The sequence below is a fragment of the Citrus clementina genome, unplaced genomic scaffold (assembly GCF_000493195.1).
Source record: "Citrus clementina cultivar Clemenules unplaced genomic scaffold, Citrus_clementina_v1.0 scaffold_2, whole genome shotgun sequence".
NCBI lineage: Eukaryota > Viridiplantae > Streptophyta > Magnoliopsida > Sapindales > Rutaceae > Citrus > Citrus x clementina.
In genome coordinates, this window is record NW_006262688.1 from 13,668,190 (window position 1) to 13,740,278 (window position 72,089).

Sequence of the window (72,089 nt, forward strand, 5' to 3'; positions counted from 1 at the left end):
ATTTATCTGGAAACTCAATTATTTTTCTTCCTATATGGCTCTGGAGTTTGATTCCTTGTTTATCAAGTATCATTCCTAAAAATTCTATTTTCTTATGCTCTATTACTGCTTTTTTACTAGACAGTACTATCCCTTCTCTAATACATGTATTTGCAAATTCTTTCAAATGGTGTCTATGTTCTTCTATTGTCTCTGAAGCTATCAATATATCATCAACATAGACTATAATGTAATTGTAGTCTTTAAATATTTTATCCATCCTACTTTGGAAAATTTGTGGAGCATTTTTTAATCCAAAGGGCATTACTAACCATTCATAATGACCTTGTGGGGTACTAAAAGCTGTGTATGGGATACTATCATTTTCCATTTTTATTTGCCAAAATCCTGACTTACAATCAAATTTTGAATAATGTGTTTTATTTTTTACAAGATTTATCAGTACTTCCTTATTTGGGAGAAAATATCCATAAAATTTTGTATATTTATTTAGTTCTTTGTAATTTATTACCATTCTTGCTTTTCCCCTAATCTGTTCTGCTCTTTTCCTAACCATAAAAGCTGGGCTATTATGCGGGCTATTACTGTTTCTAATAAGTTTTAAATTTAATAATTCTTTTATTTGAATTTTAAATTCTTCTCTATCTTCTTCTGTATACATCATAGGTTTAAGTCTTATAATCCTATTTTCAATTAATTCTATTTTTGCTCTAGGATGATCTGGTTTCCATAATGCTAAAGGATTTTCTTTATAAACTTGCTCAAGCTGTGATTTTATTGTTTCTAATTGTATATTATAACTTTGTCCTTTTTGTATTAAATAATGTTTTTCATAAATATACTTATCACCACGCTGGGCTGGCTGAACTCTGTAGGGTTTGAATTCGCGAGGGATGCGTAGAATATGATTACAAGGGGTTTTTAAAGTGATCATATAGGGTGTTTGTTGGTAATATTGGAACTGTTGTATGAAGTCATTTCCTAAAAGGATATCACAATCCATATTATTGTACTGGAATATTTGGTTAATACGTACTACTTTACTTCCTAGTAAGATTTCAAAGTTTAAAATAGATTGATTGACATGTTGTTTATCTCCTGTAATACCAATAATTTTTAATTTTCCATTTGATTCCCATTTATTAGATAAAAAGGATTTCATAATGGTTATTTCACTACCAGTGTCTAACAAAGCACAAGTATCTATATCTTTTTCAGTTATGTTTATTTGTATATATACAGACATAGGGTATTTTACATAAGCTTGTTTTAACATGTGTAACAGATTATTGTTTGGCCTTGGATTAAGAAAGTTATCTTATTAGGTTCAATTTTGTAATACTCTAAATCATTTAAAAAACTATTTCCTAGTACTCTATGTTTTTCTGGGTCTGTAGTCATGAATGAGTCTATATAACAGGCTACTATTATTCTGAGTCCTTCTATTATTATGGGGACTTTAACCTCTTGTTTACAAATATGTTTATTCCCATTGAAGTCAGTATACTCATATGGGATTTCCTTTTCTTTTACTAAGAGTCCTTTATTTTTTGTGTGATTCATGTAATTATGGCTTGTGCCAGTGTCTAATAATATAGGTACTTTTGCTGTGTAATCTATTCCATTAAAGTATTGTCCAAGTATTTTTACCACATTATTTGTTGGTACTGATTTAATTATTTGCTTATCAGTGTTTAATCTTCTAGAAGAACTTCCTCTTATTAAGGTTCTTCCAGCAAAGCTTATAGGAATAATGGAGTTTTCATTACTATTATTTAAAAATTGTTTTTTATCATCGATATTTAATTCATAAGTTATAGGGATTTTGTAATCTTGGATTACAGGTTCTATAAATGTTGCAATATCTTCACAATCTTTATTTATCTCGATGTAAGGTTTGTTACCATATATTTCTCCGTAGTTTGAATTACAAAAACTATATAAAGCTGAGTAATGTATTGTCATTATTCTATTACCTTCTTTCATTAAATCTTTCTTTAATAGCTTAAAGTGTAAGCTTAATGTTTCGTCTATGTTTTTATCTTTAATGTGTACACAATATCTAGGATGACAAGTAAATAATAATTTAGTATAACATAAATTTCCTTCTATTGTTCCAAGATGTCCTATGTTAGGATCTATAAATCTTTGATCATGCAATGATAAAACTATTGGGCTATCTATTCCTTCTTTAAAAAGAGATTTTATTAAGATTTGTATTTCAGCAAGATATACATATTGAATTTTTTCTTTAGTTGACTCACTTTTTATTTTTCTCAGTGCTAAATCTATGGATCTTTTATTTATTAAACTAAATCTAATGTTTCCTTCGGCTTGTGTAATTGTCACAGCTTTTTCTTGTTCATAATATTCATGTAATATTATTCGTTTTCTTTTAAACATATCCCTAAATCTATGGATTATTCCATACTCTGGTTTTTCCATATTTAATTTTAAAAGTTTATTATATTTTTCTTTGTTAAAAGTAGCAACAAGGCTGTATCCACTTTTGTTTTCTTCTTTTTCTATTTCTTCTATATCTTCTATTTTTTCATTATCTAATAACTCTTCTTTATTCTGATTCATTTTCAGATTCTTCTGCCATATAAACTTCCTCTCCTATATGATCAGATAAATTATTTATTTCTTCTAAGTCACTTTCTATATTTTCAAAATCTTCTTTTAAGAGTTTAACTTTTTTCTTTCTTGTACAATCTGTACTTATATGCCCTATTTCTCCACAATTCCAACATTTACATTTGGACTTATCTAATATTTTTCTCTGGTTTTTATATTTTCTTTTATAATATTTTCTTCCTGATTTTTTATATTTTTTCTTAAAATTATTATATTTTTTATATCTCTTTTCTTTATTATAAGATTTTCTTCGTTTTTTATGAGGTACATAACATCCCCATTGGGTAGGCATTTCTGTCTTTTCACAACATATTTTTGTTATATTTTTACTCTTTTTTATTAAACTTCTTTGGATATAAATTTCACTTAATCTTGTATTTAAAAATCTGATCCTAGATCCTAATGTATCTGGGATTCTACTATCGCTTTTATTAGTATGTTTTTCATATTCATTTATAAAATATCCATTCCATGGATAAGGTAATTTAGAATAATATAAATTTTTATAAATGTTCTGGTCTTCATGACTCATGAATTGTGTATAATAATATTTACTAAATTCACATGTATATTCTTTTACAAAACACATATTACAGATTGTCAGGTTTATTAATTTCATTCTAGCATTTAATTTATCATATTTTGCTTCATTTTCTGTATTTTGTAACCAATCTTCTCCTAAGAATTCACTAGCAATATATTCGATTATTCTTTCTATTCCTAATCCCTTATCTTTTCCTAATGCTATTTTGGTTGAATCTCTTATTAATTTTTGTGTATCTTCACTTAATCCTTTCCACCAATTAAATACATTTCCTGTAAAACTTGCTATTAGAATATCTGTTAATATATTTATTTTTTCTTCTTCAGTATCTACATTCCAATCATCTTTGGATCCATTGAATATAAAAAATAACTTCATTTGCATTCCCCATTCTACTAAAGCTTTTCGGGGGTCTATTTTACAATCTAAGTCTAAAAATGTACCTGCATTGCTTATTGGCATCAAATGGTTATTATTAGGTTGGTAATCTTTTTTCCAAGGGGTATTTTTAATGGGTGGATAGTATTCATAAAAAGGTCTATTTTTCTTTTTATTTGTTTCATATCTATGGCTAGGTTCTCCAATATCAGGTTTTAATTCTGGACCTCCAGCGACATTCATCTTTATTTGATATTCTTTTTCAAATTCTTCTAAATCACTAAGGTTAATATCACTAAATTTTTCTGTTAATTCTTCTAATGTATTTTCCATTATTCTGTGTCACTAGGTGTACTTTCTTTTATCTCTAATTTTTCTTTTCCCTTTTCTTCTCTTTTTAATTCTGCTTTTAACTTTTCTGATTCCTCTAATATTTTTGGATACTGGGTTTTTATAAACCAGTCATCATAACTTCCTGGTTGAGGTTTTGTCATATGTTTTTCAATGCTTGTCCCTATTATTCCTGATTTTATTATTTCAAGTTTCTCAACTTTTTTATTTTTCTTTCGACTTATCTGAATTGTTGATAATTCTATTTTTATTTTTCCTATTTCCTGTTTTATTTCTCTCATTTCCTCTTTAAGATTTAAAAGTATTTCTTTTAATTCGATTAATGTAGTTTCCATAAAATGTAGGGGTACTAACAGCTATTTTTACTTTTGAGTGTATGTTACATCCAATCGTAACATAGGGTTAGCCTCAAAATAAATCTATATGTACAATAAAATATGGATAAAGTAATAAATTTAGAATCATAAAGATAATTTATTAATTTATTAATATTAATTAACCAATAAATTAATAATTATTAATTTATGAAGGTATTGTTTATTTTTAAAAAAATGATTACATTTATCATGTAAATTTTTACCTTAGTTTTATATTTATTATAGTCTATTTGAATAATAGTCGGCTGTCTTACATTGATCCTAATAAAAGATTTGTAGAATTTTTAATTTTTCAAGTAAAAAATGATAGTTCTACTATAGAAACCTATCTTGTGCAAAAAAGCACTTAAAGCGATATTGATATTAAATTATTTCTTATTTTGTTAAATTAATTCTTATTTCTAAACGATAATATCAACTGAAGTTTCTTTTTGCATAACACAGAGTCAATTCCAATGAGAAACAAATAACACCGAGAACATATTTTAGAAAAAACTTATAGATATTTTATATGGATTTAGTTTTAATTTAGGTAATTATTAATTTATGTAGTACTTGGGTCTTATGGGAAAATATGAATTATTTAAAAATTTTATTATCTTATAAATCTGTCGAATTATAATTTTACCACTTTAGTCCTAAGTCGAAACTGATAAAAACTATTATTTAATCAAATTTATTAATTTACCAAGTTCTATTATATAAATAAAATTGATGAAATAACAGTTAAAAGAAAAAAGTTTATTAAAAACTATATATGATTTGACATTTCAATTTTAGTACCGTTACATTTGGTTTTAGATAATTGGAGTTTTAGATATACTTCAATAAAATGATAAATAATTCGCCCAAGTAAATCTTAATTGTCAATCCCCCTCCACTTAGTGGTGGACAGTTTCTTGGTCTGATGTTGAAGTCGAGAGTTTAAGTTTCTCCGCATGTGTTGTGATAGTTGATTTTTCTCCTTTAGAAATAGATTTTTAGGTTAAATTTCAACTATGTAATATTAAAACTAACTTCATTAATTTTTCATATGTCTATTAGTAGATCTGCGCTGTATTATATAATATAATACTCAAATAAATAAACTAATTAATTAATTAACTCATGTACCTATTGAAGTTCAAATTTAAAACCGAATTTTAAGAAGACCACTCCTTACTATTATAGTTGGACCTTAGTTTCAACTTAATATTAACAAAAAAAAAAATCAAAACAACTAAAATGATATAAAATTAACTATTTCAATCATACAAAATTATCTATTTCAACTTAATATTAACCAAAAGAAAGTCAAAACAACTAGAGCCTACAAAACCACCAACACCCCCTTCCGTTTTATGAGAGAAAATTGTCAAAATCAGTTCAACGACATGAGACAGTTGAAGTGGTAATGACCAGTCATTTAGGCTTTGCAATTTGGTGGAGCCTGGGGTCTCGGTCTCTCAGGGCAAGACCACCCACTTGGGGTTCCCCCATAGGATTGGGAAAATTACAAAAATTTAGTGGCTGATCCTACACAAACTTTTTTCCTCCTACCGACTCCCCTTCCTGAAGAGAAACATGATCTTTTACAAAAGAAGATTTTGGCACCAACGGATTAAAATAGTAGGGTGAAAGAAAAATGGTTAAGTTCATCAAAGATTAGACAAGTTTTGATCATCTTTTCTTAAGGGTGTGTGCGTGCGTGTGTGTGTATATATATTTTCTAATTATTTGTTGTGAGCACAGACCAAGTATTTGAGCCTAAAAAAACATAAAAAAATTGTTTTCTAAATAATTGGAAGAAAAGATTTTGTGCAATGACAACGAAGAGACATGAAATATTCACATGCGTGAGAAAGTGACGTACCGCCAAATTAAAGTCTAATTGGACACGTAATAAAAATCAGTTCAATGATGCTTTCGTTGGATGCGAGCGGGACCATTGAGGTGAACTACTTTTCGTTTTAGATCCCAAAATTTGTGGGATTAAGTATTATAAAAATAAGATATGGGCTATATAATTAGGGATGGCAATTGTACCCGTAAATTCGTAAATTCGCCCAAACTCACCCGCCAAAATCCGTTCGTTGCGAATAATTTTATCCGTTGCGGGTGGGTTTAGTATTATAAATTAAAATCCGCACATGAATGCGGGTGGGTTTAGTATTAACCTTATATCCGGTGGATACCCGCATGGATATCCACCAAACCCGCAATATTTTTTTCAAATATTTTTAGTTTAATTTTAATCTAAAAATGTATAAAGAAAATAATGTCATTAATTAAATTACCAAATAGCCAAAGGCTCAAAGTTGTGTATGTGTGTGTGTGACCTATATCCTATTCTAAAGTCATAATCTAAAGAAAACTAAAGGCATTTTCCTTCGAATTAGTATTTGAAAATATTAATCTTAATTTTTATTATAGGCATTGTGTTGGATGGGTGCTTATGGTGGTGAATGAAATGAATATCTTCTCTTGGAGCTTGTTTTAAATGATAATATGAAATGTAATTATTATTTTTAGATACTAGTTTGCGTTTTTTAAATGGATTTGTGTAATTTATACTTAAATTTGAGAATTTGTGTTGAATTGATGTGGAAATTTTAATTTTTCATTTACATTATTTAAATATAAAATTGAGTATGTTATATGGAATTTGAGGTTATTATTATAAATTTATATATTAAACATTTGTGATTTTAAATACGGAAACCCGTAAAAAATCCACCGGATACCATTGCGGGTTTGGTAATTGTTAAAACCCACTGCGGGTGGGTTTTTGTAAAAAAATTAAAACCCGCTACGGATTACGGATGGATTTGGTAATTTAAATTTTGTGCGGGTTTGAGTTTGGTAATGGCAAACCCGCTGCGGACGGTGTCCATTGCCATCCCTATGTATAACAAATGACAAACTAAAAAAGTTGACCAAATATTAATGTGATAAATGATATTGGAATCTATTATTTTTATTTATTTATTTTATATGTAGGCTATTCATAATAATATTATAAATTGACTTTTTTGGAGAGCAAAGAGTGGGGTCTTGAAATTGTTTTGGTTGCACATTTATTCACATTTGAACTTTTCATAAATTAATGAAACACGTAACCAATCTAGATACCTCATGTTTCACGCTAAGCACCAACTTTCCCAAAGACAACAAAAATTAAATTAAAAAAAATAATGTAGATCTTCCGGATAACTCTTGTGTGAATTCAATCAATAGACAGACTGATGATTTTGATGTTGATCAAGTACTGAATATTACACCAGGCTAATAATTTAAATAGTTTTAATTAATAATTAAATTATTCTTTTTTTTAAGATGCTTATAAGTGGGTTTCAAATAATTTTATTTAATCAGCTATTTAAGCTTTAATCATATGATTAAAAATCAATTTAAAATTTCCTCATCTTTCTACTTATCAAAAGAAAAAAAAGGATTATCTAATTTAATTTTGTTAAAAAGGACTTATTGAGTTATATCTAATTTAATCCTAATTCAATAGAATTAGAAATGAGAAAATTCTTTTTTTAAAAATAAAAAAGGAGAAAATAATGCAGGCATTGTTATGGATTGGGATTGAAACATCCTAGCTGGATATCCATGGATCACGTTCACTGATGTTTGCCACGTGGACCACACCCCCCCCCCCCCTGATTGAGTACGAAGAAACACAACTTTGATGTGGGCCCATGTCGATATGGCCGCTAAAATCCGAATAAATACCCGACAATCAATCATACAACGAATTATTTGACCAATGATAAAATAGATGGAAAAGATGACCCTTCACTAACACGAAGAGCCAGTTTAGTCTCCACCGTTCGATCTCTGAATGATCCCCGCTCCGATTTGTCACAAGTGTCTTGCTGGCACAAGTGCAAACAAGGCTGTGCTTATCTGTCACTCCACGTTTTTCAATTTTTTTTCCTTGAATGAAAGTGACTCAACGTTGATGCCACGAAAGATGTGTAATGTTAATAATATGAGGCCAAGTGAAACAATTTTTCAATTTTGTGCTACATTCATAATTTGTTGTTGCTAAGAAACAACAAGAACCCAATGGGAGAATTATATTATATAATTGGGACGCATAATAACATCATACATGTTGCATGAAAATGTTCTATTAAGAATTATTTCCTCTAGCTTGGAATACTTATCTTTTTTTTTTTTGAACATCTAGTGGGAATGTAATTAACAAGAAATGGATTTGATCGTGGACCACGATACGGCTATCAATAAAACATAATAATGTTATTGTCGATAAGATCTTGGCAGTGATCTTGGTTGCTGCTATGCATTGAAACCAAAATTATTATCATTATTTTAAATAACACTTGGCCATTACTCAAAGTTCCAAAGTAACGTGAAAAGTAGCTGCTCTCATCCGCAAATCATTATTAAGAACCAGCCTCAAGCTTATCAGGGTCTGAATATTAGGTGCAGGGCGGTTCAAATCAAATCTAGTTACAGATATTTGAAAGAATAGCAACGTTGCAAATTCAAGAGGATTTTCTGGTTAAAATATTATTATCAGCTGCATAATTTTGTTGTTGATACATTACTTGCAGAATGCTTTAACCATAATTATTTGCTACATTCCAAGCATGATTATCGCATTAATTAACTAAATGGACCCGATTCAGCAGGGACACCGGACACATTTAACCTTTTCCCAGCATTGAAAATTTTTTTCTAAGAAAATTGATAAGAATTTTCGAGTACCTCAAGTTGCCTTCTGGTTACACTGCCAGGGTGGCAAATGGGTAATTTGGCAAATTGGCTACAAATTAACACTTGTTATTCACATAAAAGGCAAGTCCAGTGCATTATTTGTAACAAGGTTTGACCATACATTTTCAGTAAGACAAATATTGAATGGTGGGAAGAGAAAGGAGTTAATTCAGTCCATTCCAATCCAGCGCCAACAACAGGATCATAATTCACCAACCCCAAAAGCCTCTGAGATTTGAAACTTGTGTTGGTTTGCTTCAATGGAGGAAAATTCCAATCCAGTGGCAAGAGCAACACAAGCCCACATGGAAGCTGATGAAGAAGAAAGAGACCCTGAAAGCAATTCATTGCAACAGCCACTTCTGAAGAGAAGCAGAACATTATCTTCTAGTCCATTAGCCCTTGTTGGAGCCAAAGTTTCCCATATTGAGAGCTTAGATTATGAGTAAATAAAACTTAAATTTTTTTTTTCCTTCTTGTAATCTCTTCTTAGAATATTCACTGAGAATTGATCAGGTGATTTTCCCTTTTGCAGGATCAATGAAAATGATCTATTCAAGCATGATTGGAGAAGCAGATCCAAAGTACAAGTGTTGCAATATATTTTCTTGAAATGGTCACTGGCCTGTCTTGTTGGTCTCTTAACTGGCTTGATTGCCACCCTCATCAATCTTGCAGTTGAGAACATTGCTGGATACAAGCTTCTTGCTGTTGTAAGCTTCATAGAGAAGGACAGGTAGGCATTACAATTGACAACATTCAATTTTCTTGAACAATATTCAAAGTTAGGAATTGGAAACTGTTTGTGATGATGACAGGTACTTACAAGGATTCCTGTATTTCACTGGGGTTAATTTTCTTCTGACCCTGGTTGCTGCTGTTCTTTGTGTATGTTTTGCACCCACGGCAGCTGGTCCTGGAATACCAGAAATCAAAGCTTATCTCAATGGTGTTGATACTCCCAACATGTTTGGAGCCACAACATTGATTGTCAAGGTAGATCAACTTATAGTTAAATTTACAAGCTCATATATGAAATGAAAATTTTTAACTAAGCTTTACATCGGTTTCAATAAGGATTTTGTGGCTTTAGTTAGAGTAGAATCTTGCTTATATTGGTGGATTGAATCGGAAGAAGAATTTCCACAGTGGGTTGATTTCTGTTCTGAAAATGACATTTCAAACACAAACTTGCCTGCTCATTGCCACTAAATTTAGACAAGGAAATGGGTCCATGTTCCAGTTTACTTCGGAAATTTATCCATTTCTTGAGTTTCGTAATATCTAGCAATCATCTGTTCTTCTTTGGCTCATAACTTTATATTAACAAAAGATTGTAGAAATCCATGAACATCCATTGAAAAATCCATTACCACTTGAAGGTTGTATAGGTTCTCAAAGTCGTTTTATGTGGCAGTTTGTATATTTCCCCCCAAAAAAAAATTTAACTTAGAAAATGAAGCTAGGAAATGGGAGCAATGAGACCTGGAATATCTGAATAATTATTACTTCTTTTTTTTTTTCACCCCATCTCGCTCTGTTTTGAATTAGTTAAGTAGGCCTGATTTCTTCAGTTTATTATGATTGTAGATTATTGGAAGCATTGGAGCTGTGGCCGCAGGGCTAGATTTGGGAAAAGAAGGGCCTCTGGTGCATATCGGCAGTTGCATTGCTTCATTACTTGGGCAAGGAGGGCCTGATAATCACCGTATAAAATGGCAGTGGCTTCGGTACTTCAACAATGACCGTGATCGCCGTGATCTCATCACATGTGGCTCTTCCTCAGGCGTATGTGCAGCTTTCAGAGCGCCAGTGGGTGGTGTCCTGTTTTCTTTAGAAGAGGTAGCAACATGGTGGAGAAGTGCACTTCTCTGGAGAACTTTCTTCAGCACAGCAATTGTGGTGGTGGTGCTCAGAGCTTTTATTGAAATATGCAATTCTGGGAAATGTGGGCTTTTTGGTACAGGAGGGCTTATCATGTTTGATGTGAGCAATGTTCCAGTTAGGTATCATGTAATGGATATCATTCCTGTAACTTTAATTGGCATAATTGGTGGAATTTTGGGAGGCCTCTACAATCACATTCTGCATAAAGTTCTCAGACTCTACAATCTCATTAACCAGTAAGCAACTCAAATGACCTGCATTGTTTCTCAATTACGCTGCATTCATATTCCAAAATCTCTGTTTGATGCTAGGTTTCACATCCAAGACTCGTTTCACAGTTAAGAAAGCTGAAAATCATAGTTCAACTTGTATTTTCACTTTATTTCATTGCAGGAAGGGAAAGATGCATAAGCTACTTCTCGCTCTTAGTGTCTCAGTCTTCACCTCAGTGTGCCAATATTGTCTTCCTTTCCTTGCTGACTGCAAAGCTTGTGATCCCTCATTTCCAGAGACCTGCCCAACCAACGGACGATCAGGGAACTTCAAGCAGTTCAATTGCCCAAATGGCCACTACAATGATCTAGCAACTCTTCTTCTTACCACCAACGATGATGCTGTTCGAAACATCTTCTCCTCCAACACTCCCACTGAATTTCAACCATCTTCCATCCTGATTTTCTTCATACTGTATTGCATCTTAGGACTCATTACTTTCGGCATTGCTGTGCCTTCTGGACTCTTCCTCCCAATTATACTTATGGGCTCAGCATATGGCCGCCTTCTTGGTATGGCCATGGGATCATACACCAATATTGACCAGGGGCTTTATGCTGTTCTTGGTGCTGCATCCCTCATGGCTGGCTCAATGCGGATGACTGTTTCACTTTGTGTCATATTCCTTGAACTAACCAACAATCTCCTGTTACTTCCCATTACAATGATTGTTCTTCTAATAGCCAAAACGGTTGGAGACAGCTTCAATCCAAGCATATATGAAATCATACTGGAACTAAAAGGCCTACCTTTCTTGGATGCACATCCTGAGCCATGGATGAGAACTCTAACTGTTGGCGAGCTAGTTGATGCTAAGCCACCAGTAATTACTGTGTCTGGAATTGAAAAGGTGTCACGAATTGTTGACGTACTGAGAAACACGACACACAATGGTTTCCCTGTTTTAGATGAGGGTGTGGTGCCGCCATCAGGACTGGCTAATGGTGCCACAGAATTGCATGGATTAATCCTAAGAGCACACCTGGTTCTAGCACTGAAGAAAAAGTGGTTTCTGCAAGAAAAAAGGAGGACAGAGGAATGGGAAGTGAGAGAGAAATTTTCCTGGGTTGAGCTGGCAGAGAGGGAGGGTAAAATTGAAGAGGTGGCTGTAACAAGCGCGGAAATGGAGATGTACATTGACTTGCATCCTCTTACCAATACAACACCTTACACAGTCATTGAGAGCATGTCAGTGGCAAAAGCTATGGTGCTTTTCAGGCAAGTTGGACTCCGCCATTTGCTTGTTGTACCGAAGTATGAAGCAGCAGGGGTAAGTTTATTAACCGTCTCTTATTGATCATTTTAGTGTAATTTGTACTGGCAATTCATTATCAATAAACTTTCTCAAAGATGTAAATATCAGTAACCTATTGTGTACTCCATTTGCAGGTATCTCCAGTGGTTGGAATCCTGACCAGACAAGACTTAAGGGCTTTCAATATTTTGACGGCTTTTCCACATCTGGAAAGATCTAAGAGCGGACAAAAACACTGAAGAACATACCTAAACATAGCGGGAGCAGCAGTTTTTCCGGAGAAAAGCCTCTCTTCAAGTTTGTTCTTGAATTTTTATATCCAGTTTAGCATTCTTTCATAAAATTCTAAAGAGATGGGTAACATGTATTCTTTGCACACACATTTGCATCAGGTGCACAAAATTTAAGTTTCTTATGTTTTGAGGAGAAAGATAAAGATGATCACATTATTATTTTACAACAGAAAAATTAGTGATGGCGTACAAAATATTTTCCATTTAAACATCTTCATGGTCTCAATTCTTCTTACATGTGGATTAGCTTATCTCTCTCCTTCTTCCATTCCTACTGCAGACCAATTGGACATGTCAAAATGCGTTTTTCTTCTTCTTTTTAGCCAATTTCTTTTTCTTGAGACCTTGACCCCTCTTGAATACAGCCAACACTTCGATGCTGCAAACAATACGCAAAATCACTTGGAATGCATACAAGTATACAACACGACAACATAGCTCCAATAATCACATCGTACTTTAATTTTCTAAAGAAAATCAGACAGGTCTCTCAATGAAATAGCAATACCTTTGTGTGCCGGGGAAGAAATTAAAACCATGGGCCTTTTCCAAATGCCACGCCTTGCTAGACAATAATGATTTGCAGTCCTGTTACAACAAATTTTCCATAATTACAATGAAAAAAATATTCCACTAAATGGTTTCAGGATAACCAGCAGAATATAAACCTAGTTCTTTGACAGTTTGACTGTGGAAGTACCTCTTTGAAGCTTTCCCATCCACAGCTTATATAAATGAGGGTTTGTGGAAGTGATTGATTCTCAGAATTTGATTTGCTTCCAATTTGAACTGAAGCCTCCTTTGCTCGTAAAATCCATGGTCTCTTTTCCTCTTTTACCATGGAGGATGAACTGAAGTCAACATAAAACAGATTTAACAATTTGCAAAGAATTAATTACTTAATTTCTCAAAGTGTGACTGAACAGAGCAGTCAGGTCCAGCAACAGATCCTAGACCTTTTTTCGTCTTTTTTCCCCCCTTTTTCAAATGAACATTGCAAAGGCAAGGGAATTTATTAAAAAGAAAGTGAATTGAGCGTTAAAAGCCACTGCGGTGGACAAAATGAGCCTTATAAGCAATAGATCCTAGAGTTGATGCCTAAGAAATATAAAAATGTCCTACCTTTCTGATAATGATTTAGCTTTACGCTCTGCTGATCCTATATTCTGTAATGCATGAACAAGAGATGAGTCCAATCCCTTTCTAGGAGGATCAACGACGAGCACATCTGATCCCACAAGCCAAGACAGAGGTTCCTAAACAATAAGTTGAGGGAAAAAAAAAAAAAGTTAGCCCTGCACCCACAACATAGTTGAGGGAAAATCTTGGGAACTCAACCAGTTTGACTGTTTTTCTCGTGTTTCATATAAAATTCAAAAAATTTGCAAATTAGCCACTTTAAACGAGAATAATTACCTTATGATCTTGTGGAAATAAAACACAGAGATATTCAAAGTATGAAGTTCTAAGGTGAATCCTAAGATGTGTATGACAATAAATTTAATTTGGAGAATTAAACACTAACTATTGAATTGTCTGCGTTGTGCCAGCTGATGTTGCCATCCACAGATTTAGGTAAGCGGCTCACTGTCTTCTCAAACGATAGCTGTGATTCTTTGTTTATCTCAACACATTTAACAGACCTGAAAAATGACAATATTAAATTGCGATCAATATGATTTTTATTTGGAATAATAAGAGTGGGGGTTCAGACACAGCATTTAAAATCATTCATTTCTTGCCTGCATTTTCTAGCAGCAGCTAATGATAATCCAATCACACCAGCTCCTGCATACAAATCAGTGACAGATGCTCCATAAGGGACATACTTTTGTAATTTCCGGAGCAAGATATCAAAAGCCTGAAAAAGTTGCATTTGACACAGTATAATCAAGTACAAAATTTTGAAGGTAGAAATAGTTAGGTTTGCTTGTTTAGCTACTTTTCAAGCCCTGTAATCAACATGGTAAGAAGCTTCATGAGATACAATAATGCCAAAGGGAGTGTCAAATTAAAATTTTAAAATCCTATACAACATCTATCGCTTCAGATAATGACATATCTCATCCTGAAATTGTATGCCAACTAATTATTGCATTAACTAAGAAGCATATATTGAGATACTGTAATGCCACTTTAAGCACTATCTTCATAAATCCTTTATTGTAAGAATTTAACGTACAAGCAAATTAACCAAGGAAAAAATGACTGGAGTAGAAATACGCATACCCGTGCGTTTGCTTGGCCAAAACTGGATGGAGCCAAAGATATATCAATTCCTCCAACATTTTCCCAAAAGTCAGTTTCTCCTAAAAGATGTCTCCACCTATTGCCAAATATTACCTGCATCATCGATAAACTTTTCTAAAATTTCAAACATTCATATCATTTGTAAATCAGCAACTATGTACAATGCTCACTTCCCCTCCCTCACCAAAAAATGTCAAGAAGGAGAATAAGAATATCTCCAGAGTCCCAACTCTACATATGTGACCTTCCTCTCAGAAGGCCTATTTGAAGAGTCAAATGAAATTGCAAAGCATCTTACATTGATTAAAACCATCAAAAGTAAGAAGCATATTCTTAATAATTGAAGCAACTATTATTGTTTTTGTTCCACCATCATTGACATTAGTTTTCTGCTATCAATAAAAGCAAAACTAATTGTACACTGAACCAACAAATACAGGGGACACCCATCCAAGCTAGTTCTTCTATTAAATTAAAAATCAAATTTTAACTCACATTATTAGTTGATGTCTGAAAGTTTGCCCATACAGAGTGAATGTAATGCTCACGGCTCCTTGAACCACCATTTCTCCATAAAAACTGCAAATTGTAATGAAGACTTGATATCTCAAAAAGGAAAAATGCAAAAGAATTGCAGCCAAAAAAAAAATCAACGTGGTGGTCACCTCGGCTAAAGACTCTAATTTGTCCGAATTGGGGGACTTTTCATTTCTTGAATTCCAAACTAAAGTAATCTGTACTTTTCCTAGAAAAGGAAACATGCTATATAACTTCAATAAAAATGGTTCAACTATTATTTAAAATGTCCAAAATTGAACATTCTATTAGAACAATGCACTTAGCTAACTTGTAACAACCATTTCTGTATCTTTCCGAGGCGGGAAGGGATGTGTTGTAAGTGGTCACAGCCATCTGCACACACATAATTTTATCAACTTTTAGATGGTTGCAATTAATAATACATTTTCAATAGGTATTCAGTAGATGTTAATTGGACTAGTCACCTGAACATATCGCAAATCACCTGTCCTATCATCCTCATCATATGGCTCAACATTTAACTCTTTAATTCCTACAAATAACACACAGAACGATATAAACAATGACTACCAAGAAATTTGCATGAAAGATCTCATAAAAACAAATAAATGTAGCATAGGCCATGGTCTAACTGTGAGCAAAGAACCTAAAGCAAGGAAGTAAAAAAAAAAAAAAAGCCTGTTTTCCAAAAATATCTAATTGAAGTTTTCTAGAAGGGGAAAAAGGAAAAAAAGCTAAATTTTTACTTAAAAATGCAAATAGAAAACTAAAGCAAACCAAACGGTAGGTTTCTTGATATTCAAAAGCTAGAAAACATAATAAAATTTAAAAAAATAAAACAGAAAAGAAAAAAAACCTTGTCTCAACAGCTCAACAGCAGCATTAATACGAGGATGATGGGCTGCAAAATCAGTAAACATCGACAATTAGTCAAAATATTCACCATTAAATACAATATACAAAAATTTAAAAGTTACAGTCCCAAAGTTAATCAACAAATATATAATTATAACAAACCTTTACAGTGAGGAATATCCACTACATTATGAGTCCCCTCCTGATACAGTCCAATCAGAGGGCTTGTCGACGTGCCGCGGACAGCCAATTTGGCTCGACACCTCCATCCGTACTGTTAATTAGCAAAGCTCGTTACCAAAATTCAAAAACCCTAAATTTTCAAAATAAAAAAATAATAATCGAAAATGAAATGAATTGAGAAATGAAAGATACATTCGTGCATACCAGTCTACAGCTATCGAAAGTGAAATCTAAAAGACCAATACTCTTGAAAAAATCAGTAGCCTCGTCGACGATGATCGGACGGTGGAGATTGAACTCGTGCGTACAACCAGAGCAGCTGAAATATTCAAAACAATTGGAATAGATAAATTGAGCTTTTTATTAATGAAATAAGGTATTATGATTTTTAATATGAAGGGGGTGCGTACGATTGGAAGTGAGGGCACTGTAGGGCGCAAGTTAGAGATGGGAGGTTGGCCGCAGGAGGGTCTAGAGGGAGAGAAGAAGGAGGAGCTGGGGGTGGAGGGTTGCGCACTGCTCCGAGTGACACACGGCAGGTTATGACCGGAGAGGGAGGACGAGCGGAGAGGAGGCACGCAGGCATTTGTGATTAGTAAGTACAGTCAAGCTCAGCAGTCGCTTCCCTGTGGCGGGAATGGATAAAGTGCGATAACTAAAATATCAGGAGGTAGGCTCACCGGGTCGGTTGAATTTCGATGGAGCCCGATCCCACTTAATTTCAAATTCATTTAAATTATTAGTTTTTACATTGACTTTCCAAAATTTTATTCTATTAATTAATCAGTATATTTTTTATTAAAACTTTTATTCTATTCGGGAGCTATTAGCACGTGACTGGATTGTTCACATGGAGCATGTGTACAGAGAAGCAAATAGTACTGCAGATTTCCTTGCTTCCTATAGCCTAATTAAACCCTTAGGCTTGCATGTTCTTCATTCTCCTCCCTGATATTGTTGGTTTACTTGGTAATGATGCTCATGACATTGCACACTCTCGTTTAGTGTTGCGGTAGCTCTTCGTGAGCCCTTCATTAATCAAAAAAAAGAAACAACCCAATATACTTTCTGAAATTATCTTTTTTAATTTTTCTTTCACAAAAAGTAACAAATAATAATCAGTGGTAACTAAACCCAGGTACTACAACGGAGTCGTTTAGATCAAAATACATCAACGTGAACGCCACTACAGAAAGTCAGAATCAAAACTTTTCCCGCAACAAACATCAGCCTACGAGTACATATACCGTGTTATATACACCCACTACACAGAGAGAAAAGGAAGGGAATTGGAAAAAAAAAAAAAAAAACTCACTAAAACGACATCGTTTTCGCTTGCGAAATCCTAATCCGTTTGATCTTGAATTTTGAAGACTTGAAGCAAAGCCCGCGCGCACAAGTCACACCAAACCACAAGTCGACGCATGGCTTACGTTAATAGGCAAAAACCGCGGAAGAGGAACCGCACTGGGAGGCGGCGAGGAGGAGAACGCCGTACCAGCAAAAAAATCCACATTATCAGACTCAACATTACTGCTACAAACTGCGATTTGCTTCTCGGAAGCGTCCTCCTTCTTGATCAAGCTAGGCGGCAGCACCGCCTCGTCGTGTTTGAGGATTTTGACCCGGCCGATCACGAGGTTATTTTGTGAGGGTAATTTGATCACCGTCAAGGACCGAGACTGATCGTCGCCAGAGCGCCGCTTTCGTCGGAGGCGATTGCTGAAGAGGTTAGGGACAGGTTTAGGGGTAGGGTTAGGGCCAGGGGGAGGTTTGTTGAAGCGAGGAGAGGATCGGAAATTGCGAAGGCAGTCCTGAGAGTGAAGGAATGCCGTCGCCATTACGCTGATTTTCTTTCGTGGTTCAGAGAGTTAAGTGGAGTGAAAGTAAAGACTAAAGACTAAGAAATGACATTTTAAGACGAGTGTTTGGGAGTATTAATAGATTTGTTCTACTCCTGGTCGGTTGAGGAAAGCCGGACTGGATTTCGCGATATAGAAGAAGCGCGTGAGCGCGTCGGCGGATGGACCTCTCGGTAATTTTACTCTTTTATCCTCCATTTTCCTTTTAATTTTACAACTCTGTAATATTTTTCTCTAAATTAAACGTGAACTTACAATATTAAAATATGCGTTGCGATTGCAAAACCACACCATTAACATAATCAAAATAGTAATTTGAAAAGTTTTATTAGATTTTTTAATAAATTAACTAAAATTTTTATTTTCTTATCCAACATGAGCGGAATTTAAATTCTTAATTTTTTGCATACTTATTTTAGGAGTTGAATGGATACAATTTTGTTAGACATCAAATGAATGTATTAATATTAAAGAACATATTACAAATGTGCACGCATAATTGTCTGAAGATGTAAAGTGTTTAAATTAGGCCATTGAATAAACGAGTTAATCCACTTTAATGTCTCTTACAAAAACAAAAAGCAATTGATCTATCTTTATAAATATATTTGCTTTACTTCTTGAACTCATAAACCAGCAATCTAACGTGCTTTATTTTAAACGCTGTTAAGATAGTTCATATTTTGGAATTAAGGAGTTAACGAGCTGATTAGTTTAGTTTGTTAATATTGCTGATGTGTAACTTGCTGAGTCAGCAGGTTAGTTAAAGTTGTTAGTAACAGTTTTTGTATTTGATCTTTGTTTTTGGTTTACACACACAACGTGTGTACAGCAGTCCAGAATATGTATATATACAGCTGTTATTAACAAGATCAATATAATTACAATTCATTTTTTCCTCTCTGATATTTTCTCCCTGGTTCGTTTATTTTCTCTGTATCCAAACACTCAAACTCTGTTCTTAACTTGGTATCAGAGCTATGATCCAAGCTGCCATGGCTTCTTCTAGCTCAAATCCAAATGTCAATCAAACTGTTTCTTCATTTACCTTTACAAATCCAATCAAATTAGACAGGTCAAACTACACAATCTGGAAGTCTCAGATCCTTTCTACAATTCGAGCCAATGGACTTGAATCTCTTCTTGATGGAACTCGAAAGTGTCCTAATCAGTTTCTGAATCAAGAAACAGCAAGCGTAAGTCCAGATCAAGTGACTGCAGTGGAGCCACAAGAAAACCCTGAGTTCAATAACTGGAAGAGGCAGGATCAGTTGCTGTTGAGCTGGTTGATGTCATCGATCAGTGTTGAAATTCTCAGTCTAGTGGTAAATTCTAACTCAGCTAATGAACTCTGGATTAATATTGAAGAACAATTTGGATCTGAAACAGGAGCTAAGAAAGTACATCTGAAAATGTTGCTTAATAATCTCAAAAAAGGATCAATGACAATCACTGAATACTTTAGCAAGCTTAAAGCTGTAAATGATGAACTAGCTTTAGCTGGAAGTCCTGTAACCAATCTAGATTTTATGACTCATCTGATATCTGGATTAGGACAGCCATATTATCCTGTGGTTGTATACATAGAAGCTAACATGTTGAAAATGTCAGTGAATGAAGCATATTCTATGCTTTTAACTCATGAAGCTAGAATTGAGAGTAATCAACAAAGTGCCAATAAAGAAACTAAGTTGAATTATACTGCCAATATAGCTCAAACTGGATCTAATAAGAAATCTAGTGGTAATAACGGAGGTGGTTATGGTAATTGGAACCAAAATGCAAATTGGAATGGAAATAATGGTGGCAGAGGAGGCTACAATAATTACAATGGAGGTGGTTATGGTAATTGGAGTCAAAATGTCAACTGGAATGGAAACAATAATGGCAGAGGTGGTTATAACAATAATGGAGGAAGAGGTGGCTTTGGTAGAAGTGTTACAGGCCAAGGAAGGGCTAACTGGTCTGATGGGAATCACTGGAATAACAACAATTCCAACAAGAACTACTCTGGACATGGAAGAGGTGATTGGAATGAATTTGGTAATGGTGTAGTTGGTCAGAATGGTGCCTTTAATGGTAACAAAGGTGTTCAGAATTCTCCTGCTATCATCTGTCAAATTTGTTTCAAGCCAAGGCATACTGCAGCTGAGTGTAGGAACAGGTTTAACAGAGATTTTGCTCCTGCATATCCACCATCAAACTTCAACTCTTATCAGTCAAACACAAAAGCTGCATTTCTTACAACTTCAGAGGGTGGTCTAGCTGATCAGGGATGGTATCTGGACAGTGGTGCTACACACCACCTCACAAACAATCTGCAGAACTTAAATATGGGAATGGAGTATTCAGGTAATCAGCTTTTACATGTTGGTAATGGTGAAGGTTTAAATATATCACATATTGGTTATGCTTGCTTTCATACATCCTGTGATTCACTCTTACACCTAAATGACATTTTATATGTACCTGCTATAACCAAAAATCTTATTAGCATTTCACAACTCTTGAAAGATAATGATATAACCATTGAGTTTGTTGCCAATCTTTGTTTCATTAAGGACAAGAAGAAGACTGTGCATCTGGCTCAAGGGATTGCTAAAGAAGGATTGTATCAGCTGCTGTCAAAGGATACTTTTCTTTCTAAATCCTGTTCTCTAGCCTATGTACCTAGGTCCATGCTTTCTGTTATTAGAAATTCAGCTTCAGTTCTGTCAAATAAAGCTGAAAATAAACCTTGTATTGATTCAGTAGATTCTAAGAGTCATGTAAACATTACCAAATCTGATATTTGTGGAAATTTACTGCATCAACGACTTGGTCATCCAAATAAACTTGCCTTGAAAAATATCATGCCTCATTTGTCTCTTAGACCTTCTATAACATTGCCTGATTTCTGTGATGCATGTCAGTATGGAAAACTTCATCAGTTATCCTTTTATTCAACTGGAATTAAAACCTCAGTACCTCTTGAGCTTATACATACTGACCTTTGGGGACCATCTCCCATGCCCTCTATCTTACATGGCTATAGGTACTATATCAGCTTTGTAGATGATTACACCAGATATTGCTGGATTTTTCCTTTAACTCTCAAATCAGAAGCCTTAGAAACCTTTCAAAGCTTCAAAACATTGGTTGAGAAACAACTTAACCTCTCCATTAAGTCAGTACAATCAGATTGGGGGGGAGAATTTAGAAGCTTTGTAACCTTTCTCCAACAAGAGGGAATAAGTTTCAGACATAGTTGCCCTCATACACATCACCAAAATGGGGTGGTAGAAAGAAAACACAGGCACATTGTTGAGACAGGACTGACATTACTTGCTCAAGCCCAAATGCCTCTCTCTTTTTGGTGGGAATCCTTTCATACAGCATCATTTCTTATCAATAGGTTACCAACACCTGTCTTGAACAACATCTCTCCATTTGAAAAACTTCACAACAGAAAACCAGATTATCAGTTTCTTAAGATCTTTGGTTGCTCCTGTTTCCCTCTGCTCAAGCCTTACAACAAACATAAACTCAGTTTCCACACCCAAAAGTGTCTTATGATAGGTTACAGTCCTATTCACAAGGGTTACAAATGCCTTGATCCTACTGGAAAAGTCTATGTTGCCAGGCATATTAAGTTTAATGAATTTGAGTTTCCTTATACTGAGTTATTTTCCATCCATAAAACTGTGAATTCTTCATCTAAAATTCACCAGTCTGAAAGTCCCTTTACAGTTCTGAATTTTCAGTCTATCTCTCATGACAGCAGCTCTACATATCCATCTGCAAGTAATCATGTTTCAGATGCAGGTTCTGATTCTAATGCCCTAAACTCAACACCTCCACTCTCTACACAAAGTACATCACCCAATCTGCAACACACAAACACTAGCACTTGTTCAACACACAATCCTTCTACCTCACCTCAAACACAAAACTCTCCACCTACTCATAATACACATTCCATGGTCACAAGATCTAAGGCTGGAATATTCAAACCTAAGTCCTACTTAGCAGTCACACAAGATCTTGAACCAACCTCAGTCAAAATGGCTTTGAGTGATCCAAGATGGAAGCAAGCTATGCAGGCAGAATTTGATGCTTTGCAGATCAATGAAACCTGGGAGTTAGTTCCTAAAGAAACAACACAGAAGATTATAGGCAACAAGTGGGTTTTTAGAGTAAAGTACAACCCTGATGGAAGTATATCTAAGCACAAAGCTAGACTTGTTGCGAAGGGGTTTCATCAAACTCCAGGTGTGGACTTCTTTGAAACATACAGTCCAGTAGTCAAACCATGCACAATCAGAATCATCTTGAGCCTTGCTGTTATGCATCACTGGCCTATAAGACAACTTGATGTAAATAATGCCTTTCTAAATGGCATTCTCAGTGAAGAGGTGTATATGTCTCAACCAGAAGGGTTTCTTCATCCTCAGCTTCCTACTCATGTGTGTAAATTGAAAAAGGCTCTTTATGGGCTCAAACAAGCTCCAAGAGCTTGGTATGATAAGTTGAAGAGCTCAATGTTGCAGTGGGGTTTTCACACTTCCAGGTCTGACACTTCCTTATTCATCCAGCATACTGAAGGAGAATTAGTTGTAGTTCTTATCTATGTTGATGACATATTAGTCACTGGGTCAAACACTAAACTTGTGGAAAGAATTGTTCATCAGCTGGGAAAAGAATATGCTTTAAAAGACCTTGGGGAGTTTAATTATTTCCTTGGTCTAGAAGTTACACCATCACATGAAGGACTCCATCTTTCTCAGACCAAATACATTGGTGATTTGCTGAAGAAGGCACAGATGCTGGACAGCAAAGGGTGTCAAACTCCTATGAGCTCAACTGAGAAGCTAACTAAAGACAAGGGGACAGCTTTTGAAAATCCATCTCTGTACAGAAGTGTAGTGGGATCTTTACAGTATGTTATCTTGACAAGACCTGAAATAGCTTTTTCAGTCAACAAACTCAGCCAATTTCTCTCAACTCCTTCTGTTTTTCATTGGCAAGCATGCAAACGTGTACTAAGATACCTTCAACTGACAGCAAGTTATGGTTTACAGTTCTATCACACTGGAAATCTCACATTGACAGCTTTTTCAGATGCTGATTGGGGATCAGATTTGGATGACAGGAAATCAATTGGAGGCTATTGTGTTTACTTAGGCAATAATCTCATTTCCTGGTCTTCCAAGAAGCAGCAAATAGTCTCCAGAAGTACAGCTGAGTCTGAATATCGAGCATTAGCTTTGACTACTTCAGAGGTACTTTGGATAACTTACTTGTTTAAAGAGTTACAAGTGAAGTTACAACAGACTCCAGTACTCAATTGTGATAACAAAAGTGCTGAAGCATTGGCCAGCAATCCAAAGTACCATTCAAAAACAAAACATATTGAGCTTGATTTGCACTTCATCAGAGAACATGTTGCCAGAAAAGAAGTTGTGATTAATCATGTTCCTAGCTGTGAACAAGTTGCTGACATTCTCACTAAACCATTAGCCATTGATCAGTTTAACTATCTTAGATCCAAGCTCAATGTTCTTCCCAGACCTTGAGCTTGAAGGGGGCTGTTAAGATAGTTCATATTTTGGAATTAAGGAGTTAACGAGCTGATTAGTTTAGTTTGTTAATATTGCTGATGTGTAACTTGCTGAGTCAGCAGGTTAGTTAAAGTTGTTAGTAACAGTTTTTGTATTTGATCTTTGTTTTTGGTTTACACACACAACGTGTGTACAGCAGTCCAGAATATGTATATATACAGCTGTTATTAACAAGATCAATATAATTACAATTCATTTTTTCCTCTCTGATATTTTCTCCCTGGTTCGTTTATTTTCTCTGTATCCAAACACTCAAACTCTGTTCTTAACTAACGCAAAACAACAGTACAGCAAGCTTATAAATAAACAGTATGCCATTACAATTGCAACTATTGCTATGATGAAGCAGTTACTCATCTTCGCACGTGTTTGGTAACTTCAGATCAGGTTTCCCCACTTCCATTCTTATCCAACATTTCTCTCTTCAGACGAACAACATTTAATGCCAAAATGTGAGAAATAATCTTTTATTTTATCAACAAACTGGAAGCAAGTTTATCTCCAAGACTTCTTGATGATCAAAGTGCCACAAACTCCCCAAAACCCCACAACGAAACCAAGTGTCATGCTAACAAAGAGCCATAGCTTGTCACGCTCATTTTCGTCTTCCTCATATTCATCACCACCAGGATCCCCCGGCGTTCCATCGATTTCAGAGCACCTTTTTGGTAGTGGATCGCCACAAAGTGGTAGATTACCCTCATAAATTGATGGATCATCGAGGCTTTGAAACTGGTTCGCTTTTGGTATTTCTCCGGACAAGTTTTTTTATGACAGGTTCAAGTGATTCATGAACGTAAGTGAAACCATGCTTGGAGGAATAGAACCAGAAAGCTTGTTTCTGGATAGGTCTAACGATTCCAGCCATTCCAGTTTTCCAATCTGTGTTGGTATTTTTCCCACCAAATGATTCCGTGACAAGTTCAAGGTTCCCAAATGAATAAGTCTTGTGAGCTCCACCGGCATCTCTCCTGATAGATTGTTGCTTGACAGATCCATAAGATTTACAAGGTAAAAAGTGGTATAAAATACGTATTCACTTCCTTTTAACACCACTTGCAAACTTCCCTCGTATTTAACAGAATCTGGAGGTTCAACTTTCATACCACTGAAGTTTCCTACACAGGGAGGAATGATTCCTGACAGGTTATTGTGTGAGAGGTCCAATATGTGAAGAGCAGGAAGCTTGCACAATTCAGGAGGAATGGTTCCATTGAAGTAGTTGGATCAGAGGCGCAAAATTGACAATGATGGCATGCTTTCTCCTATCCAAGCTGGAATGCTGCCCGATAGTTGATTGTCTCCAAGATCAAGACTATCCATCATTGAGCAATTTTTCAGTGAAGGAGGGACTTCGCCAGAAATATGATTGTTACAGAGTATTAAGAACCTGACTGAAAGAAGAGAACCTATTGATTCTGGAATTTCACCCGAAAGACTATTATTTGACACGTCTAGAATATACAGGGAAGAAATGTTGCTCCACAACCGAGGAATCTCACGGGCCAAATTATTGTTAGAAATGACCAATGTTAGTAATTGTTGTAGATTGCCTATGGACTTGGAAACGCTACCATTTAGAGAGTTAAAAGAGATGTCTAAGTCTGTCAGGAAGGGAATTTTTTGGCCAAAGTCACGAGGAATTGGCCCAGAAAAGGAATTATCCCTCAAGTACAGCTTCGTCAAGTTGAATTACCAGAGTGGGAGTGGACCCTCGAAGCTATTTGAACTCAAATCAACTGTGCCCGGAAAGCGAAATCCTAAGGAATTAGGAATTCTTCCACTTAATTCATTATAAGCTACATTTAGTTCATCTAGAGTCAAGTCTAATTGCCAAAACCAATCGGCTATGGTGTCTGAAATCCTAACATTGTTAAGAACCAAAGTTGTCAGTTCAGTTTGATTTCTAAGCCATGTTGGAAATTTTGGACCTAGTTGGGACGATCTAATATTGATGAATGTGAGTTTAAAAGGAGGAATCCAATGAGAACTGATGTTGAAAATCAAGGAAATGTTTTCCGATTGTTTGTGTAATGAAAGTTCTTTTAGGTTTGAGAGTTTCCTAAAATGAGTTTCAGTTATGATACCCTCCCATTGGTTCTCAGAGAGATCTAACACTTCAACTGCTGAGAGCTGCCCAAAATTTTCTGGGAATTTCCCATTCATTTGATTAGATGAGAGGTACAGTTCCTTCAGAAAGGTCAAGTTTCCTATTGATGGTGGAATTGAACCAACAAAGGAGTTATGCCAAAGTTCAAGATATCTTAAGTTTTTAAGATATCCTAAGGAACTGGGCAGATCACCATTGAGTTGATTGAATCCTAACTCTAGTTTCTCTATAAGCTGCTATTGGTGCATTCAGATAAACCATCAATGAAATCACTCACCTCACCACTGAAATTGTTTCTAGAAAGCTTCAAAGTCCGCAAATTGCATAGCTTTCCCAAATTTCTGGAAAGCCGGCCTCCGAGGAATGAATTTCCAGACAAATCTAGCTGTTGTAGAGAATTCAAGCTGGCAAATCCATCTGGTATGTCACCTTGCAGATCGTTGGTGTTGAGATCCAGGCTTGAAAGTCTAGTGATGTTGAACAACCAGTGAGGTATCGTGGAATTGAAACCATTGTTGGAGAGGTCAAGCACTTGAAGGGATGTGAAGTTTAGAGATGGAAAATGGATAGGTAGAATGGGAAGATTACAATTGGGCAAGTGCAACTCAACAAGAGAACGAAGCATACTAATACTTTCAAGCCAATATGCTGCAGCCTTACTAAGATCTGCCCCTCCCAAGTTAAGATATTTCAAGGAAGGAAGACCAGAAATCCATCCAAGGCCTATTTGATTGGATTGATCAAGAAAATTATTGAGATCAAGAGAAAGCAAATTCGAGAGGTTTCCAAGACTTTGAGGAATAGTCCCACTGAAAAATGAGCCTGACAGATTGAGGTATCTCAGTTCCTTTAGTGATCCAATGAATTCTGGAACTTTGAACCCTTTAAAATTATTCATGCTTAAGTCCAAGTATTTCAAATCTTTCAACTGAAGCAGAGATGGACTTATCGGACCACCCAATTCGTGTCCTGCATCATCTTCATATGCGTCAAAACTGTCTCGAAATGGGTTGTTGAGTTTGAGCTTGATGACACTTGCAGTTCTGTTGTTGCAGCTTACTCCTCTCCATCTACAGCAATCTTCTCCAACCCAAGACGAGAGCCGGCCTGAAGGGTCCGCAAGGTTTTGTCTGAACTGAAGAAGTGCTTTCCTCTCAACTTCTTTGCAACCTGAACCAAGTGCTTTTACGGTTTGCAGTGCAAAACTCCTGATAACAGTAAAATAGACAGAAGTGCCAATGAAGCACAATTTTTGTCACACATGTCTGCAATGTGCAACAGGATTGCTTTTGTTTTACTGAAAAGATATGCAACTCAGATTACTATGTATAAATATAAAATCCTAACACTGACTGTTTTGTTATTGACCTCACAATTCCGTGAATTAATGAAAGACACCGATATGGCAAATGTGCAGTGCATGTAAACGTGGAATTTCGCCACGTCCACATCTTCTGTGGGGCAAGTTCGGAGCATTTAATGAAGACTCTGTGATTTTATTGAATGAACATTTTGCGTGTCCTTCACTCCAGGAATTTTTATGCTTGGAAAATATGAATGCGAGTAGGTACATGCTAAAATTTTCCAAGAAGAATATTGGAAGTAAACATCAGTCTTTGTGGAGTCAATAAAGTTCTGCAATTCAAGTGTGGATGCACTATTTTTTGCATTGACCTATTATGGTCAATTTCCATTTTATTCCATTTCAGTGGGTCATTTTTCAAAGCAGAATGATTACATTTACAAAAAATTGTTCAATCCATATCCACCTTGGAATCCCTGTGTGAGAAGAAAATTATAATAACGTGAGCAAAGATGATCAAGATTATATTGCATCAAAGTGGTTTTATTTTCCCACAATATACTATCATAATTGGTCAACAGAGTTGCCAATAGTGTGTAAAATCGGCAACATTGAGCTTTAAAGCTCTGCAATTCTTATAATTTTATATCTAAGATTTATATATTAAAGTCATTGCATGGATAAATTTAATTTCGTTCATTGGTGATTTGCGTTATATTTTGCACTTTTTCTAGCCCACTTTGTTTTGTCCTCGACGCAGTGCTACTTCAAACATAAACATTTATAAAATAAACAATTATGACATTCGGAGCAATTTTTACTGAACAAAGACATTCTCCAAAACTAGGAGTAACAATCTGGGTCAGGATTCGTTTATTCGATTCAAATCGATGCAAATTAAATAGGTTTGGATTTGAAAAAATTAATTCGCTTAATAAATGAGTGAATTCAATTCGTTTTGCTAATTAAACGAATCGAATCTGGGTTTCAAGACATTGATTCGTTTATTCATTTAGGATTCGTTTAATAAGTGGGTCATAAACAAATTGAATACGATTCATTCGTTTAAAATTCGTTTAATTAAATTATACTTTTATCTTTAAACTTATCTAAAAAATTTTGAAACTTGCAGGTTAATATAATAATTTAAAACTATAATAATACAAAGTATATAAGTGGAACAAAAACTAGGGCATAGCCGGTCCTAATTTTTGTTCTTCATCATTTCCGATCCCACTCTTTCTTTCCCTTCTCTTAGCCCTCTCTTCCCTTCATATCTGCCCTCTACAGCCGACTACAATTTTGTTTTGTTTTCTCTACAACTTAGCTAGCTAGCAACCATTTCGTTTGTCTCCACCATCTCGCTCTCAATTAACTCACGGTAAGCTCCTATCCTTTTTTTTTTTAATTTTTGAACTATGGATTTATTTTTTATTTTTTTTGTTGGTGATTATAAATTCTAAAAATTAATGATCAGTTCCAGATTAGGATGTAGAGCTTATTGCATTTTTATTTTTGCTCTATTTTGATATTTCTTATTCAATTTGTTGTCTCATTTGTATTAATCAGAGAGAGTGATTAGATACAGAAGGCTTTCAATCTTTTGCTATGTTTAGTCTAGGATAGCTTGCGTTTATTTTTGTCGATCGAATGATGTGCCTTTTTATATCTCTTGCATTTGAAATATGCAGTTATCTAAAATTCTCAAGCATGCATGTTCTACTTCTGCACATGATTTGACCCATTATTTGTGGCATCCGCATGCACGACCGGTGCTTTGAAGCATTTTACAATTGGTTTTAAAATAATTAGGGTGTTTTCAATTTTCCCTTTTTGATAATTAATTGCTTTGTTATATATCTCAAATTGCTCCATAATCCCTCTTCGAAACTCTTTACATTTGCAAAATTCCAATCTCTAATTTCCATATTCATATATAAAAATAGATATTGTGTTTCATTTTAGTTTTGCGAAATCTGTGTATTAATTCAAATACATAAAAATCGATACACATTTGTCAAGATTCAGGACAAACATATTTGATGTCAAAGAACTGAGATTGTATTTTGTGGCATATGATTGTTCATGAGCATTTGACGTCCATTGCTGCATTTTAATTTTCTAGACAGAGCTAAGTAATTTTTTTTCAATTATTTAAGTTTAATTTTTAATTTATCTTGTTAACTAATTTTATTTACTTTTTATGTGTAGGATTCTTGTTTTCAGGGTGACAAAGACAAGATGAAGAGTATTAAAGAAATCACTTAAGAATTTATAATTCAGTGTTTGGATAACTGTATATTTTAATTTTAGAATATGGTTCGGATTATTTTTATTTTGTAGAATGTTAAATGTCTGGAATTTTTAGAATTTACTTTGCTTAATTTTATTTATTAATTATGTTGAGTACATAAAAGCACCAGGTCGGCCATGCTACTATTTCCGCCCCGGCACGGATCGCTTCAGCCAAAGTGATATGAGCAGAACACGTGGGCTAACATGAGCCGACCAGAGATGAATACAACCAGGGAAACATACCGACCAGAGGTATATACCGAGCCGACACTCATCCCCAGAGAAGCGGGAACACGATCCCACAGAATCGCGGTAGTTGTGCTTTTCCCAGAACCGTTGAAGGACACGCGAGATCCACGTTTGCCCACAATGTAACAGTTAGAGTCTTATGAGGGGCTGCCACTACCCGAAAAATGTGGGATGAATGGCAAACGGAAACGTGGGGACAGCGGCTATAAAAGAAGAAGAAATCGATGAAGAAAGGGAGAGAAAAATTGGAGAGAGGGAAAACGCTGTCAAATTGCAACCAGGCCATTTCCTTACAAATTTCTAACAAACTTCTTGAATCCAAATTACATTGTTTTCCCGTAAATACCTTGTGCTAACTTAGGCATCAGAGGGTTTACGCCGGCAAAACCACCGGCGTCTCTGACCCATTTTTGTGAACGCAGGTCTAGTGAGAGAAAGGAGGGTGATACCAGCCTTAGTGGTTCGAACAAACAGTCGATAATACAAACGTTGGTGAAAGAATCTGGTCGGTCCAAGGGCGAGCAGATTTTAGCATCAACATTTTGGCGCCGTCTGTGGGGATCTGGATAAAAAGTTACCACTGAATTAGTAGTTACCGGAGAAACAGCGAACGATTAGACATGGATTTGCCAAGGAAGGACGCTTTGAGGGAGGATAACGAATCGGGGGAGACAATCACCCTTCGGGAAATTGCAAATGAAGCCCGAGAGAGGGTGATGCAAGATCGATTGGAACGGATGGAGAAGCAAATGGAGACTCTCGCTACCATACTGAATGAGCTGAGAGATGAGCGGAGAAGGGATTGCGAAATCCCCGGGGGGAGAGATGATGTTGGAGCAGAACTCAACCTCCGGAGGTGTAGAGTCGAGGAAATCCCTCCGCTGGCGGACCAACCTTATGGGGTGCATCCCTACAGGAGCACTGGTCGGGTTCCTGGAGAGCAAGTAGATGAAGGGAGGAACCAACCTCGCCCCAGGCGAGTACCGGAGGCTGATGGCCGAGGGACCAGTGCTGATGAAGGAGAGTTAAGACAGCGGTTGCAGAATGTCGAGCAGGAGCGAGATCATATGGCTGCATGTGACCCTGACCGTGCTGTAGAATTGGAAGGAGAGGTGCGCAGATTAGCGCAAGTGATAGAGGAGATACAGGGTAAGAGGAAACCCCCAAGCTGGAGGATAATGCTAGATGAAGAATCTCCACTATCAACTGAGATCATGGGCACCATAATCCCAAGAGATTTCCGCTTCCCCGACCTCAAATACTCCGGGCGAAGTGACCCGCTGGTACACATTGAGCGTTTCAACGACATGACGAGTGTGTAGGGGCTGACACCAGCTCAGAGGTGCAGGGTGTTCCCGTTGACATTAGAGGGACGAGCCCGAGAATGGTACCGCAAGCTGCCCCGAGGAAGTATAAAGGGGTATGAGCAGATGTGCCAGGAGTTGGCCGAGCAGTTCCGAGGGGCAGTGGCCCCAGAGGACGACATGATGGAACTGATGGGGATGAAACAAGAGGAGCATGAGTCCCTTCGAGATTTTGTAAAACGATATCACCGAGCCGTGCTGGATCTGGGAGCTTTTAATCACCCGCAGGCGTTGAGGGGATTAAAAGAAGGTGTAAGAATCGGCCGACTGTGGTATAACTTAAGAAGCCCCCTTGTACAGAATTACTCGTCAGGGTATGAGCAGGCGAGGCGAGATATAGAAATCGAAGAGGAGAAATCGGCAAGAATAAAAAGTGAACAGCTGGACGAGCTGAGGCGAAGGAACGGAGGGCCCCGACGGGGAACAGGTCGGGAAAACGAGCTGGAGAATCTTCAGTGATGGGCGGAATATCGGCTCGGTCCCGCCCTTACTCTATAGCTCCGAGATCACAGCAGTTCCAGCACAACCGGGCTCAACCTCCGCATCCCCCATTTTCGGATCGGCAGTGAGAATTCCGGCAGATGGCTGCTCACCCTTATCACAACACTCCTAGAGCATTAAATGCAACCAATTCCAGGACTAGTCGACCAGATCAGTTAGCGACTATGCCAGCCCGAGGTGACATTCATGATAGCTGAACAGTTCAACTGGTAGACCAGAGCTTGGCGTATAAACAGTATACTCCATTAAAGATCTCCATGGAGGAATTGTATAAGAGGATCGAGGGACGAGGCCTGTTGTACCCTCCAGCCCCTATAACAAAACCGGCTCACTGACGGGATAAGAGCAAATTCTGCAAATTCCACGACACTCATGGTCACGCTATCAGCCAATGTCGTGACCTGAAAATTCAGGTGGAGGATTTGGTGAGAAACCGTTATTTGGACGAATATGTAGATGGAATGTCCCCCGTCACTGAATCACAGTATACGCGGGATGAAGGGGCTGAGATGGGCCTGGAACATGAACAGCCGACTATCCGTGTAATAGCAGGGGGGCCAACATTGGCTGGGGATTCGAACAGAGCACGAAAGAACTATGGGTGATATGCCCTGACTAGCAAAGAAGTGCTTTTCAATTTGCCGGCAACCAAGAAGGCAAAAGTGCGGCAAGTTCCCATTATGTGGACAGATGACGATGAAGAGGGTATCTTATATCCGCATGAGGATGCATTGGTGATCAAGGCAATGGTGGCTGGTGCAGAATTGCGATGAGTACTAGTAGACACAGGCAGCTCGGTTGACATCCTGTTTAAGTCGGCTCTAGATGATATGGGGATTGCAGACTTGAAATTGGAGCGGACAAATACATCCTTAAAGGGATTTGGAGGGGGACGGTTAACTCCCATGGGGATCATCGAACTCCCAATTACTATGGGGACGAAGCCATTTGAAAGAACAATGATGTTGGATTTTGTTGTGGTAGAAGAAAGAAGCCCTTACCAGATGATACTGGGGAGACCATTCATGAGGATAAGTCAATGCGTTGTATCCACGCATTACTTGGCACTGAAATACAGAGTAAATGGGATGGTTGGCGTTGTAAAAGGCGACCAGAGGATGGCAAGGAGTTGTTATGCTACAACGGCCAAGGAGACACTGCAGGTTACTTCTCTAGATAATCGAGGAGAGTCCAAAAAGGGCCGCCAAGAGCCTGTTGAGAAACTGGAAGAAGTTGCGGTAAGCAAAAGCAACCCGAGCAGAGTAGTAAAGATCGGGTCAGGATTGGTTGGGGCAGTAAAAAGCGAGCTGATAAATTACCTACAGTCTCATGCGGATATATTCGCCTGGTCTCATGAAGATATGCCCGGAATTGATCGCGGGGTAGCTTGCCACAAGTTGGCAATCAAAAAGGGGGCAAGGCCGGTGAGACAGAAGAGGAGATGCTTCAACCAGGAAAGGTACGAGGCCATAAACGCCGAGGTGGAGAAGCTGTTGAAAGCAGGATTTATAAGGGAAGCCAAGTACCCAGAATGGATTTCAAATGTAGTCCTGGTAAAAAAGGCCAACGGAAAGTGGAGAATGTGTGTGGACTTCACGGACCTCAATAAGGCATGCCCAAAGGACAGCTTTTCCCTACCCAAAATAGATCAACTGGTGGACTCAACAGCAGGTCACAGTCTGCTCAGTTTCATGGATGCCTTTTCTGGATACAACCAGATACCCATGGACGAGCAGGATGAGGAAAGCACTGCCTTTATAACTAACATGGGTTTGTTTTGCTACAGGGTAATGCCTTTCGGCCTAAAAAATGCAGGAGCCACCTATCAAAGGTTGGTAAACAAGATCTTCAAACCGCTGATTGGACACACTATGGAGGTATATGTGGATGATATGATTACAAAGTCCAAAGAGCCGATGGATCATATGAAGCATCTAGAAGAGACCTTTGAATTACTGAGGAAGTATGAGATGAAATTAAACCCGGAGAAATGTGCATTTGGGGTCAGCTCGGGCAAATTTCTGGGATTCCTGGTAAGCCACCGAGGGATTGAGGCCAACCCCGAAAAAATACGAGCGGTTACAGATATGAGATCTCCACGGACAGTTAAAGAGGTGCAGAGCCTTACAGGGAAGTTGACAGCATTGAACCGATTCATCTCGCGGGCCACAGATAAATGCCACCCTTTCTTCCAAATTATAAAGAAAGGGAGAAAGATGGAATGGACATCAGAGTACGAGGAAGCATTTGGGCAGCTGAAGGAATATCTGGCCCGTGCACCGTTACTATCAACTCCGAGAGAGGGTGACCAGCTGCTTTTGTACTTGGCAATCTCCAAGCGGGCTACCAGCTCGGTCTTAGTCAGGGAAGAAGAAGGGAAGCAACACCCGGTATACTACACGAGCAAGGCCCTGGTGGACGCAGAAACCAGATATCCACTAATGGAGAAGTGGGCGCTGGCTCTGATAACGGTAACACGCAAACTCCGACCATATTTCCAAGCCCACCAGATCGTTGTGATGACTGACCAGCCTCTTCGGTAAGTGCTTCAAAAACCAGATGCGTCTGGTCGGTTAGTAAAATGGTCTGTGGAGCTGAGCGAATTTGACCTGTCCTACAGGCCCCAAGGAGCAATCAAGGCCCAAGCCCTGGTAGAATTTATGGTAGACCGAGCTGAACCAGTGGAAGGAGATCAGGAGGAGCAACAGTTAGAGCATGAGAAAACAGAGGGGATGTGGTTGGTAATGGTTGACGGATCATGTAGTGAGCAAGGATCCGGAGCAGGGGTTGTAATACGGAGCCTAGAAGGATCCGAAATAACGTATGCAGTGAAGTTCGAATTTCAGCTCACAAATAACCAAGCTGAATATGAAGCCTTTATCACCGGGCTCGGACTCGCACACGCCTTGAAAGCAAAGAGGGTAGAAATCCGAGCAGATTCCCAATTGGTATGTAATCAGCTCAATGATCAGTTCCAAGCAAGGGGAGAGAAGATGGGCCTTTATTTGAAGAAGGCGAAGCAGATGGTCGGACTTTTCCAAGAGGTGGAGGTAAAGCAGATATCCCGGAATAAGAATTACCGAGCGGATATGCTGGCTAGGATGGCTGCAATTGCAGACCCGAAATTACCTAAGTCGGTCCCACTAGAGGTAAGGACCTCGCCGAGCATAGGGGAGGAAGTGGAGATGATGAGAGTAAGCACTGGAGAATCCTAGATGGGCCCGATTCGCGCGTATGTCCGCGACGGAGTTTTGCCTAAGGACAAAAGGCAAGCGAGAAAGTTAAAATGCCGAGCAGCGAGGTACACGCTACTAGATGAAGTGCTGTATCGCCGAGGGTTCACCTTGCCCCTTTTGCGATGTGTGGATGATGAGGAGGCGATTATATACTAAGGGAGATTCATGAAGGAATTTGCGGCAATCACTCGGGAGCAAGAACTTTAGCCTTCAAGGCACTCCGTCAAGAGTACTTCTGGCCAACCATGCACCAGGATGCAAAAAAGATGGCAAAAAACTGTAAAACGTGCCAAAGCTTCTCTGAGGTCCCCACACAACCCCCAGAAAAGCTGACCACTATGACATCCCCATGGCCTTTTGCACAATGGGGAATCAACCTGATTGGTCCGTTACCGAAAGGCCGAGGAGCGGCAACCCATGCAATTGTAGCAGTAGACTACTTCACCAAGTGGATAGAGGTGGGGGTCCTTAGCCAAATCACGGAGAGAAAGACAACGGATTTTATCTGGAAGAATATCATCTGCAGATACGGAATCCCTTATACCATCATCACCGATAATGGGAGGCAGTTTGACAACAACAACTTCAGAGAGTTTTGCCGAAACCTAGGGGTGGATCTGAAGTTCTGCACCCTCGCACACCCCCAGGCAAACGGACAAGTGGAAGCAGCCAATAAAATGGTAAAGAAACTCCTGAAGACTAGACTGGGAGAGAAGAAAGGAGCTTGGGTTACTAAGGCAACAAAGTGCCTACTTATGCTCGGTCAACGAAAAACCAGCAGCTAAATTTACGAACTTTTACTAAGGCAAGTAAGTGTCTGCTCCTGCTCGGTCACCGAAGACCAGCAGGCGATTTTGCGAAAATTTTACTAAGGCAAATAGATGCCTATTCTTGTTCGATGCACTAAAGAACCAACAGGCAAAACCAGAAAAGAAAGCCAATATAGAGCATTCAAATAATTTTTTTATAAACGTTCAAATGTTTACAAAGCAAGTGAAAAACTAGAGTCTTTACAAAAATAGACTTAAGGATTAGGAGGATCAACGGCCTCAGCAGGTGAAGGGTCAGCTATCTCGGGAGGTAGAAGGTCGGCAATATCGGAGGGAGGAGGCACGGACTCCTGTCCCACTTCAAAAACACGCTGCCCAGCTTCTCCCTCCTGCACCCCATCCAAAGGAGCCTCCACCTGGTCCTGCTCACCCTGCTCCTTATCTGCTTGGTCGACCTCTGCCATATACCGCTGCACTCCGGCCTCCAGCTTGCTCATGTCCATCTCGGGATATTCTGTCTTAAGCACAGACATGATGCACTTGTAGGAGAAGGCAACCCCAGAATCATACTCGGCATCTAGCCGATCATCCACATCAGCGGATTTGCCTTTCTCCTCAGCCAGCTGCTCACCCAAGGATTTTATTTCCCCCTCAAGGGCGGCCCTCAAAGTATCCCTTTCAGTTTGAGTAACCTGAAGATCAGATCTCAGGTCACCCAACTCGCCCTCAAGTTTGGAGGAAGTGGATTCAGCAACCGCAACTTTCTCCTCTAGCTCCGTGATCTGCTTATTCAGCTCAGCCAGCTTCTCCTTGGAGCGATCAGTAGAGTCAGCTTTCTTCTTCAATTCCTGGTTGTCAGCCTGGAGCTTCCTCTCATGGCGCGCGGACCTAATCTTGTAGCACGAAACCATGGTGGCCACCCTGAAGGACACTCTCTGAACAGAAGCAGCTAGCTCGGAGAAGTTCATACTCTCGATGTCCTTCACTATCTTGGGCCCCACCGATCTCTTGTAATCCTTCTGATACGGGCTCAGGTAGTCCGCTTGATCCCGAGATGGTAGAGGAGAAGATCGGTCCCCAGACGGGTAGCTGACCTCAGGACTTTTGTCAGAAGTTTTCTCCTCGCCACTCTTACGGGGTGGATGAGGGGGCAGAGCAGGGACAGGAGCCTTGGAAGGGCCGACACTGGTTTTCTTTGGAGGAGGAGGGGGGTTGCTGGAGCTGCTTGGAGCCCGACCACGCTTCCTGCTCATCGCGCTGAGGATCGTGTTATCCATTCCAGCGGCTAGGTCTACTAGGCCCGAACCGACCAGACTTGTTGGTGACAGGAGGTCCTGGTAGGTAGACGCGTTCAACAGTGTAGTTTCCACCTGAAGCAAAGGTCGATCTTCAAGCCCCCCGATCAAACCCCACGACTCTGAAATAGTAAAAGAGGTTAAAGAACTCGATAAGTGACAATTTGAGTAAGAGCATAGGCAAAAATGAACGACCTCGGGTGACAAAATGTGTGGGAAGATAAATGTCCCCACCAAGCGACCGAACTGCTGGACACCAGTTCCCCCCGGCAAAGAAGAATTTGTTCTTCCAATTTTTACATGAAGAGGAAAACCCAGTGATCGGTTTCCTCTTTGCAGAACTGGACATAAGTAGTACCAGCCCGCTTCCTTCGGGCTACTCCGTAGCGGGTACAGGTGTTTCACTTCAACAAGGGAAGGCTCCTCCGACCCGTACCTCTCCCACAACACAAACATTGCCGAGAGAACCCTCCAGCCATTTGGGTGTAGCTGACCTGGGGCCAGGTGCATACTGCCCAGTATCTTGGCAAAATAACGTTGAAGGGGCAGCTGAGCTCCTAGTCTAAAACTCTCCAAATGCATCGTCACATGCCCTTTCGGAGGCCGACTAGGGACATCACCTTTTCCAGGAACTACAAGAAGAACATCGTTGGGGATGTTGTAGAGGTTCCTAAGCTTAAATAGATCAGTGGGGGTGGTGGCACAAGCTATGAAATCAATAGGATAGGAATCAGCCTCCACCCTATGGCCAATATGCCTTTTCTTAGCAGGTCCGCTCGGTCCGGAACTACTCCCCTCACCATCACCAGCTCCCTCAGGGATCCCAACCCCACTAAAGCTGTGGTTCTCACCAGAGCCCGACGCAGGTCCACCTCTATTCCCTACAAGCTCTAGTTCGGGGGAGGGAGAGACAACCAAGGGTCGTGGGTACTAGAGGGTACCCTTGCCATGGGAAGGACCTACGCTACTGGAGGGGCCTAAGAAATCTGTGGGTATTGACACGTTGAGGCATGAATCCCCTGATTCTTCATCACTCTCATCAACAATTAACTTTTTTTTTCCGGTTTGACATATCGGAATCCCAAAAGAAAACAAGGAAAACTCGAATATACGGATACAAAATGGGGCAACATGAAACCCAATCAACAACAACCAGAGAAGGGATTAAAAACAATACCTGAAATGAATTGGCCCTGATAGCGCTGCCGTGACAGAGAAAAAACAGCAAGTAGAAACTCCGGACCCAGGGAATGTGAGTAAAGTTCAGAAAGGGGGGAGGTTAACGACGGAGAGACGAATAACAAAACAATGACAATATAAGTCTAGGGATTTGAAACGAAAAAGGGGAAATGAGAGCATTTAAGTGATGGGGATGCCAGCTCACTCACCAAATATCGAGGACAGATAGCCCGTCGTTTCAAATTTCAAATATGAAGAATCTGGAGGTGCCACATCACCAACCGTTACAAGGGGCCAAGATAGACGTAAGCCCAGATATGCAATAGACATGCTCATTTAGGCCCATACTCAGGTCGGAATCTCCCCAAAAGAAAAATGGTACCTCAGGTCCGCCCCAGCAAACAAAAGACCAGATGAAAAGCTCCCCGGGTTGGTGAGATTTGACCATCAGTTTCTACTCTTCACTCATTTCACTCGCCAGACCAGAAATTGGGGGACTGGTGTTGAGTACATAAAAGCACCAGGTCGGCCATGCTACTATTTCCGCCTCGGCACGGATCGCTTCAACCAAAGTGATATGAGCAGAACACGTGGGCTAACATGAGCCGACCAGAGATGAATACAACCAGGGAAACATACAGACCAGAGGTATATACCGAGCCGGCACTCATCCCCAAAGAAGCGGGAACACGATCCTACAGAATCGCGGTAGTTGCGCTTTTCCCAGAACCGTTGAAGGACACGCGAGATCCACGTTTGCCCACAATGTAACAGTTAGAGTCCCATGAGGGGCTGCCACTACCTGAAAAAGGTGGGATGAATGGCAAACGGAAACGTGGGGACAGCGGCTATAAAAGAAGAAGAAATCGATGAAGAAATGGAGAGAAAAACTGGAGAGAGGGAAAACGCTGCCAAATTGCAACCAGGCCATTTCCTTACAAATTTCTAACAAACTTCTTGAATCCAAATTATATTGTTTTCCCGTAAATACCTTGTGCTAACTTAGGCATCCGAGGGTTTACGCCGGCAAAACCACCGGCGTCTCTGACCCAATTTTGTGAACGCAGGTCTAGTAAGAGAAAGGAGGGTGATACCAGCCTTAGTGGTTCGAACAAACAGTCGATAATACAAACGTTGGTGAAAGAATCTGGTCGGTCCAAGGGCGAGCAGATTTCAGCATCAACAAATTATATTTTGTAAACGAATAATAAACGAATCCAAAATTGTTATGGATTCATTATAGGATAAACACATAATAAATGAATCCAAATTCAGTTCGATTCGTTTATTAATTCTACTAAACGAATTAAATGAATCAAACTAAATATTCGTTTAATAAACGAATCGAATTCGAATTAGTATAATTTTGACCCTATTCGTTAACAATTCAATTCAAATTCGATTCATTTATTTGTTTTGCCACCCTTATCTAAAACTAACTTCAACTGAAATATTTTATATATGAAAATTCAATTCTCACATTTTTTTTTTTGTTGGTCTTCAGATCTCACTGTAACTTGTTAAAAAAATCAAAGTCTTATTTGGAATTGAGGTTGAGTACTAAAGTATTTGGTAAATATCCGTTTTTGTAACTTGGAAGCAAAATTAATTTGATTTTACGATTGTGTTATGAAAAATTTACTATATCTTTAATAATTTTGTCAAAATTATTATTCAAAAATTATAATTATTACATATTATTAATTTTTATTTCATACTTATAGTTTTTTCTCACAATATTTGTAAATTAAAAATTATAGCACCTTAATACTAAATAAGGCTCATATATAGTATACGAGGTAATTTTACCGGCACCAATAATGATCGAACCCTAATACATAATATCATAAATTATAATTTTCCAAATGACATATTCGGAGTAAAATTTGACAACTTCAATGACCTCTAAAATTATGCAATTGGATTGAATGGATCCAACAGAATTAAATTAGTTTGCTCACTACACTATACATAACTGTTATTTGTGAATTAACAACCATAGCAAAAACGGTTGCAATTTGGGATTTAGCGTTTCAGTTTTAGGTATGGCAAAATAACCACCAACCTACAAATCTGCCCAAACCCACCCACAAAAACCCGCTCGCTATGAGTAATTTTGTTCGTTGCAGGTGGGTTGGTATTTCAAATTTAAATTCACTGTGGGTTGCGGGTGAGTTTGGTATTGAGAAAAAATCCGTTGGGTACTAGCGCAGGTATCCACCACCCCGTATTCTTTATTTTAATTATTTATATTTTTTATTTTAATCACAAAAATTACATTAAAAATTTTAATCATGAATATATTTAAAGTTAAAGTTTATAATTGGGATATTATCATTTTACCACCAAACTTATTCTGACATATCATGTCAGTACCACGGTTTGGTGAAAAGAGCATTTTAGCACCAAACGTTTTTGCCGTTATCAATTTACCATCATTCCGTTAACAATAACAGAAAATGAGTTAAAAATCGATTTTACCCCCAAGAGAATAAAAGATAATTTTACCCTTTGAGAAGAAAAAAAAAATAAACAAAAATAAGATTTAGAAAACAACTAAAAATTGTAATTAATAAAAAATAATGAATAATATGTAGAAATACAATAAACGGCAAAGAACAATTAATAAAAATTTATGATTCAAAATTAATATTATAACATATGAAATTCAAGTATTAATCACAACTAAAAATAATAACAATTTACAATAACAATAACAATTAATAAGATTTAGAAAACAACTGAAATTTCTAATTAATAAAAATAATGAAGAATATGCAAAATTATGACAAACAACAAAAATAATAATAAAAAATTCTGCTTCAAAATTAATATTATAATCTATGAAATTCAAGTATTAATCACAAATAAAAACAATAACAATTTAATTAAAGGAAAAAATTAATGAGAGAGAGGGCTAATTTTAGGGTTATCAATTTCCTAATTCTCTAATTATTTCCCTTGAATTTTTTTTACTTTGTTTTATTGTTTATTTTACACTTGCAATGGAGTGTTTTGGCTTCAATAGGAAATGTCTTTGATGCCCTTATGACATCAGCAAAACATCAGCAAATTTTTTACTTTTTTAACAGAATGGTGATAAATTGATAATGGTACAAACGTTTGGTGGTAAATTGCTCTTTTCGCCAAACCGTGGTACTGACATGATATGTCAGAATAACTTTGGTGTTAAAATGATAATATCCCTTTATAATTCCTAAACCTAACTTATCTCACTACAACATATATACAATAAACTTTTACTAAGTATAAATTTTATAATTTTTATTACTAATATTTTATTTTAATTTAATTGATTTTGTTTGTTTTTCTTTAAAGATAATTGTATAAAATCTACTTGTTAATATTATTGATAATACTCGTATATTGATTAAAAGATGAAGCAAGCATTGATATTAGTGATGTTGATTTGCCTACAATAGAAAAATTGTGTTAGATTAATATATTTTTTGTATTTTTTAATGTTAAAATTTTAATTTCTTATTTACATTGATAAAATCTAGAATTGAATTTTTTTGTAGATTTTTTAGGTTATTATTATTTATTCACAGTTTGAATTATTTAATTTAAGTTTTTATGTATTATTAAAAGTATTTTTTTATATTCGTGATTTTAAATGAGAAAACCCACAAAAGATCCGCTGCGAATTGCGGGCGGATTTGGAAATTTTTTGCAGGTGCGGGTTTACTAATGGCAAACCCACAGTTGGCGGTGCCCATTGCCATCCCTATTCAATTTTATTTAATTTGGTATGAAGCAAGTTTTCAACTTGTTCATTTAAGTCCCTATATGTGCCAAGCACATGAATCACTTATGTTGACTGAATCAAATGCTTGTTGTGGCTCTTGGGAAGCCAGGGAAAGATTGTTATGCTGTCATCTGAGCAGTTTATTTAGTATGTAAAATATAATCAATAGCATACAACAGTCTTTTCTTCCAAAAAAAAAAAATTCTTCCTCGAGTTTACTAAAAACAAAGTTGTCTGTGAAATACTAACTAGGCAAACCCAAAAGGGGGGGTGAATTGGGATATTAAAAATTATTTAATTCTAAAGCAACACTCAATTCAAATCCAACACAAATTTAAAGCATTGACAGATAAATCAATCACAATATAAAAAGATAAGGGAAGAGAGAGCAAATACAATGATTTTTATGTGGTTCGGCAATCCCCGCCTACGTCCACGCCTCCAAGCTCATCGGGCTTGAGGATTTCACTAAGCTAGCCACCCAAGGCTTCAAACGCTTACAATTGACTTCCAAGGTGTCAATGGACCTTTACAACAAGAGATTATCCCCAATCTCTTAACCCAAGTGTATCCCAACACTTACAATCACTCAAAGTAAAAGATTGCAAATTGTTTTTCTCTCACACAATATTTAAGATTACAAATCAATGCCCAATATGTGAATAGATGAAGAGAGAATGTGTTTTAAAGCTCTATGAAGATTGTATTCTCGGATATAAGCTCAGTGGTAGTGTTGTGATCCACCTTCTTTGAATTTGAATGAGCTTATTTATATCTGGAGCTGAAAATCTAGTCGTTACAAACTGTCGGACAGAAAACGGTTCGCCGTTAACCCTAAACGGTTAACCGTTTCGGTTGGTCAAAGTTACCGTTGGGCCAGTTTTCAAATAAACGGTTTGCTGTTTAGGATTAACCTTTCGCCGTTAAATTCCAGAGACCTGCAAGATGAACATTAGTTATCCGTTTACACTAAACGGTTAAAGACTTGCGTGAAGTGGCTTCTCTAGATATTATCGGTTAACCGTTTGCAATAAACGGTTAGCCGTTTGGCTCCAGTAACCTGCAAAATAATTTAGCCTTATCAAGTTTTGTTAATCAGTGCCAGAGGATGACAACCTTCAATTCTGGACGTTATCGGTTAACCGTTGAAATAAACGGTTCACCGTTAAGTTCCAGTAGCCATCCCATCTTTTGTGTTTTCCGTTTTTCATAAACGGTTAGAGCTTTAGGCAATATGTTGCTCTCTGGATGTTATCGGTTAACCGTTTATATAAACGATTCACCGTTTATAACAAGAATTGCATTTTAAACTAGTTTTTGCAGAGAATTTTTTTCTAATTTGAAAGTCCATCTTTTATGAAGAATGAATGGAATGATTATTAAGGCTTTCGTTTATTAAGAAATAGCTCCAATATTTTTATCAAAAACCATTTAAAATTTGTTATCATCAAAATCAATATTATTAACATATTCATGTTAATAGTCTGCAGGATGAAATTTATAGTGAAACAACAATTGATCATGCAGTGCGAGTGTGTAGCACTTTACATAAACTTTTTTTGAAACTCGAAAGTAGCCATACTTCATTTTCTTCTTGAATTTGTTAGTGACACTTCGATAATTTAAAGATTTCTCCAAATAAACATGTCAATTGACTTTTGTGCTTTTCCAAATTTTGCTCACTTTGCTCTCCATTTGAAACGAATTTAAATCTATCGCATATAGATGTAGGCAATTAAAAATAAAAAATTAACAACTTAATTAATTTTTAGAAATTTTGTCCACGGTTATTGTTTACGATTACTGTTCATCCGCATAAAAATATTAATTTTCCAAAAACACAATAAATTGCAGAAAATAAATGACATGAAGATTTTTATGTGGTTCGGATTAATCAATCCTACATCCATGAGGCCACACACAGATGAAAAGTAATTCACCAAGTTGAGATGTTACAACCTATGAATTTACCAAATTTAAGACTCTCACTTACAGTTTATCACCATACAATTTACTTAACCTTAGACTGAATCTGCTTCTCTTGAATAATTGCTGCCCCTTTTGATCCACGATCCTCAAGGCACTTCGCAAAGTGATCAATAGCAATTCTTCAATTCTTCAATATCTAATGATTCAAGATCCACATAAACTCTCCATAGAGATGAAAAGAAGATAAATAAATAAATCAACACAACATTATGCGCCAAATCTAGATTCTCTAAGGAGGAGGTCGAATTTTGCTTCTCTGCTTTATGCTCTGTGTTGTGCGTGCCTTCAATTGTGGAATACCTCTCTTTATATAGGCACTACGGTTTCACGAAAATCAAATCTCAAAAGACTTGGATTCTTTCCAAATAAGAGTCTATTTCCTCTTATAATTCCCATGAATCTGAATATGAATAAATATGATCTTGCCTTTCTTGTCTCCCAAGAAATATCTAGAGCATTTAATGAACTTCCTGTTTGAATCAACTTCTTGCTCTAAATAGATCTCATGCGCCAATTATAGAATCTCATCACTAATAGACTTTCTAAATTAGACATCTAACTAAATTAGAAAAAAAATATCCATGATAAATTGGAATCTCACTAAATTAGGGAATTAATAAATTAATCCATATTACAAGATATGCAATAAATAAATTCTAATTTAATTAGACTTGCCATAAGATGCCAACTTTATAAATAATGGACTTAACAATGTCCCCCTTTGGCATTGTTATGGCAAAAACAATCCAACACAAGTCTTCCATGAATCTTGGCGCTAAGATATGAATATGAATCAGGCATAAACAACAATAAGGAACTAATCAAAATAATTGGCAATTAGCATGTTAGTTCATGTAAATAAACCAAGGCAAGAATTAAAATAAAATGCTAATTTTATTGATCAATAAATAGAAAGACAACATTAAGCAGAAAATTAAAAGCAATAAAAAGATAAACTCCCCATAAGAACTAGAAATCCTAAAATCTAAAAATTCTTGAGCAAAAATAAAAACTCCCCTTAGAATTGAAAATACTACTCCCCCTAACTCATTACATTGAGCAATTGAAGACTTGAAACAAATTACTCCCCTCTTTTGCCAAAAGATTGCAAAATGGAAGAATCTGGAGCACCCACAAACATAAATTTCATAGAAGAGGAATAAAGAAACATAATCCAATGCAAATAAGTCAGAAACATAAAGGAAAATGACAAAAACGAAGTGCTATGCATGATATTTTACGAAACAAACACAGTGCAGAACAGAGAAATTCGAAATTCAACTGAGAATGAATAAACTAGAATCAGAATATGATCTACATGCCGTTGGAAAGCTTATTGAATCAACTTTTCACAGGATTTTACAGAACTGAATTTGGATTTCTGTAGACAATGTTATGACCAAAAGAACACAACATACTCAGTTGTGACGGACAAAAGCTTATCACTGCACTTAGAAAATAAAACTTTGAGTTTTGCTAAAAAATATCTAACTCTTAAAATCTAAAAATATATCATCATGTAAGAACATGTGAATGCACATGCATCATGAATATTTTTTTAAAAAAAATGCATTAATAATGAAATTGAAAAAAAAATGTCTGGGAATTTTTCACAACAAGCATTAATTCATGAAATCAAACTCTAATTTCCTCAAATAAGTAAAGATTAGAGAAATTTAAGATTGTGTGTGCAAACAACTCAATCTAAACTTTTTTCCCAAAAATTCATTAATTTTCACAGTCAAAGTCTTAAATACAAAACATAGAGCTGGTCAAACTAACATTATCATCTTGATCTCTACGTCAAACTAACCTTATCATCTTGATCTCTACTTTTTTATCATTTCAATTGTGACAGACTTTTTTTTTGTAGCAAAGTTTTTTTTTTTAAATCTATGGTCGGAAGTTTTCACTCTACTCCTTAAGGTAGCCTTCTTCTTTGATAGTTCGTCCTCTGTTATATTTATGATACGCAAACTCAAATTACTCAAAGATAGCTTCACTCTTAAGAGTTATAGGTAGCTATTTATGACCATAGTGTCTGTATATATTAGAGGTCTTATGACAAGATAAGAATCAAGGCAAACAGTTATAACTTAAGTTAAATATTCTCAACAAAGACCATGCCAATATCAAAACCTTGAGTCAAAGTAAAGACTAAATTGTCATTCATATGCTTTTGAAGAAATGTTAAATAACTCTAATCAAAACTTATTCAAGGCCTTCAAATATTTAACAACATGAAAAACTGCTTGTCAATTATTAATCACTTTTTTTAAACAAAACACAAAAACAATGATTTAAACAAAAACTCATAAATGCATGTCATATATCTAATGCACAAATGCATGATTTAAATTTAAATGCAAAAAAGTTTTGACTTACACAGACCACACCCCTAAAGATTTCCTTAAATATTCAAATCGTTTGGAGTCTAAAGCTTTTGTGAAAATATCTGCAAGCTGTTTTTCTGTATCAATGTATTCTAAGGATACGGTCTTGCTCTCAACTAAATCTCTAATGAAGTGATGACGAATATCAATATGCTTAGTCCTAAAGTGTTGAACATAATTTTCTAGAAATATTGATAGCACTCGTGTTATCACAAAACACAGTCAAAGTATCCTGAACCATACCATAATCTGCAAGCATTTGTTTCATCCAGAGCAATTGGGTGCAACAATTTCCAGCTGCAATATATTCAGCTTTAGTCGTGGAAAGAGAAATTAAATTATGTTTCTTACTATGCCACGACACTAAGTTATTTCCAAGATAAAAACATTCACCAGTGGTGCTTTTTCTATCATCAGCATTGCCACCCCAATCTGCATCATTATATCCTGCAAGACTAGAATTATTGTCATTAGTGTACCAAATACCATCATTAACTATTCCACTGACAAAACAAATGATTCGTTTGACAGCAGCTAAATGTGATTCCTTTACATTTGCTTGGTACATAGCACATACACTAACACTGAAACATATGTCAGGTCTACTTGCAGTCAAATAAAGTAAGCTACCAATCATGCTTCTATATAGACTAGGGTCAACACTAGAACCCGTATCATCAATAGTCAACTTGGATTATTACTCATAGGGGTTCTCACGTGTTTTGTAGAATCTAAGCCAAACCTCTTAACTAAAATCTTGACATACTTACTTTGATTAACAAAAATTTCATTCTCCATTTGTTTCACTTGCAAACCCAAAAAGTAAGTCAATTCTCTCACCATGCTCATCTCAAATTCCTTTTTCATTTGACTCACAAATTATTGCACATGATCATAAGAAATGGAACCAAACATTATATCAACATAGATTTGAACAACTAAAATCCCTAGATTAAGTTGCTTAATAAGTAGTGTTTTATCTACTCCCTCTTACTTATAGCCATTTTCAAGCAAAAAATTAGTCAACATTTCATACCAAGCTCGAGGAGCCTGCTTTAAACCATACAAAGCCTTTTTAATTTAAAAACATGGTTTGGGAAATGGGGGTCTTTAAAACTTTTAGGTTGTTCAACATAAGCTTTTTCATTTAAGATGCCATTCAAAAAGGCACTCTTGACATCTATTTGAAATAATTTAAAGTCTATTAAACAAGCAACTGCAAAAAGAAAACGAATATATTCGAGTCTAGCAATAGGTGCAAAGGTTTCATCAAAGTCAACACCTTCAATTTGCGTGTAGCCTTGTGCAACCAACCTAGATTTATTTCTCACCATGTTACCAAATTCATCAGTTTTGTTCTTAAAAATCCATTTGGTTCCTATAGCATTAGTGTGAATTGGTCTAGGTACTAGCATCTATACATTATTTCGCTCAAATTGTTCTAATTCTTCTTGCATAGTTTTGACCCAAAATTTATTAACTAAAGCTTTCTTAACATTTTTAGGTTTAGTAAAAGATACAAAGCAAGTAAATCTTACTCTATTTGCATACCTTTTCATTGTGACCATTTGTTCATAAAGATTACCTAGAATAAGATCAGATGGGTGATTTTTCTTAACTCTTGATGATGGTTCATTTCTAATTGGGTCCTGTAGGTCTATAGTTGCCTGAAGTTTTGAAACTTTCTCTTTCACATTCTCTGGTGTTTCCTTGGAGGCATCTTCTTCAACAGGTTTTTTTTTTCTTTCAGAGAAGGTTCACTAGATTGACCTTTCTCAATAACTCGAATTTCAGGAGTAGTTGTACAATATTTGGTGTTTCTAAAAGACTGGTTATCTCTTTTTGAATTAAGTAATCTACAAAATCTTGATAATCACCAGTAACCACATTTGCAGATTCAACAATATTTTGAGTTCTCATATTATAAACACGAAATGTTTTGCTATTATTGGAATAACTAAGAAAAACACCCTCATCACTTTTTGAATCAAATTTACCAAGATGTTCGCGATCATTCGATATAAAGCACATACTCCAAAAAATATGAAAGTACCCTAGATTAAATTTTTTTTACCTTTCCATATAAGGAGTTTCTTAGTACCTAGATGAAGATAAACACGATTAATGGTGTAGCAAGCAGTATTAAGTGCTTCAGCCTATAATCTCTTTGAAAGTTTCTTTGAGTTTAACATCACTCGTGCCATTTCCTGCAAGGTCCTATTTTTCCTTTCTACAACACCATTCTGTAATGGAGTAATAGGTGAGGAAAACTCATGTGAAATTCCATGTAAATTATAATATTCTTCAAAATTGGAGTTTTCAAATTCTCTTCCATGATCACTTCTAATTCTGACAATATTGCAATTTTATTCATTTTTAACCTTCTCACATAGTTTTCTGAACACATCAAATGTATATGATTTTTCTTTAATAAAGTCAACCCATATATACCGAGAGAAATCATCTACACACACAAATGCGTACCTTTCTCCATCTAAACTTTCAACTTGCATTGGTCTCATAAGGTCCATATAAAGTAGTTGTAGCACTTTTGATGTTGCTCTATCCTGAATGGCTTTATGCGACGCCCTTTGTTGTTTTCTAGATTGACATGAACCACATATTCCAGGTTGTTTGTTTTTAGGCATTGGAACTCCTTTTACATCATCTGTTTTTACAATTCTAGTCAGTAATCTGTAGTTCAAGTGACCCAACTTTTGATGCCATAATTCTTTGTCATCAAGAGTCTTATGACAAATAATTAAGCTAGTCAATTTGTAACAATGATCGGATGATCGATGTCCTTCCAAAATGTAATTTCCATCAACATCGAGAATGCAACATTTATTCCTGTCAAAGTTGACAAACAAGTTTTTATCACAAATTTGACTAATGCTGAGTAGATTTGCTTTGAGATCCTCCACATGCAGAACATTGTTAAGTTTTGGAAAACCTTCCACATTCAAAGTTCCCTTTTCAAGCACTCGACCTTTCACGCCATCAGTAAAAGTTACATTTTCTAGATCAACTTTTTGATAATTGATCAAGGCACTTCTATCACCTCTCATGTGTCTAGAACAACCACTATCAAAGTACCAAAAGTCAGTAGTACAAGTTCTTAAGGAAATAAAGGAAACATAAGTTTTATAATCAGTCTTCCTCATCCAAGTAGTTCTAGGTTTATTTTCACTTGTCTCGTCGACATCCTAGGTTTTCCATAAGAATAATTAAAGAACATAGCCTTTTTATATATATATTTAATGAGTTTGAAGCAATTAGATCTTATATGCCCTTTCACATGACAAAAATGACAAGTGGGAATAAACATGTTGTTCTTACCTTGATGAACTGGTGAAAAATGTGCAATAACTTTACCTTTTTGAAGATATGAAAATTTAACTATTGGTGGAGAAGCTGTAACTTGAGAAGCTTTAACAAACACACCTTGAGAATTTGAGTCTTTACCATTTTGATATCCAAGACCGTGATGATCTGAGCTGGACTTGTTAATTGACAAGATATGATTTAACTTTTGAGTTTCAGAATTCATCATTTTGAGTGACTTTTTGGTGTTCTATAATTCTGTGGTCACTGCAAGTAATTGTCGTCTTTGTCAATAAGTAAAGACTGTAATGAATTACCTCATTTTCATGAAAAAAAATTCTTGTAATTTATATTAATGTCACTGACGTCGCTATCTGAATCATTATTCTTGTTAACATGTTGCATAGTTGTGTCAAAACGGGAATCAGTGTCTTATTTACAAGGAGCTAAGTGCGAAGTTTTAGATATGGATGCATATCTGATGTTAGATTCATGTTTACTGCCATCATTATGGACAACAAGTCCTCCAACAAGGTTGTGTTTGTATGTGCCCTATGCCTCCATATTCTCTACATCGAATACCCTCAAGTTTATTAAAATCAAACAATTTTGAATTAGATTTAGAAGAACATTTTTGAGCCGTAAGAGCCACTGATGTAGAAGTCTTCTTTGGTTTATTAAAGTTCTTCTTTTTCATCATCTTCTTGAAATTCTTTGCAATGAGTGCAAGTGAATTATCCATGTACAAATATGGATCATCATCTTCACTTGATTTGGTGACGGAAGCCTCTGTTTCAATCGTATTGTCGCCTTTAAAAGTGCTTCAGAGTATATCCCAAGCAGTTTTAGATGTCTTGCATGTAGAAATTAGTTAGTGTTGAAACACATCAACTCCATTAACAATGACATTAAGTCTTTTTGCATTATATCTAGATGCATCAAGTTCATCATTAGTACATTCTCTGACTGGCTTGGGAGATTCTACACCATCTTCGTCAATTTTGATAGGTGGAGTATATCCTGTGAGTACGCATTGCCAAACTCGTTTATCAATAGTTGTCAGATAAATTTCCATCCTTTGCTTCCAATAAGCATAATTCGTCCCATCTAGTACAGGTGGATGAGCCAAAGAACCTCCCTCTCTTTGGAAACTCGATCTACAAAATAGATATAGGTTCTAAGAATCTCACCAAATAAACATTTAGTGTCCCGCTCTGATACCAATTGAAAGGAATTTAAATTTATCGCAAATAGATGTAGGCAATTAAAAACAAAAAAATTAATAACTTAATTGATTTTTGGAAATACTGGTCACTGTGACTGTTCATCCGCATAAAAAAATATTAATTTTTCAAAAACACAATAAATTGCAGAAAATAAATGACACGGAGATTTTTACGTGGTTTGGATTAATCAACCCTACATCCACGAGGCGCCACCCAGATGAAAAACAATTCATCAAGTTGACATGTTACAACCTATGAATTTACTAAACTTAAGACTCTCACTTATAGTTTATCACCATATAGTTTACTCAACCTTAGACTGAATCTACTTCTCTTGAATAATTGTTACACCTCTTGATCCACGATTCTCAAGGCACTTCGCAAAGTGATCAATAACAATTCTTCAATTCTTCAATGTCTAGTGATTCAAGATCCACATAGACTCTCCATAGAGATGAAAAGAAGATAAATAAATAAATAAATCAACACAATATTATGCGCCAAATCTGGATTCTCTAAGGAGGAGGCTGTATTTTGCTTCTCTACTTTATACTCTATGTTGCGCGTGCCTTCAATTGTGAAATACCTCTCTTTATATAGGTATTAGGGTTTCACAAAAATAGCAAGTCTTAAAAGACTTGGATTCTTTCCAAATAAGAGTTTATTTCCTCTTATAATTCCCATGAATCTGAATAGGAATAAATCTGATCTTCTTGCCTTGCTTGTCTCCCAAGAAATATCTAGAGCATTTAATGAACTTCCCATTTGAACCAATTTCTTGCTCTAAATAGATTTCATGCACCAATTATAGAATCCCATCATTAATAGACTTTCTAAATCAGACATCTAACTAAATTAGGAAACAAATATCCCTAATAAATTAGAATCTCACTAAATTAGGGAATTAATAAATTAATTCCTATTGCAAGATATGTAATAAATAAAATTTCAATTTAACTAGACTTGCCATCAGATGTCAACTCTATAAATAATTGGCTTAACACCATTAAATTTCAACCTTTTCAGTTGCTTTTTCATCAAGAACAACTTTCTTTTGTTCAATGTATATAGGCATAAACATATCAATTACCTTGGGGAAATTATCTTCAAGAATAATTCTTGAGCCTTTAACTCGAATTGGCAAAATCATTTCAATTATATCATCTTCACGAACAGTTGGTGTCTCTTCAACTTGAGCTTCTTGCACAATTTTAACCATATCATTAGATATAAAACTCAAATTAGGAATATGCATTTACCTCTTTATTGGAAACATAATGCTTATTTGAAATCTTTTTAAAAGAAGTTTTTGTGACATTATGCTTCCTACATCATATTTATTATATGATTGAGAATAAAGGAAAGGTTGATATCAAATGAAAGTATACATATTGAAGATCATCAGATAACAAAATTAATATTCTTGTAGTTAGAAACTTACTCAGTATTATAAGTTTATTTTTTTCACAGAAGGATTGAAGCATTACGAAAAGTTTATCTTTATCACAAAACACTTGCAGTATTACAACAAATTTACTAATACTTCTAAGCCTTGAAGTTCTAAACATTGCTGAATAGAAGCAATTACTCATCTTTGCACATATTTGGTAACTTCAGATCAGGTTTCCCCAGCTCCATTCTTCTCCGACATTTTCCTCTTCAGACGAACAACACTTAATGCCAAAAATGTGAGAAGCTGATCCTTTATTTTGTCAAAAAACTGAAAATAAGCGTATCTCCAAGACTTCTTGATGATCAAAGTGCCACAAACTCCCCAAAATCCCATGATGAAACCTAGTCCCACGCTAACAAAGAGCCATAGCTTGTCATGCCCGTTTTCATCTTCCTTATCTTCATCTGCACCAGGAATCTGCGGTGTTCCATCAATTTCAGAGCACCTTTTTGGTAATGGAACACCACAAAGTGCTAGATTACCCTCATAAATTGATGGATTAATGAGGGTTTGAAATTGGTTGGCAGTTGGTATTTCTCCGGACAAGTTGTTGAATGATAGGTTCAAGAAACTCAAGAATCTAATTGAAACCATGCTTGGAGGAATAGAACCAGAAAGCTTGTTTCTGGATAGATCTAAAGATTCCAACCATTCCAATTTTCCTATCTGTGTTGGTATTTTTCCTACCAATTGATTCCCTGACAAGTTCAAGGTTCCCAAATGAAGAAGGCTTGTAAGCTCTACCGGCATCTCTCCTGATAGATTGTTCCTTGAAAGATCCATGAGGTTTACCAGGTAAAGTGTTTGTTGGTATACATATTGAGTTCCTTTTATAGCCACTTGCAAACTTCCCTGGTATATTTCTGTATCTGGTGGTTTAACTTTCATAGCACTGAAGTCTCCTACACAGTGAGGAATGGGTCCCGAGAGGTTATTATGGGACAGGTCCAATATGTGAAGAGCAGAAAGCTTGCACAATTCAGAAGGAATGGTTCCATTGAAGTGGTTGGATCGCAGACGTAAAATTGACAATGATGGCATGCTTTCTCCTATCCAAGCTGGAATGTTGCCAGAGAGTTGATTCTCACCAAGATCAAGACTATCCATCAGCGAGCAATTTTTCAGTGAAGGAGGAATTTCTCCAGAAAGATGATTGTTAGAAAGTACTAAGAACCTGATCGTAAGAAGAGAACCTATTGATTCCGGAATTTCACCGGAAAAATTATTCTTTGTCATATCTAGAATATACAGGGAAGATATGTTCTTTAAAAATTGAGGAATCCCACCGGACAAATTATTGTTAGAAATGACCAATGTTAGTAATTGCTTTAGATTGCCTACGGACTGGGGAATGCTACCATTTAGAGAGTTAAAAGAGATATCTAAGTCTGTTAGGAATGGCGTTTTTTGGCCTAAGTCGTTAGGAATTGGCCCAGAAAACAAATTGTCCCTCAAGTACAGCTTCGTCAGATTGGATGACCAGAGAGGGAGAGGACCCTCGAATCTGTTTGAACTCAAATCAACAGAGCCTGGAAACCGAAAGACCAAGGTATTTGGAATTCTTCCACTCAAATGATTACCCCCAACATCTAGCTCATCTAGGGTCAGGTTTAATTGCCAGAACCAACTCGGTAGGGTGTCAGAAATACTGGCACCGTTAAGGACCAAAGTTGTTAGTTCAGTTTGATTTCGAAGCCATGTTGGAAATTTTGGACCCAATTGGTAGTATCTAATGACAAGGTATCGGAGTTTAAAAGGGGGAATCCAATCAAAACTAATGTTGAAAGACAAAGAACTGTTTGACGTTTTAATTAAAGATAGTTCTTCTAGGCTTGTGAGGTTCCTAAGATGAGCTTCAGTTATGAACCCTTCCCATTGGTTATCAGAAAGCTCTAACACTCTGATTGCTGAGAGCTGCCCAAAACTTTCTGGGAATTTCCCATTCATTTGATTACTTGTGAGGTACAATTCCTCCAGAAAGGTTAAGTTTCCAATTGATGGTGGAATTGAACCTAGAAAAGAGTTGTACCAAAGTTCAAGGTATCGTAAATTCTTAAGATATCCTAAAGAAATAGGAAGATTACCGGTTAGTTGATTGTATCCTAACTCTAGTCTCGCTAATGAGCTGCTATTAATACATTCAGATAAACCATCAATAAAATCACTCACCTCACCTCTGAATTGGTTTAAGGAAAGCTTCAATGTTTGCAAATTGCATAGAGTTCCCAAATTTCTGGATAGCTGGCCTTCAAGGAATGAATTTCCAGACAAATCAAGCAGTTGGAGAGAATTCAAGCTGGCAAATCCATCTGGGATGTCGCCTTGAAGATCGTTGGAGTTGAGATCAAGACTTAAAAGGTTAGTGATGTTGAACAACCAGTGAGGTATCGTGGAGTTGAAACCATTGTTGGAGAGGTCAAGCACTTGAAGGGATGTGAAGTTTAGAGATGGAAAATGGATAGGTAGAATGGGAAGATTACTATTGGGCAAGTGCAACTCAACAATAGAAGGCAGCTTACTAAAAATTTCTAGCCAATATGCTGCAGTGTTGCTAAGATCTACCCCTCCCAAGTTAAGGTATTTCAAGGAAGAAAGACCAGAAAGCCATCCAAGGCCTATTTGATTTGATTGATCAAGAAAGTTATTGAGATCAAGGTAAAGCAAATTTGAGAGGTTTCCAAGACTTTGAGGAATAATCCCACTGAAAAATGAGCCAGATAAATTGAGATATCTCAGTTCCTTTAGTGATCCAATGAATTCTGGAAGTTGGACACCTTTAAAATTATTCAGGCTCAAGTCTAAGTATTCCAAATCTTTCAATTGAAGCAGAGAAGGACTAATCTCACCCCTCAATTCATGAACTGCATCATCTTCGTATGAGTCAAAACTGTCTCGAAATGGGTTGTTGAGATTAAGCATGATGATGCTTCCAGTTCTGTTGTTGCAGCCTACTCCTTTTCAGCTACAACAATCTTCTCCAACCCAAGACAAGAGCCGACCTGAAGGGTCTGTAAGGTTTTGTTTGAACTGGAGTAGTGCTTCCCTCTCAACTTCTTTGCAGCCTGAACCAAGGGAATGTTGAGAAAAACTAAGTTGAATGGTTTGTGGGAGCAAAATTCCTGACAACAGCAGAAGAGAAAGCAGTGCAAAGGAAGCACTATTTTCATTACCCATGTCAGCAGTATGCAACAGAATGCTATTTTTGGAGATAGAGATATGCAACTCATGCTACTATATATATAGTCCTATGACTCAACTGGGCTGCCAGCCTTCTAATTGTCTTCTCAAATAGTAATATTTTTGCCAATGAAAGTGGATTTGACTTTATGAAAGATACTGAAAATGATAAAATGCAAATGAATATGGGCTCTCCGAAATGTCCACATAAATTGATGCTGATAGATATAATATAAAGAAGTAAGACCAAATCCTTGGAAGTAAAAATTGGAAATAATTGTTGAGTCAAAGAATTTTCTGCAAGAGAGAGAATGCATTATTTTCTGCATTGAATTTCTCCCCAGATCAGTCCTCCACCAAGAATTTACATGATGGAAAAAAAAAAATTGTGGATATTTCCATCATCAGAAGACTCAAATTTTGTCTTTTATCTTACAGCCAGCCACCATACGTACAATTTTTTGTCTCATTATTTAAAAATCATTAATCTAATAAGGGAGTGACGGTCCTAATCTATAATTGATTTTTGATTCATTGTCCTCCCAACTTTCCATGATTTTTAAATTTTCTGATGATGTGAGCCTCTATGTCATGAGAAATTGTAAATGTTCTAATTTTAAGCATTCAAAGTCTTCACCTGCAGTGCAGTGAATTAGTTAAAGCTAATCAGACGTGATAAAAGATAAATCATCCTTATGAATACTTTTGTTCTTTCTCTTACTGCAGTCCTGAATCTGCTGAATCTATTAGTTCTGCAATTAGAGGCTCTCTTTGTGCCGGACATAATGCAGTAGCGAGGTTGGGCTGTTTATTTGGTTGTCGCTGAAAGTAGAGCAAGTAAGGCATTTTATAATCCAAGTTTTGTACATAATTGATGTTTCCTGGGATTTGAGTTTGTAGGTATCCGTCTAATTAAACTTAGAGATATTTTCAGTTTCCCTATACTTAAATCAGTATATATCACTTATTTATAATATCCAATACTTATCTCTCTTGCATCATAATTTTATAATATTGTCCTTATTTTCAAATACACTATTATTGATATCTATTATAAATTGAACAAATCAGATCAACTGAAATTAAAATAAAAAATTAAAATACTAAAAATAAATATAAGTTTTGACGTGAATAAAAAAATTAATAGTAAGATATTTTTCTTATATTTTTTAAATAATTATTTTCCTTATATACATGTATGTATGTATGTATGTATATATGTATGTGTTGAGCCTTGATCGAATTTAATCAACCAAGATTCCCCAAGACTGCTCTAAACACTCTGATGCTTGACTAAGAAACAAAATAAAAGATACACAGAAGAAGCTAAAGAACAGCAACAATCGAGAAAACAGTTTAAGTGGTTCAGCCTGGAGATGGCTTACATCCACTGAAGAACAGAGCAACAATCTTTATTCAATCACCAGGAACAAGATACAAGTTTTAAGATGAAATTACAAGCATCACACTGCCTGACTCCGTATCCCTTAAGTCTATATATACACGCTTAAGAGAGCCCAGAAAATCCCCCCACCAGTCAGCTCTCCTCTGTCAATAAGGCCCAGATTTTCCCGCTCTTGTAACAGACCATAACGACCTCTGAGCCACGTGTTTGCTTCACGTTAAATGCAGGCTCTAAAACGGCACTCAGCAAAGTCGTATGGATAAGTGGAAGCATGTGATAGCCACGTGCTTCACTTACTCACAGATAGATGAATGAACATCTTGTCATACAGCTTTGAATGATCTTAACCGACCAGTCGTATTCCGTTCCAATCACGAACTGACATGTCGTATGGATTTCTGGAAATCAGTTTCAGAGCTCACACTTCAACAGTATGTATATGTGTTCTAAGATCAAAAGCCCTTAACAGGGTGGCTCAATGGTTTTCAAGTAATTTTATTTGGCTGCCCACCCGAGTTCAAAATGTATTGTTGAGATTGATCATGATGGCACTTCCCGCCCTGTTGTTGCAGCTTACTCCTCTCCAGCTGCAATAATCTTCTCCAACCCAAGACAATAGCCGACGTGAAAGGTCTGTAAGGTTTTGTTTGAACTGAAGAAGTGCTTCCTTCACACCTTTGCAGCCTGGACCAAGGGCAGTTTGGGAGAAACTAAGTTTAATGGTTTCAAGCTGCAAAATACCTGACAACAGCGTAAGACTAAGAAGTGCAAATGAAGCACTATCGTTATTACCAATGTCGGTAACACGCAAGAGAATTACTGCTATTTTTGCAGATAAAGATATGCAACTCATGCTATACATATAAAATCCCAACTCAAGTGGGCTGCCAGCCTAGTAATTGACTTCTCAATGACATGACTTAGTAAAAGATATTGAAAATGGTAATTTGCAAATGACTGAGGAGTTGACTTGATCAAAGATACTGAAAACCATTATATGCAGATGATTTGTCAAATTTCAGCAATATCCACATATTTAGATTGTTGAGTTTAATATAATCAAATTGATGTTGATGGATATGATTTAAAAAAGTAAGACCAATTACTTGGAAGTAAACAATCTATATCTATATCTATATATATCTATATAAAGCTGGGATTATCATCACAATTTCTCATCTTCTTATATTTTTTATTATCTAATATATTAGTTGAGATTAAAAAATAATTACATTACAAAATATTAAAAATAGAAAATAATTATTAAATTACAAAAGATTACATGTCTCTTCCCCTTTCTATTTAAATTCAACAATATGTAACCATTAATGATAATTAATTATAAGTCTTGAAACATTCATTTATTTTATAATGCCAACAATTAAACTTTAGTGTCTTAGAATACATCAATTAATTAATATAGGAAGGAAGATTCCTTCATATTCCCTCAACAATGCCACTAGGGCGTAATTTTAATGTCATAATCCCATATTTAATTATGCAACATTTTGTTTAGTGCCTTTTGGCTTTTTCAAACTCCATAAACATTAAGTATTTAAGATTTATGGCATCATTATTTCTCATCTTTTTATATTCTCTATTATCTAAGATATTGGTTGAGATTAAAAAATAATTACATTACAAAATATTAAAAATAGAAAATAATCATTAGATTACAAAAGATTACATATCTCTTACTCTTTCTATTTAAGTTCAACAATATGTAACCATTAATAATAATTAATTATAAGTCTTGAAACATTCATTTATTTTATTAAGCCAACAATTAAACTTTAGTGGCTTAAAATACATCAACTAATTAATATAGGAAGGAAGGTTCCTTCATCTTCCCTCACCAATGCTACTAGGGCCTAATTTTAATGTTATAATCTCATATTTAATTATGTAACCTTTTGTTTAGTGTCTTTTGACTTCTTCAAACTCTATAAACATAAAGTATTTAAGATTTATTATGATTGAGTTTTTTTTTAATTGTTTAACTAACATCCTCTTTAGAAATATTATTGTATTTTTATTTTTTGACTTATTTGAATTTTTAGTATTGTGTGCTTCATGAAATACTCTTTTCTTCGTGAGTTGAATAATGATAAAGATAGTTGGATGATAAGGGTTAGACTATGTAAGATGTGAGAGTCTGTTAATGCCAAAAAGAATGGAGAATTGATTAGTGTGAACATGATTTTTATTGATAAAAATGTTGTATAAAAAATCCATTCTCCCATTGTTTTCTCTAATTTTTTTCCCAATTGATTTACATTTAATGTAGCATTTTTTTTTCATAGGAAAATCTAATGCATGCAACAATCAGGAAAAAATTAGTGACAAGGTTTAGGCACATGTTGAGTGAGGGTTCTTTATACAGTGTTGAGAATTTGAAAGTTGTTTCAACTACAGGCGAGTACAGACCATTTTCAAATCAGCATAAGATTTTTTTCTTGGTTATAACTTCGCTTAAGAGGTTAGAAGAATGAACTGTTAAGATTCCGATCAATGGATTCCAATTCATATCTTCGAATTTGATTGATATACGTGTGAATGATAACACAATTCTCTCGGATATTTTTTAATTATTAATATTTGTTAATCTTTAAGTGTTTATTAGAAATTATTGATCCTTATGTTTTAACATGTTTATGTTATTTTCCATAATATTTCAAATGTTGTCGGAAGTTTATGTAGTGTAGGTAACATTGAGATCGTTAGAGCTAGTTCGAAAAAAAAGAGATATAAAAGTTATAACAGATTAGCAACTTGAATATAATTTGGAACTTATCAACAACTACAAAAGGTTTAAGGTCTGTACAGTTACACTATACACATTAATATATATTTTTAAAGTTAACAAAAAAATAATTAACTTTCATAAATAACATTAGTTTTATAAGGCTGCCTCATCTTTAAAAAAAATCAATTCATATTTTTTATCAATTTCATCAAGTGCAAAGTAAAAAAAAAAAGATAGTAATATATTTTTTTTCAAAGCCGCACGAAGCGCGGTTCTATTTCCTAGTATAGATTAAGGGAAAGGACAACTAAACCTCAAATTTTAGGGAAATGCTATACAGACCCTTAAATTTTCAATAAGTTACTCTTTAAATAGTAACTAATAAAGTAAACTTTTAAATTTTTTCATGCATACAAATATAATATAAATAATTTATTCTGCTTGGTAGGCTAATATTATTAAAATATTTTTTAATATTTGGAATAATTTTGAAAATCTAAATTATTATATTATTAAAATAATATATTTATATTTATTATAAAGATCTTAAATATGTTGTATTACATAGTAAGCTTCAGCTAGGCATGTTAATTTTGTTCGAGAGAGTTATTTTCTCTTAATATATATAAGAAAAAGTTCATGTAATTATCACTTCTTTTTTTAGATAGAAATTATTGTAATTGTCGTTTAAATAGTAAAATCTTTCTGCATTCTCCTATGATTTTTTATGCCAAATTATTTGGAGGGTTTCTCGTGTAAAATACATGTGTCCATTTTATCTTCATTTCTCTCAATTTCACTTTAGTTGACTGTGTCACCGGTATTGTCCTAACAGTAGTGAGCTTGGGCGTGTTCATTCGCTGGCAGTAGCAACATTAATATTGGACTTTATAACATTTGCTATGACCAAAATTACCTTACAAACTCTCATTCATTACTAGAAAAAATAGGTTTTACTGACACCAATTTAGTGTCAGTAATTACTTTTACTGACACTTATTAATTGTGTCAGTAATGCTCAAGTCAGAACACACTGACACTAAAAATTAGTGTCAGTGATATTTGTGTCAGTAATTCGTGTCACTATAGTATCACCAAAATAGTGACACTATAGTGTTAGTATTTAATGATACTATTTTTGTGTCAGTAATTCGTGTCACTATAGTATCACCAAAATAATGATACTATAGTGTTAGTATTTGATGATACTATTTGTGTGTCAGTAATTTGCGTTACTATAGTATCACTAAAATAATGACACAATAGTGTTAGTATTTAATGATACTATTTACATATTAGTTATTTATATAATTTTAAATATTTAGTGATGTTATGTTGCTTTTGATTAATAGTATATATTTATTTTAATTATATTTTTCGTATTTATTTTACAATTAAATAAAAACTCAAAATATATTAAATATATCAAATCTCGCAACATAATTGACATAATAAAAATCTCAAATACATTACTTAAATTAACATGATTCAACTACACCATTGTTTGAAAAAGAAAGTACAAAATTAAGTTTTCCACAAGTTCTAAACAACAACAAAGTAATAAATTAAATTTTAACAAACATTAACCAACAAGAATATGCACAAGAATGTCATTGAATATCCATACATGGCTTTAAGTGTTTCCTACCTACAAGTATATAAAATCAATTTGTAGAAACTGAAGGGCACTCAAATGCTCAAACACCTTCAGCTTCTGCCTAAGATCCAAGATCAGATTTCTAGATGCTTGACTATAGATGAACTTGAAAAAGGTTTAACTAAGAACTGCGACTAAACTGAACAACCAACGGTTTTAAGAATCAAAGAATTGGAAACAAACTAAAGAATAAAGAATAGAAGAGGTTTTTAACGTGGTTTAGCTAAATCACTTAGCTTACATCCACGGAGGAACAAGACTTCAGGCTTTATTGAATGAACTCAAGATTACAGAGAATTGCAGATTGTATCTCATGGAATTTCCCTCTTGTATTATGAGAGATAAACTCCCCTTTATACTAATGACTCGTAGCCAGCTTATTTGCAACAGAATCAGCTCCTTTCAGTTGCTGGTAACTTCCTGGAAACAATTCCAGATGCTCACGTGCAAGCCATGCTTCACTAACGACTTTAACAGCTTAGATAATTAGAATCCATTCACGTGTGCATCATGTGTTTCACTAACTTAAACGACAGTCATAGATGTCGTTTTAGTTAGCTCTGTATTTAAACACCAAAACACTAAAACACATTCTTCTCACGTCGTTTCAAAGCTACTGAATTGCTTTCACTGGTTACTTTACAAATCTCCACCTTGAAACAATTCATCCCTGTCAGTCTTTCTCCTCAAATCCATGCAAGTTACAAACTGCATATTTCAGCTATGTCCAAGCAGGTCTTGAACTTAGCTGAGGGTACAACCGTTGTAAGCATATCAGCAGGGTTGTTGCTGGTATGTATTATGTATTTTTACCATATTTATAACTCCTTTTGATATTACATTCTTTATGAAATGCAACTTAATATCGATATGCTTGGTTTTCTCATGATGAGCTGGATTTCTGCTCAAGTAAATGGCACTTGAACTGTCACAGTGGATATCAACAATCTTCTGAGGTATTCCTAACTCACTGATTAAGCCTTTAAGCCATAAAGCCTCCTTGACAACTTCTGAGGCTGCAGTATACTCAGCCTCTGTAGTTGATAAGGCCACTACATGTTGCAAGCTTGCTTTCCAGCTTATCAGACATCCATTCAACATGAACATGTATCCAGTTTGTGACCTCCTTCTGTCCAGATCTCCAGCATAATCAGAGTCAACATAGCCCCATAAGCCAGCTTCATTTGTCTCTCTATTCTTTCCATATAACAACCCAAACTCCAAAGTTCCATTCAGATATCTCAGCACCCATTTAGCTGCCTTCCAATGCTCTTTTCCAGGTGATGCCATATACCTGCTTATTAAGCTTAGAGCATGTGAAATATCTGGTCTTGTGAGGACCATTGCATGCATCATACACCCTACTGCATTTGCATAGGGTACCTTAGACATCTCTTGCCTTTCTTCACTTGACTTTGGACACTGCTGGTTTGAGAGTTTAAAATGAGAGGCCAGAGGTGTTATCACTGGTTTACAGTTGCTCATTCCAAAGGTATTAAGTACTTTTTCCAAGTACTTCTTCTGAGACAAAAACATAGTTCCCTTCCTTCTGTCTCTTGTGATTTCCATTCCCAAAATCTTCTTGGCATGACCCAGATCCTTCATATCAAACTCAGAGTTCAGCATATGTTTTAAAGCTTCAATTTCTTCCCTCACTTTACAAGCAATCAACATATCATCAACATACAGTAGCAAGTATATGTGATGATCTGAATCTATCTGCTTGTAGTATACACAACAATCGAAATTACACCTCATGAATCCATGTGAAATCATGAATTCATCAAACCTGAGGTACCATTGCCTTGGGGACTGCTTTAAGCCATACAAAGACTTCTTCAGCAAGCATACATGGTCAGGGTATTCAGAGCTTACAAAACCTTCAAGTTGAGTCATTAAAATCTCCTCTTGTAGTCTACCATGTAAGAAGGCTGTTTTGACATCAAGTTGATCAAGCTCCATGTCATATACAGCTGTTAGAGCTAACAAAACTCTTATAGAAACATGTCTGACTACTGGAGAGAAGACTTCCTTAAAATCAACTCATTCCTTCTGTGTATATCCTTTTGTTACTAACCTAGCTTTGAATCTCCTAGGCTCATCAGCTGTCAGCCCTTCTTTTACCTTGAAAATCCATTTTCACCCCACAATCCTTCTTTTCTCAGGTTTCTTTACTAATTCCCAGGTGTTATTCTTGTATAGTGAGTCTATTTCATCTTCCATAGCCCTCTGCCACTCTGATTTATATGAACTCTTTATAGCTTCTTTGTAGCTTGTTGGCTCATCTTCATCAATCTCATGTGATGCTGCTAGTGCATATGCAATGAGGTCAGCATAACCATATCTTTGTGGAGGTCTTATTTGTCTCATTTCTCTGTCTTTGGCCAGATGGTAGTCTCTCAGTTGAGTTGGAGTGTGCTGTTGTGGTTGTGCCTCAGTGTGTCCACTATTGTCATCTTCATCTCCATCAGAATCTGCAGCTTCTTGAGAAGACTTCTTGTTTGGATGCTCCACCTCAAACTGTATACTTTCAAGTATTTCATCCTGAGGTTCAGCATCATTGTTTTGTGGTTTCTTCCTGAGCACAGTCTCTTCATTAAAGATCACATCCCTGCTGATGATGCACCTTGGTGGGGATAAATCAGTACACCATAACTTGTAACCCTTTACACCATCTGGATACCCAATAAACTTTCCCCTTAGAGCTCTTGGAGATAATTTCCCTTGCTTAATATGTGCATAAGCATCACATCCAAAAGCTTTAAGGTCTGCATAGTTACTAGGTTTTCCATACCACTTCTCTAATGGTGTTTTAAAGTCAATTCCAGCAGATGGGCTAAGGTTCACTAAATAACAGGCTGTCAGCAAGGTTTCTGCCCATAGCCCCTTAGGAAGTTGGGACTGTATCATCATGCATATGACTTTGTCCATTAGAGTCATATTCATCCTTTCAGCTAGGCCATTTTGCTGTGGGGTTAACCTTACTGTTCTATGTCTTGCAATCCCTTCATTTGCACAGAAACTGTCAAACTCTTGATTGCAATATTCAAGGCCATTGTCTGTCCTTAGTTTCTTAACCTTTTTTTCAGTTTAATTCTCTACAAGAGCTTTCTACTCTTTAAATTTTCCAAACACCTGATCCTTACTTTTCAGCACATACACCCACACTCTCCTAGAGTAGTCATCTATCATGGTCATAAAGTATCTATTTCCACCCAGAGATGGAATCTGAGCTGGACCCCAAAGGTCTGAGTGTATATATTGCAAGATCTCAGTGGTCTTATGTATTGATTTCTTGAAGCTATTCCTAGTAGATTTACCTAGGATGCATTCTTCACAGAAAACTAGCTCCTCAATTGTATCACTCCCCAGAACACCTTGCTTACTAAGTTCTTTCAGACCTTTGATACTCATATGCCCAAGCCTTAAGTGCCATAGGGTAGTTTTATCTACGGCAATGCTTTCAATGGTATTAGAGACCCCTGTTACAAACTCCCCATCTAAGACATACACTCAATTCTTTCTGGTCCCTTTCATAACCAGTGTGGATCCATTAAGAATTTTCAACTCCCCTGATTCAAGCTTAATGCTACAACCCATTTGATTTATCATGCCTAAAGAAATCAAATTCCTTTTAAGTTCTGGAACATGCCTAACTTGTCTGATTTCTTTTATAGACCTATCATGCAGCTTAAGATGAATTTTACCAATCCCAATGACTTTACACACTGAGTTATTACCCATCATTACTCTTCCTCCATCTAAGTCTTGATAGTCGGAAAAATAACCCTTATATGGACTCATATGAAATGTACAACCAGAGTCAAGAATCCACTTACCCTTTTGTATGTTCTCAATAGCAACACACACATCTGCTGACTCATAGCCATCTTCTTCTTCTTCAGCTGTTGCTGCATTCCCAACTCTCTCCTTATTCTTGTTCTTTAAGTCTCGGCAATCCTTCTTGAAATGTCCTTCCTTATGGCAATGGAAATATTTCAGGTCCTTTGGCTTAGTCTTAGGTTTGGACTGCTTCTGATTCTTTGCTGTATTCTTATTCTTTTCAAACTTCCCCTTTACTGTTAACCCAACTCCACTTTCTATACTTACAGACTTTTCTTGTAGCCCTCTAGTATTTAAGGCTACCTTTACCTCATCCAAGGACAATGTCTGCCTCCCATACATTAGGGCATCCACAAAATTAGAGTATGATTGTGGAAGTGAGCTTACCAAGAGCAGAGCTTTGCTTTCATAACTTAGGCTTTCATCAATGGTCTCCAAGGTGTCACACACTTTATTGAATTCGTCTATATGATCATCAAGAGAGGATCCCTCTGCCATCTTTAGAGTAAACATCATTTTCTTGATATGAAGCCTGTTGGCAAGAGACTTTGTCATATAGATGGTTTCCAGTTTTGCCCAAAGATCAGCTACTGTCTTTTCTTTGGCAACTTCTCTAATAACCGAGTCTCCAAAACTCAAGATTATTGTGCTTCTTGCCATTTTATCAATGTTAGAAACCTGTTGAGGTGTTAGTGATGATGAAGCTTCCATTCCCTCTTTCTTGGTGACTGGTTCTAAAGCATCTCCCAATCCCTGAGTTATCAGTAGAGCCTCCATTTTTACTTTCCACATATTGAAGTCGTTCTTGCCTGTAAACTTCTCCAAATCAACCTTAGGGTGAGCCATACTAGAATCTGATTAAAAAACCCTGCTCTGATACCAATTGTAGAAACTGAAGGGCACTCAAATGCTCAAACACTTTCAGCTTTTGCCCAAGATCCAAGATCAGATTTCTAGATGCTTGACTATAGATGAACTTGAAAAAGGTTTAACCAAGAACTGCGACTAAACTGAACAACCAACGGTTTTAAGAATCAAAGAATTGAAAACAAACTAAAGAATAAAGAATAGAAGAGGTTTTTAACGTGGTTCAGCTAAATCACTTAGCTTACATCCACGGAGGAACAAGACTTCAAGCTTTATTGAATGAACTCAAGATTACAGAGAATTACAGATTGTATCTCATGGAATTTCCCTCTTGTATTATGAGAGATAAACCCCCCTTTATACTAATGACTCGTAGCCAGCTTATTTGCAACAGAATCAGCTCCTTTCAGTTGCTGGTAACTTCCTGGAAACAATTCCAGATGCTCACGTGCAAGCCATGCTTCACTAACGACTTTAACAGCTTAGATAATTAGAATCCATTCACGTGCGCATCATGTGTTTCACTAACTTAAACGACAGTCATAGATGTCGTTTTAGTTAGCTCTGTATTTAAACACCAAAACACATTCTTCTCACGTCGTTTCAAAGCTACTGAATTGCTTTCACTGGTTACTTTACACAATTAGTACACCATAAAAAATAAGTCTTGGATATTTGAAAAAAAATAAACATAAATTATTCATATATTACCTCATAATTGTAGGTTGTAATTAACTTGGCAACATATGTGGCCCATTGATCACGAAGTCGCGAGAGCTCTTCCATGGTGTACTCATCAATTCCTTTAAACTTTAATTTCAAAATAACAAGTTATTCATGAAAAATTGAATTGTAAACTATAGCTATTCACCTAATCTCTCTAACAAAATGCCAACAAAATTCCATATACCCATTATTACCTTGACGGTGACCCATTGAACATTAGTCTTTGTACCAACCTTCAAAGATTGATGTATTCTAATCCCACTACAAGGAAGACATAACGAATGTTAGCAAACAAATTAACTTAAAAAAGAAAAATTAAAGAATATGATCAAAAATAGAAATAAGAAACTTAACTAATTCACAATTTGCATCATCTCTTCATTAGAATTATTTTGCGATGGATCAAGATAATAGGTTGTACATCTCACCATATCAATTGCAAATAACACCCAATGGAAGCTACACAAAATAAAAATTATTTGAAAACATGGATGTTGGTAAATTTTATAAGCAATATCTATCAATGCCAATGTGCAAGTATACACAACAAGTAATAAAGTGATAAGTATTCAAGATCGTCTCCACAGGGATTGATGTTATTCAAAATGTTATAGCACTCACAATAACGCAACTCAACTTGAAACCAAAACAAACAATTGTCAAATAATTTCTATCGTAATCAGTAATTGAAATAAGAATTAAATAAGACAATATCGTAATGAAATAAACTAGCTTAACTGTGTCTAAGATTCAATTGAGAATATAGTAGTTGAATGATCAAACTCTCCTAATGGGGTGACTGTTGTTTACCAAAATAGCACCAGTTGTTACAATAAGTGCTGTAGCACTGGGCAAAATAAATCTGCATCCTCAGCTATCGCATGTTGGAAATCTCATACCTTTAAATCTACTAACAATGACCAGTTGCTCATATATTTATGGTACGACATTATAACATGTAATCTCTCTACCTTACAAGGTGAACACCTATGTCTAGAGTGCCACAAATCTTAACTTCAAGCATTGTCCTTTTTGGATTCAAGATAACCTAATCTAGGAAACTCGATTTAAGAACAAGTAATACTTTAATAATATCCGCTAAGACATCCCTTTTACTGCTCTATTTTAACTGAAACTATTAAATGGGTGGTCAATCGAAATAACAGTTATATTCATAAAAACTACTAGAGTATAATGCTATAGTAATACCGTAACAACATATAAGAACAGTCAAGAACCCATTTAATTATTTGTCACTCAACTACAAGTAAATTTAGTTCATAATCTGAATGAGAAAAGTAAACATAAACATATTGGTCTGGAATACATCAAATCAATTAAAGGAAAAAGATAAATATAAGTTGAGCACAATGAAAATCAAAGTCAAGTAATTATGCGCGATTGTCCAATGTTACCGAAACAACACTCTTCAATTCTGATCTTCTTCTTCTTCATTCCTTCTAATTATTCTAATGATAATTCCTTGCCGCCTTTCTATGTGGTGCACGCCTCATTTTTACATTGCAAATTAGGTTAAACCAAAGCCCGTGAGCGTGCATGTGTTTAAATTAGGAAACATGCAGATCACGATTTATGGCTGACTCGCGCCTAAGTTTTCTCTGTATTGCTCCCAGATTGCTACAGCACTGGTTGCTCTAACAACCGCTACAACACTGTTTTATTCCCGATTGTGCTTTACTTCTTTTGTGGCCATCTTCCTTCCTCTTGTTCTTCTAATGACTCAACATCCTCTCATGAATTCAAAACGTACAATTTAAAACCTTTTTTTAGCACAAATTACTATGGTTCAAGCAAAACTTATTAAGACTCAATTAAAATGAATGTTTATGCAAAAGGTAATTAAAATGTAATGAAAACACCTTATTTTTTCTCTAAGTGACCTTAATTCAAGTCTAGAATTGATGTAATAACTCTCATTTCCTAGAGTTATCACACCCCCAAACTTAAACCATTGCTTGCCCTCAAGTAATGACACATACTAACATTTCCCACAAACAAACAAGCACACAACTTTAGCTCTTTTATCAAATTTGCAAGGATTCTTCCACCTTCAGATCACAACCCAATCATACAAAATGCTCATAGTACCTCAGTTCTAGACTTAAGCTTCTTTCTATCCATATTGTGTGTGTACTCCTTCGGTTGAATTCCAGATATGCTATAACATCACCAAGAGATTGCATGAATTTCAGCAGTGAGAATACTTCATTCATAAATGAAGTAACAAAACTTTCACATACTCAACTATGACAAATTTAAGATTTTACAAACTAGGGAATATTCAACCTCCTTACTGTAACATTTATCTTTCATGTGAATGTCAATCAATTGTAATTATGACACCCAATTGCTCAAACCATGCTAGATCAGAGTTACTGCAGCAGTAACTATAATATAATCTTATCTAGAGGTATCTTTTACTCAAGGCTGAACATAGGGCTCATGAACAGACCTGGCTACTTAATGCCTTAGACAGAGGATTTTTTTTTTTTTAACAGTGCTACAACATTGCTCATAACTCTTGCTACCTTTGAACACAATTCTGCATATGGTGTACATACTCAGATCTGGTTACTCCGCAACTTGAGCCATTGGAACAGATTGTATTTCATAGAAATCACAGTTAATCAAACTTGCTTCTCCCCCCAAACTTAGGATCTGCTCTATTCTTTTGGCTTTGCTCTAGCAGTCTCATACAATTCAACCAAAGTCTAAGTGTCATAACATAATTTCACTTTCATCTATAACTTATCTCTACTTGGCATTCTTATAATACTGAATAACACTCAATTTATCTTCATTAGGTATTCAAATCCATACACAAATACTAGATAATAGAGCTTCACACCACACAAACATGAGAACATGCATACAAACATAAACATATGCATTCGGAAACAACCCCCCCAAACTTGAGAGATGTTGTGTCCGCACAAGCATACAGAACAAAGGCACACAACTGGACAAGGATATGGAAGACCTTACGAAACTACCACACAAATTGACAAACATAATTTTTTTTTATAATCACTAGTAAGGACATGATACTCCCCTGTGGTGGGGATTGCAGCTCATAACGGGATGCTATCAACGCTTCTTGGATGCACTGCGCAGCTTATCCTTTGGTGAAGCTTGTGGTGAAGTAGCTGGCAATGTCTTTGTCTTTTTTGTTGTGGGGCTGGTGAGAGGAGTTGTAGATGGGGTTACTGTAGCAGGGCCTTTAGAAGTATTGCCTTTTCTTTTATTGGGAAGTTGTGGGATGGCGCGAACAAGCTAGCTAGGAGTTTGCTGGGGAGGAATTAGAGTGGATGTATCAGCTGCCTAATCCTCAGCTGTGATGGCCGCAATGATGGCTAGTAGTTGCTTGGCTTGTTTAGGTGTAGGCGTAGCTTTGGCTGCTACAGCAGCTAGCTCGGCATCAACTTGCTCCAATTCATCTCTAGAGTCAGGAGATGTTTCCATTTTAGCTTTACCCTTGTCCTTTCCTTTGCCTACAAAGACTGGAATAGACGGTTCCTCTTCAAAGTCTTCATCCTCTTCTTCTTGAATAATGTGCTGCTTCCTAGTTTTGGACTGAGTTGGGATGGTTGGTTCCTCACGTTTTTTTCTCTGAATTGTCCTCTACCTCTGAGGGTGAGCTATCAGTCTCAGACTTGTCACCTTCGTCCTCAGGTGGGTCAGATGATTCAGCATCTTCTGATTCAACTTCTGCTGGTTCATCTGTAGCAGTGGCTTCTTCATTGGCTGCTGTTGGAGCACCTGTGGTGTTGGTATCAAAATTGTACTGCTGTAGTAGTGAATCAGGGAAGTTTCGGTGAGTGCGTTTCATGTGCAGGGCAAATTGGTGTAGTTGGTTATCTAGGTGTTGTAGATAACTCCAAAACTGGCCATTTTCCCTCTGCTAAGCTTCCACACATTGAGTGATACTAGTGCTGAGTGCCTGGATGGTCTGTTCTAAGCCAATAGCTCGTCTTGCTCCTGTCACAGCAGCTGGTTCAGTAGTTGTTCCAGCACTCTCACCTGCAACTCTCTCAATTGTACGTGCCGTAAAGGCACCATCATTCTTAACATTGTCATCTCTGGCATCAAGACGAACACATGAAACTATACAAATGCTGGTGACAAGTGAAGGAAATAGCAAGGCAGTAGTTCGGTGAGTCTTGAATGCACACTCTCGGATTTCTTGTGCAATGATGCTACCCACATCAATGGGAAGCCCTCGAACAAGGACATATAACAAAACCAATCTCTCTTGCGAAACCGTGGTAGTGTGAGTGGTGGGCATAAGCCCAGATTTCAAAAATTTCACCCACACCTTAGCAATAGGTTTCAAATCTATCATATTAACTACACGCCCTTCCTCGTTAGCCCATGATGCCCCTTCGATGGTAAGAGTTGTGAAAATGGTGGTCTACTTTTTCGGAGTCAATTTATCACGCAACTTGGCATACTCACACTTAATTTCAGTAGGTAAATTATAAAAAGCATTTATAACCGGGAGTCTAATGGAACAAGAGTGTTTCTTACTTAAATGTTATGTTGATCAGGGCTTACCAAATTGGCGTAAAATTCTTTGACTACTTGAAGCACAGGATCACGAGGATGATTGCAAAACTCTAACCATCCTCGCTTTGCTGCAGCATTATGAATTGTTTGTACAATTCCAGTGAGTTGATCTGGGAATTGAAACCCTTTCTCTTTCAGAATCTTACGCGACTCTATGAATTCTTCATATTTTTCTTTGGCGTGGTAGCTCTGGAAGCATGACGGATCTTTGAAGCGGCTGGCTATTTTCTTGTATCTCGGCATTGCTGTAGCAGTAACAAATTGAAGCTACTTTTCCTAAGAGTAAAAAGAGAAAAAACAATTTAAGGATTGTTAGAGTTGTCTTTGCGAAGGAGATGGGGAATAGTGGCGTAGAGCCCTAAACACAATGGCTTCTTTTTATAATGGATTTTAATTTGAAGATAAATACGGTAACTAGAGATAATTGAGGGAATAAAATATTTGAATTAAATGTGCATATCCCCAAAATTATCGGTCAGTGAAATTAAAGCTTTAATTTCAAAGATTTGTTTCCTCAATTTTCTATCCATATCCATGCATTCATCTGTCACGATTTTATCTCCAACGGTAAGTGAAAGGGTCCAGCTTTTAATTTACTGTAACGGTAAA

At 36.2% G+C, this 72,089-nt stretch overlaps 5 protein-coding genes and 1 pseudogene across 5 annotated transcripts; 1 reads left to right on the forward strand and 5 right to left on the reverse strand.

Annotated features, from left to right (window-relative positions):
- The first annotated feature begins 9,089 nt into the window (after positions 1 to 9,089).
- Positions 9,090 to 12,986, forward strand: LOC18052616 (chloride channel protein CLC-b). Its single transcript, XM_006447021.2, has 6 exons — positions 9,090 to 9,463; positions 9,554 to 9,754; positions 9,837 to 10,014; positions 10,609 to 11,141; positions 11,299 to 12,448; positions 12,568 to 12,986. The coding sequence occupies exons 1-6, from the start codon at positions 9,279 to 9,281 to the stop codon at positions 12,670 to 12,672; spliced, it is 2,352 nt and encodes a 783-aa protein (XP_006447084.1). The 5' UTR covers positions 9,090 to 9,278; the 3' UTR covers positions 12,673 to 12,986.
- Positions 12,987 to 13,006: 20 nt separating this feature from the next.
- Positions 13,007 to 17,261, reverse strand: LOC18052617 (uncharacterized RNA methyltransferase pc1998). The gene is made up of 15 exons (XM_006447023.2): positions 16,965 to 17,261; positions 16,759 to 16,873; positions 16,534 to 16,645; positions 16,373 to 16,417; positions 15,981 to 16,048; positions 15,834 to 15,888; positions 15,642 to 15,721; positions 15,472 to 15,555; positions 14,956 to 15,069; positions 14,469 to 14,587; positions 14,252 to 14,369; positions 13,849 to 13,982; positions 13,427 to 13,577; positions 13,235 to 13,314; positions 13,007 to 13,105 (listed from the first exon to the last, which is right to left on the reverse strand). The coding sequence occupies exons 1-15, from the start codon at positions 17,138 to 17,140 to the stop codon at positions 13,021 to 13,023; spliced, it is 1,536 nt and encodes a 511-aa protein (XP_006447086.1). The 5' UTR covers positions 17,141 to 17,261; the 3' UTR covers positions 13,007 to 13,020.
- A 693-nt stretch (positions 17,262 to 17,954) lies between these two features.
- On the reverse strand, positions 17,955 to 18,395 carry LOC112100905. The gene has a single exon (XM_024190774.1). The coding sequence runs from the start codon at positions 18,393 to 18,395 to the stop codon at positions 17,955 to 17,957; it is 441 nt and encodes a 146-aa protein (XP_024046542.1).
- A 5,796-nt stretch (positions 18,396 to 24,191) lies between these two features.
- Positions 24,192 to 26,182, reverse strand: LOC18052618 (annotated as a pseudogene).
- Positions 26,183 to 26,237: 55 nt separating this feature from the next.
- On the reverse strand, positions 26,238 to 27,388 carry LOC112100757 (receptor-like protein EIX1). Its single transcript, XM_024190207.1, has one exon. The coding sequence runs from the start codon at positions 27,022 to 27,024 to the stop codon at positions 26,353 to 26,355; it is 672 nt and encodes a 223-aa protein (XP_024045975.1). The 5' UTR covers positions 27,025 to 27,388; the 3' UTR covers positions 26,238 to 26,352.
- Positions 27,389 to 52,637: 25,249 nt separating this feature from the next.
- LOC18052619 (receptor-like protein EIX2) lies at positions 52,638 to 55,391 on the reverse strand. The gene has a single exon (XM_006447025.1). The coding sequence runs from the start codon at positions 55,389 to 55,391 to the stop codon at positions 52,638 to 52,640; it is 2,754 nt and encodes a 917-aa protein (XP_006447088.1).
- Between the last annotated feature and the right edge of the window lie 16,698 nt (positions 55,392 to 72,089).

Excerpts from the sequence above, each read along its gene's own strand:
- LOC18052619 (XM_006447025.1), bottom strand. The coding sequence starts at position 55,391 with ATGCTTAATCTCAACAACCCATTTCGAGACAGTTTTGACTCATACGAA.
- LOC112100905 (XM_024190774.1), bottom strand. The coding sequence starts at position 18,395 with ATGGCGACGGCATTCCTTCACTCTCAGGACTGCCTTCGCAATTTCCGA.
- LOC112100757 (XM_024190207.1), bottom strand. The coding sequence starts at position 27,024 with ATGAATAATTTTAAAGGGTTCAAAGTTCCAGAATTCATTGGATCACTA.
- LOC18052616 (XM_006447021.2), top strand. The coding sequence starts at position 9,279 with ATGGAGGAAAATTCCAATCCAGTGGCAAGAGCAACACAAGCCCACATG. Across the intron at positions 9,464-9,553 it reads ATTGAGAGCTTAGATTATGA|GATCAATGAAAATGATCTAT; the intron begins GTAAATAAAACT and ends TCCCTTTTGCAG. Across the intron at positions 12,449-12,567 it reads CGAAGTATGAAGCAGCAGGG|GTATCTCCAGTGGTTGGAAT; the intron begins GTAAGTTTATTA and ends CTCCATTTGCAG.
- LOC18052617 (XM_006447023.2), bottom strand. The coding sequence starts at position 17,140 with ATGCCTGCGTGCCTCCTCTCCGCTCGTCCTCCCTCTCCGGTCATAACC. Across the intron at positions 13,983-14,251 it reads ACAACGCAGACAATTCAATA|GAACCTCTGTCTTGGCTTGT; the intron begins GTTAGTGTTTAA and ends CTTATTGTTTAG. Across the intron at positions 13,315-13,426 it reads GATGGGAAAGCTTCAAAGAG|GACTGCAAATCATTATTGTC; the intron begins GTACTTCCACAG and ends TTGTTGTAACAG.